The sequence below is a fragment of the Pempheris klunzingeri genome, chromosome 19, assembly GCF_042242105.1.
Source record: "Pempheris klunzingeri isolate RE-2024b chromosome 19, fPemKlu1.hap1, whole genome shotgun sequence".
Lineage (NCBI taxonomy): Eukaryota > Metazoa > Chordata > Actinopteri > Acropomatiformes > Pempheridae > Pempheris > Pempheris klunzingeri.
In genome coordinates this window covers 14,063,285-14,129,024 of record NC_092030.1, presented here as the reverse complement: position 1 = coordinate 14,129,024, position 65,740 = coordinate 14,063,285, and the positions used below count along the sequence as shown (strand labels likewise).

The 65,740-nt window shown below is 39.8% G+C and overlaps 1 protein-coding gene across 4 annotated transcripts; it reads left to right on the top strand.

Moving 5' to 3' along the window:
* The first annotated feature begins 5,507 nt into the window (after positions 1-5,507).
* eng (endoglin) lies at positions 5,508-44,037 on the top strand. Of its 4 annotated transcripts, none has more exons than XM_070850524.1 (14): positions 5,508-5,589; positions 6,708-6,912; positions 23,347-23,492; positions 30,173-30,286; positions 34,037-34,214; positions 37,272-37,452; positions 37,574-37,676; positions 37,944-38,139; positions 38,632-38,783; positions 38,875-39,105; positions 39,421-39,487; positions 42,731-42,841; positions 42,937-42,984; positions 43,073-44,037. In XM_070850524.1, the coding sequence occupies exons 2-14, from the start codon at positions 6,855-6,857 to the stop codon at positions 43,192-43,194; spliced, it is 1,707 nt and encodes a 568-aa protein (XP_070706625.1). In that variant the 5' UTR covers positions 5,508-5,589; positions 6,708-6,854; the 3' UTR covers positions 43,195-44,037. The 4 variants fall into 4 exon arrangements, with proteins under 4 accessions (XP_070706625.1, XP_070706623.1, XP_070706622.1 ...); XM_070850522.1 differs by having other exon boundaries at positions 37,944-38,154; XM_070850521.1 differs by having other exon boundaries at positions 37,556-37,676.
* The last annotated feature ends 21,703 nt before the right edge of the window (positions 44,038-65,740 follow it).

Here is a 65,740-nt window from a genome sequence, read left to right as displayed (position 1 = left end):
CGCTGCTTGAATGCGAGGAATGCTGCTCTCACCTCATAAAAGGTACCAAAAAAAAGGGAAGAAAGGAAGTGGCAGTGATATTTATCACGTACAGCAGAGAGGGAGAGAGGCACATGTGTCTGAATGTGGGGGAGAGAGGAACAGAACTATTAGCTGAGGTGTGTGTGTGTGTGTGTGTGTGTAGACCGACAGTCCGGCAGCTCAGGGACCACAAGTTACCTGACATACAACCCAACATGTTATGAATTAAGTTTGAAACTGATCCCTTGAACTGCCGAGTGCAGAACATTTGAGCATTCTAGATAAGTGACAATTTACTGAAAGCCCCTCTGTGTAGAAAGAGAAAATGTCTGACCTCCTGTGGTGGTAAGGCAGACAGCACTGGGCTATAGGTTTGGTGTAAGATTCTCAGTCATCCTCACCATATCTAGTCATCTTTGCCTGGATGATCAAAAAGAAAGAAAAGCAACAAAGACCCAACAATAAAGAAATGGTAAGATAGATATACATTTCTGGATCCTTTGGTAAATCACAAGGAAAATCGCGTGAGCATTTATTCATCATATGTACTTAGATAGGTGCCAACAAATAATTCATTCACTAATAAAGATGAACATAGAAATTGTGTGCATGCTGTATAATTGTGTGCGCTTACAGTAGCTACAGAGTCTGACATGACTACGAGGAGAGAGATGTGCTATCAGCGATGAATGTCACATACCAGGTTGGTATCGCCCACTTGGAAAAAAGGGTCATTTTTCAAGTTGGCTGGTAATAATACAGTGAATCAGTGATGGAAAACCTACTGCAGCAAGTGGGAAAAAGGGATACATGCATAATATATAGAAGCAAACGTGATACTTTGTTTCTGCTGTGAAAATAAAAAAGAGGCCAGAAATTAACTACATGAAAAACTCGTGAATTCTTAAGATAGGCTACATGTTACCACGTTATGGTAGTTATCTCATGGGAATCAAGCGGGCCTCCAGTCAGTTACCCATCCCAAGGTGATACAGGGACATTCACAGCTTTAAACAAGGCTTGCTTGCTGCCAAAATAACCTCCTTTTTAAGCTGTCACAGACAATTACTTGCGGCTTCGTGGCTCCAAAATTAACCAAGACCACTCACTTAACTGAATCCTAACTGCACTTCCAACAAAAAACCCTGAATTACTCTCTCAAGTGAGATATGATTTTCCAAATGGGATGTATCTATAATGAAGGGCCTGTCAATTAGCTGCCTTATGGCATTGTACATGTACATTTAATGACTTTGTAAGCCTGACAGGCCTCTGTTCATCCAGTATCAGTCGCGGATATTACGAGTGCAAGGCCATGCGTCAGATCCCCCCTCAGAGGACGATAAGGAAATGAGTGAGCTGGCACATACACTTTCTTCTCTCTCTCCTCTGCTATGCACCGAGGCTGGCTGGCACAGCAGAGACCCAGTGGCACCGTGCGGGAACCAACATCAACCTGTGATGAAAGACGATGGCCGATTGTTTCCTGTTATTGAAACACTACTCATGGGTGGGGATGGAGAGCTGGGGGTGGGCTCTAATAAAAGGGAAAGCCACTGAAGGAGAGTGCCTCTGTAAAGTGTCCTTTGGCCAGCCTCAGATGTGATGCAGTGCCTCAAATGAATGCCAACTGTGGCATATGTGAGTAAAATTATATGATGATACTATACTTAGTATGGTTTCTTTGTGATCCTGCCTTGACCTCATTCCTTTAGGCACCACGAACAGTCAGTGAGCTCAACTAGTCTAGGAAAACAAGTCTCTGTGTTCAACTGCTGTTAATGCACTGTAGGATTTTGGCAATCTAGTATGTCAATTAGTCCAATTAGTCATTAAGCGCTTGTGATCTGCAATCATGGATTAACCAGATTAGGCCTGTTGAGCATCTACAGATCAAGAGCACTTTAAGCTTAATTAAAAATGATTGAGGCAGATATAATTTTTTACACTATTTTATGCATGCTTCTTTAAATGCTGCCACTTTTTCTAGTGTGGGTGCCAATGATATTCAATTTACAATTTCACCTACAGGAGTTCGTTCACCAGATTTGCGACTGTCCTGCAACTGCACTCCGATCCCGCGATGCAGTCTATATGTCTGTTTGTTCTTTTCTATTGCTCCTCTGCTCTACCAATAGACTTTGTGCAGGGAGTTGATTTGACGGTGTGATGACTCCTCTGAGTCTGTTCACTGCAGAGAGGATGTTGTGTCTACTCTTTGCTCCAGTCTGCTTTTCCTCACAAAATCCTTGTTTGCGCAGTAGCCAAAGATAAATGCTGTTCTTTCGAAAGAATCTTTTGGTTTCTCTAATTCATCAACTAGAGGGGTACTTAGAAAGCACGGACCTCCATCAAGGTCAATAGTCCAATGACATGGAAATCTGTAAGTGCAACCACCTGTCGATACAGTATAATGTCTGGATAAATTCCCAGAACTATAATAATTGCACATTTAGTCGCACCACACTGTTCACTTTGCCAAAGACTTTGCTGTTACAATTTGGTCAATAATATTTCTTCATGACTCAGATCTGGTCCAAAATTTAATGGATTCTTCCTTGGCCCATGTTATATCCTTCCACTAAGTCTGAAGAAAATAGGGCCTGTAGTTTTTCTGTAATCTGACTGACAAACAATCTGCACCGAAAACGTAACATCTTGGTGGAGGTAATAATACAGACCAAAATACTTTTTTAGCATGGTACAAAACAGGATATGACAAATAGGATATGAAGTATTTCTAAAAAAAAAAAATCTGATTCTAATTGCTAAATCTCCCAGTGCTCCCAGTGAGGGGCTGTTAGGCAGATTATGGGGTTCACAACACACCATCCAGTGAGTTCAAAGTAAATACACAAATCTCTTTTGTAATTATGTGCAGCTCTGACTTTCAATGGCCGGCCCACATTATACCCACACAATTGTTTTCAATTATTTTGGTTGATTAGGGACTGTGTGGGCATGTGCAGACTGAATTTGACAGATATATTCAAAGAAAAAAACGTTTTGGCACATCATAGCAGGATACGTGCAGATGTGATCGTGGTTGGAGCTAGTTCCAGGGTTCTAGTATTGTGCGTGCTGGCTCACTGGAACACTTAAGTGTCACCTGTGCTTTTCAAAGTCAAAATATGTGCTGTGAACATGTCTATTGTACATGTGCTATTTCAATCTGCGTACAAAAAAAACCTGAATGGAAATTAGAAACATTCCTTTTCTTTTTTTTCCACCAATCTGGACATGAAAATATCTTCAAATTATGCATCTGTTTTCTAAGGCATAGACCATGAAATATAGCATTAGCCTTTAACTGATAATAGGTGGAAAGATTTCCATAATAATACTGTAATTACACTGAAATTGCCTCCCTGAGGCAAGCAAAAACTCGCATCTACATTACTGGATTATATCTGAATATGGTGACAATATTATGTGAGGTATATGTTAAAAAATGGAAAATTAAAGGAGCCAAAAAAAAAAAAAAAGCATATTTCCTTTATGGTAATGCATCACTAAACCATGGCATCACCTCAGGACAGCTTGGACTTATCATCAGCATCATCGTAAAATATAGAGACCGCAGCATAAGAGGCGACAGCATGGCACAATAAATATACATCATATGCACTGACCTCGCTGTTCTTATCCCTATCTGTGCTGCCGTCATTTCATGTGCAACGCGAGTCAAAGGCAGACATGTGTTACGCTGGGATGTGTAGCAGATTTGTCACATGTGCTGCGCAGGTGGAAGGCTGGTCAGGGTTCTGCAAACACATACATACAACTGTGGTCTCTGGAGGGGGTATATTTTGAAAAATGACAGCACCGATCACATTCTTATGAAAAAAAAACACCAACACTGAACCGCATTGAACAGGTAATAGTGATAAAGACATGGAACAGAAAGGAGCACAGCAAAATCACACGGGAGCGAAGGCAAACTGTGGCATTGTCTGTTCAAAGGGTTGCTTTGGCGGTTTTATGTATTTGAAGACTGACCAGACAGGTCTGTGAAATGCATTTATATCTGTTTTTATCTGCTTTGTGTTAACGGCGGCCTAACAACAACAGTACTGTACATGTACAATTCATTCTGGCTCTTCGTGACACTGAACCTATAATTAAATGGAGTGCAACGGAGGATTTGTCACAACAATGTTAGGATATTACTAATATAGGCGACTGGTGTTCTGCTGGAAACAGTTTGATGCCAAATTAAGCAGTTATGACTCATGAAGCGTTTCCACAAAATTCATGCCCTTGGTGGCGAAACCCTGGTCATTTTATCTATCCTTTGTCTAAAAATCCAAATGTTTTTGCGAAGTGGTTTGCTGCATGAGAAATTACTATTTTCATCTACTATCATTAAGTGGATCAGTTTTACCCATAATAAATATATGACATTTGCTCTCTCCTTTTAAATCTCACCACGTCCTACACCAGACAAAGTCTGAATACAGTACTACTATTTTTCATTGTCCGCTGTAGTACGACATCGGACTAGTTCAACATTTTAGGTAAATATGCTTATTTGCTCTCTTGCCAGGAAGAGGATGAGAATCCTAACTCACCAAGGTAAGTAAGTGCATTCCCCAAAATATCAGACTATCCCTTAGCCGAACATACAAAGGACACGTTTAGTTTAGCAAGTGTCATTCTAAGGGCACACACATAGAGTTAAATATTGAATATTCATATCACCATGAAACTGCTCTGGTTTATTACGTACATTATGAGTTATTCTTGCATTACAGGTTTTCTAAAAATGAATGTTAAAATATGCAACTGAGACATTATTTAATCAAAAATATGCTGATTTTCCCTTATTTTCCAGGACAAAAATTTGAACATTGGAGAAAGCCAGGTTCCAAATTCTTGTTTCATTTCATAGACATATTAAAGCCAAAGGTCTTTACAGAAGAAATGTTTTGTTTTGTCATGTTTTCAGGAATAAAATGTATAATGTTAAAGGCTGTTTCTCACAGGTAGCCTGGTATATATACAGCATATGAATGGTTTATGCACAAACTCCACCTTCAGAATACATAGGAATTAAACTGGAAAGTTAGGTGTAAGGAAATCTACAGCCATATTATGGAACACATGGAACGAGCAAAACAGCCCGGAATCTCAAAATTGACCAGTAAATGAAAAAAAATTGTGTTTTTCCTGTAATGTCTCTCCAAGGAGGAGATTGAAGACAGGGAGAGGTAATGTTGATGGCAGAGCATTTCTGTTCAAATAAGACACAAATCTCTCAGAAAAAAAAAGTAAAAACAACCATAAATACATAAGAGAAAATGGTCCCATTATCAAATATAAAGTAGAATACTAACTGTGTTGAGATTTCCACATGTGTAACAGACTCTGCTGACCAGATAAGAAAAAGCCATGGCAGGGTCAGCACTTCCTGGGGAAAAAAAGCCGGTGGGAGGGGTACAAAAGTGAATCCGCACCGCCCATGCTGCACAAAAAAGTTTGTAAAGTCCTGACAGCGTTACATTGCTGAGTGCAGCCACCGTTCATCCTGTGGATTATAAAGCCTACGGACCAACCCTGCCTAAAAAAGTAAGTTTTATCATCAACATCTCTTTTTAAATCTTTTGTATGGCCTCTGGGAAGTGTGCTACATGTTATTTCCCTGACTGCCTAGAGGGCAGTAACTCTAAGTAAGCCTTTCTCTCCTCTTAGTCCGTCTCACATCTGCATTGAATGACAGATGTTAAGGTTAAATAACGGCGGAAAGCTCTTAAAACAAGGAGTTCTGGCCAAAGAAAATGCGAGTGGTCGTTTGTAAGGAATCTTTTCTTTTCACATTACTATTTCCCCTCATTTAATCCATTATTATTAGTTTATTAACAGTGAACTCAACTGCTTGTTGGATCACTGAAGCCTGTTTTCACTTTTAGCGACCTTGCTAGTTAAAGACATGCTTCTCTTACAGTAAGAAGTCCAGGGAAATAACGCCGCTTTCTGTTTTCCTTTGGTGATACATAAACAGTTTACACAGGCTCTTCCTTTCCCTCCATATGAATCATATAACGAGAGCCGTCTCCTTCTTATCTCATCTGGGCATTGTGATATTATTTAAAGAAAGCGATGCCGTAGTGCTTCCTGAAACAGTCGGCCTGAGTTTAGTGACCACCAGATAACCCTTGAGCTTCAGACCCTCATTGTGCACCAGGAAGAGAGAGAAATATTGTGGGATTGTCTCAGGAGGAAAATCCTGCCATCCCGCTGTAGGAATTTAAGACATTTAAGCAACATTTCCCTCCCTGACAGTGTTGTTTTGGCTGTGACCAATGCCCCCTTATGTTCTCAGGTCCTCTGCTGCATGGAAGTGCATTTAATCAAGTAGCTTATGAGGAGCAAACTGTATTCGATATATTTTATGATGTATGTATGTTAATATACAACATGTTAATCATCAGTACATACAAACAGATGCATGGTTAATCAGTATCACATCATATATTTGTTATACGGCTTTTTCATGACACGGTCTTGGATAAAAAGGAGGTAGATTTGCATGCAGTGCTTGTTTTAACACTGCACACTGTACGAGCGTGACACGCATGGCATTTCTCATTTGGTCACATCCATATCAACCATCACATTTCCTCACTGATTCCCTGACCTTTTTTTTTTTTTTTTTTTTTCTCTCCCCGACCTTTCGCCCTTTAAAGACCGGAACTGTCTGCTCTTCGCTGCCACAGGCACTGCTACTCTGCCACGAGACCAGGACACTTCAACCACTGACCAAGCACCTTCACTCCCACCCCAGAGACCCCGAGTCAGCTTCAACCAACACCTCAAATTTAAACTTTACAGAGATGGAGGGTCGCGTGACGCGGTTTGCCCTGCTCCTGTGCATCACTGTCGCAGCCTCTGGTAAGTCTAGCGTTCAGTGTTTTCAACATTTTGATCATTTCTCACTCGATTTCACACTTGCGTTTATCGAAAAAGTGTGTAAACTTAGACAACAGGCCGCAGGTGACAGGATTTTGTGGATTTTGAGTCTCTAGGTGATATTTCTGTCAACCTAAAGTTCAAAGCCAGATATAAATCTTGTCCTGTCCTGTGGTCTGACATCATTTCACTCTCAAGACATAAAAGAAGATCATTCGCCCTGGTGATTCTTTCTTGTACTCTAAATCAGGATTTTACAACAGGTCTGTAGAGACAGGTTATGTGCTGAATGGTTGTCATGAAGTCTTTTGGTTTGAATGATGGTTTATCTTTATAATAACTCAAAGTTTGCAACAGTTAATTGCAGCAAGAGGAGATTCATATGATAACACAGGAGTTAAGTTATATGTGACATATGTACCTCCAAATGATGTTCAGACTATTATACTACTGAGTCATCATGGGAAGTGTGCGTTTGTGTTATTTTTCAGGTTTTAGTGATAAAGAATGCTATTTTTGAAGACAGTCCAGGCACAAGGAACAAGAAAACATGTGGGGCGCTTACAGATTTCATGTGATCTTCCTCTGTTGCCCCCCCCCTCCCCTTAACTGCCTCTCCACAGGCCGCCTTTGGCTGCCCATATCAAATTCAAACCTGTAATCCATACAAGGTGGCAAAGGGATCTGCAACCCTCCCTATGCCCTCAGGCCGTAATCCAGCCTCACACTCTGCTCTGCACTGCTGCTTCGGGGTGTTTGGTGCTCACTTCCCTGCAGCAGTCTCGCATTTAGAGTGGCCACAATGGCCACATGGTTTTCAATTAATAAGCTGGTGCTAAATGATTTATGATTTGATTATTATTCCTTTTTTGTGCAGTAGCTTCAGCACGATGTTCTAAATCTACTGATCTGATTTAATCTGAAAATATTAATATCACAAGTGACTATAATGTTGTTTTAGTTTAGTGGTTATAGTTTTAGATAAACTGCACCCACTATCTCAGAGTAGTCGATTGTAACATGTTCAAACTACCTCCTTTCATATATATGAATCGTTTAACTATTATTTAAAAACTACTATTAAAACTACTACTATAATAATAGTATAATGCAGTTCTAGCATGAAGTGTCTTGAAAATAAGGTTGTCTGTGTTAATTTGCCAAACGCTACACTTGAAGGTGAAACAACACTTCAGAAGAAATAACCCCTTTCTCTTTTGAAAACATGCATCAGGGAATAAAAACTGGCATTTTCAACTCGCTCTTAGAATAAGGCAAAATGGCCCTGGCAAGTATGTATCACTTTTAAGATTACGTGCCAGAAAAACAAGCCTGTTCACTGCATTTGGCGTCAGAGCTGACCTCCCGTATGACAAATCACAATATTGCCACAAGTGCTAAACCACCCTCTCAGCAGGGGTGCTGGTGGCAGGGATACATAGGTATTTTTTCGGCCAACTGGCAGACTTGTATAGAACTGACCTTATTTAGCTTCCACCGCAGGGGATCAGTCTCACTGTCTGCTGGTGGAGTTTGTAAGGAGCTGTTTAGCTCAGCTTTAATTGCCTGTGTGATACATAGTCCTGAATTTGCAGTAATTTTTTCTATCTTAAAAATGGTTCCAAGGCTTTTCTGTCTCTCCTCTTATTTTTGCATCTGCTGCAACAGCTTTGGGTACAGTCCCAGAGGGAGCTGTGACACTGCATCAGACAGGAGGGGCAGTCCGACCTCATGTACTGGATGTTGAAGCATTAATCAAAACATTGGTGTGACATGTATGAGTTCCACTATCTCAAGCGTTGTTTATTCGTCATTACGTAGTCCTGTATTGTCATATTAATTTGTCATTTTCTCTGACATTGTCTTGAGGGCTCGGTGCCGTGTTGTTGTCGAACGAATGAAACACAAACATCAGGTGTGACACACCAACAGTATGCTGTCTGCAAAATCAAATTTGCACATTTTCAGACCGAGCAAGGCGCAAGAAACAAAACAGCACCCATATTTCCGCTGTTGTTTTGAGGTCTGTTTGTTTAATAGTTCTCGCCAGCTGCAAGTCCCAGTGGAAGCAGACACGATGTGAAAGTTCCTCAAAAGAAGAAGTAAACACAGAAAAAAATAAAAGTAAATCAAAAAATAGCCCACAGCCAAATCCCAAATCCCACAGCACTCTTGGCCCGTTGCAGGTGATAGTATATTGTGCTTTACTTGAGCTCAGTTTTACTTTAGCTTCATCAAAACCTTTTACATGTTTGACCCTCTGTCATTCCCTTGATATCAGGTGTGTATATCATGAGTACACAGCAGGTGAAAGTCTCAACTACCTACTCATCCAATTTATTTCCTGAAATGTGAAACTTAGAGCACACCCACCCCCCCTCTCCTGGCCTGTGTTCTGTTGCATTTATTTATATTTGGACAGGTGCAGTGTGATGACTGGCCCATTAATGGAGGAATTGATGTCATGCATTTTCAAAGTTATCACATTACTTGGCAATAGTTTGTCAGTAATGTAATACTTCCTTAGCTATAGATGGCATTTAATGATGGATTCAGAGTCTTGCTCAAGCTCCCAAGATGGTGCAAGCCATATGTTTGTGACTAGTGTTCCCAGCTTTCATGCTTTATAGTGGAATTTTACGTGCACGTTTATATGTAGAGTAACTGATTCGAGAAATGTAATCATTATGTCCTTAACTGACACGAGGTGGTACTCTTGTTTTAGGAAGAAGTGCATTGGAAGAAATGGGCTGTTGTCCTTGTGTTTTATTTTTATTTTGTATACAGATATGGATTTATGTATCTGACAGTTGTGATGATGATGAATTATACTTCTTGCGAATATTAGATGTTCCCACTAGGGAAAATTGTTGAGCTTTTCTAAAATCAGTGGATGGAAATATCATCACTGTTGCAGCCCTCGATGAAGATCTTCCAAAACAATCTGAACAGTCCTGCAAAATGTATAAAGTCTCTATATTTGATGGAAAATGCCGGATAGTAGAGAGCCTTCTCCAGTGAAATCAGAGTAAAACTGTTGTTAGGTTGTGAAAACCACCTCATTCAAGGTCTCAAGGTCCAACACTCACTTTCTATCTAAAACCACAGGCAAAACCACCCAAGGTATTCAAGGGAATTTATTTGCCATTTTACAATACAGTTGCACAACGGAATGAAAATTAAACATGTATATGTACACATCCAAGATATGATTCTATAGTGCATTTTTAAAAATTTGCATCTGGGGAAAGACTTGCTGGAGTATTGCAGTCTGTCTATGAGGAACATGGTCGGACTGCCTGTTGAGTTCAATTGCTTTATATAGGATGAGCCTTCGGAGCTGGGAAAACCTGATCAAGCATGCAGATATATGTTTCATCTATAAAATGATTTGTGACACAGCTCTGCCACTTCTCATATTCTTTGTTACAGAGTAAATACAAATCAGATTACAAGAGAAGATGCACAAGTAAACTGCATTATCCCACTAAAAACAAATCAGCTTTCAGTCAGTCGTGCCTTTTCGATTAAAGCAGCACATGAATGGAACGGTGTCCCAGTCCAGCCCACCACTTACAGGTCCTGTTCCAAGGCAGTTAAAGCTGATGTAGGCAACTTTGGAAAATCAGTAATAGATTTTCAAAGTCTCCGACTGACCTTGAGACCATGGATGGAACATAGCATCTTCGCTGATTCTGGAATATTTACAGTAAATAAACTGAATAAATAAAACAAATAGATAAAAGGAGCCACGTCTCTGTAAAGGTGTGGACACAGCTCAGTGCAGATGATGCAGATGAATTCTGTTATGAGGTCCTGTTTTCATCTGCTCTGGATTCTATATAAAATCAATCCCTGCCCATCTCTTTCAGACGTAGAAGCTTGCTTTCACCTGACGCCTGGATTATAAAATTCCCTATATATTGGGATCAGCCAGGCCTCTCTCTCTTGTTTTCAGCTCATCCATGATCTCGGGACATTCTTCTGTCAGGCTCCAATAAAACAAACATCACACTGGTCTTAGTTTCACTACTCTGCCTCCCTGTGAGGTTAATTGTGTTTAAAATTTTGTTGTTTGTTTTGAAGGCCTTACATGGTCCAGCTTATGACTTTATCTCTGAGCGCCTGTGGTGGCACAATTTGTCTAAATCCCTTTAGTCATTTGACTGGGGGTGTTTGTTTGTTCCGAGATCACACAGGCGGTGATGCCTTAGTAATAGCGGAATTCATTCTCCCTCTGTGTTTGGTCAGCTGAATCCTTCCTTTTTAATAAAATATTCTAAAGGCTAACCTTTTCTAAATGGAGGCCTATTGTCTGCTTACATTTTATTCTGTTATTTGTTTGTTGTTAATCTTGGTTATTTCAGTTTAATTTCCCATATTGCAACTCCACAGTGTCTTTTATCTGACCTTCTCTACCTAGTGTTTTACAAACCTTGACGACATCATCAGGGTTATTTTCTCACATTTGACAACGCTCCTCCAGAGATACACACCTGATCTCACTGGATCAGTAATACTTCCCATAATGAGTAAACTGATCTTCATGTGTGAAGTCGGGGAAGTGTCCAGGACAGGCTTTCAATCCTACGTAGCATATGTATTTTTTGTAGTTAGAATTATGAGCTTTCAAAAGACTTCTGCCTAACTGCATGTTACATGGATGGTATATGTACAGTACTGTGCAAAAGCTTTAGGCAGATGTGAAGAAATGCTGTAAAGTGAGAATGATTTCAAAAATATAAAATGTCATTTTTATCAATTTACAAAATGCAAAATCCAAATATTTGGTGTGATGACCCTTTGCCTTCAATTTTGTAGGATCATAGTCATGAAACTGATGATCATTAGCACCTGTTTGGTGTAATTGGTTAATCATACACCTATGTAAGATGAAACACAGTCATTAACTGAAACAGAAACAGCTGTGTAGGAGGCTTTAAACTGGGCAACGAACAGCCAAACTCTGCTACCAAGGCGAGGTTGTGGAAGACAATTTCATGTCAAAGGTCATCATGGCAAGACTGAGCACAGCAGCAAGACACCAGGTAGTTATACTGCATCAGCAAGGTCTCTCTCAGGCAAAGATTTCAGAGCAGAGGGGGGTTTCAAGATGTGCTGCTCAAGCTCTTTTGAAGAAGCACAAAGAAACGGGCAACGATGAGGACCGTAGACACAGTGGTCGGCCAAGGAAACTCAGTGCAGCAGATGAAAGACGCATTCTGCTTACTTCCCTTCGAAATGGGAAGATGTCCAGCAGTGCCATCAGCTCAGAACCAGCAGAAACCAGTGGGACCCAGGTACACCATCTACTGTCCAGAGAAGTCTGGACAGAAGTGGTCTTCATAGGAGAATTGCGGCCAAAAAGCCAAACCTCCAACATGGAAATATGGCCAAGGGACACAACTATGGGGTGCAAAATGGCAGCAGGTGCTCTGGACTGATGAGTCAAAATTTGAAATAGTTGGCTGTAACAGAATGTAGTTTGTTAGCAGAGGGGCTGGAGAGCGGTACAATAATGAGTGTCTGCAGGCAGCAGTGAAGCATGGTGGAAATTCCTTGCAAGTTTGGGGCTGCATTTCTGCAAATGGAGTTGGGGATTTGGTCAGGATTAATGGTCTCCTTAATGCTGGGAAATACAGGCAGATTCTTACCCATCACGCAATGCTGTCAGGGAGGCATCTGATTGGCCCCAAATTTATTCTGCAGCTGGACAGCAACCCCCAAACACACAGCCAATGTCAATATGAACTATCTTCACTCCAAGATGTTTGGAACAACCTTCCTGCCAAGTTCCTTCAAAAACTCTGTGTAAGTGTACCTAGAAGAACTGATGCTGTTTTGAAGGCCAAGGGTGGTCACACCAAATATTGATTTAATTTAGATGTTTCTTCTTTTCGCTCAGTTTGCACTTTGTTAATCAATGAAAATAAACAACTGAATTATATATTTTTGAAAGCATTCTTACTTTACAACATTTCTTCACAACTGCCTAAAACTTTTGCACAGTACTATATATTATCTCCATAGGAGAAATTTTCAGATGTTCATTTCCAAACCACTTTATCATGGCAAGCACCAGAATCCCTACCACTTAAGCTGACTCAAGCAGTTAGACACATTAACAATTATCTATGTGTCTGACTGAAGTCTTTGTATTTAGTGATTTTATCCGCTGTGTGCCCGGCATTTCCTGCCAGGGAAGTAGTGTTGAATATGCCCCCTGCTGCAACCACTTTCCCAGTGGGAGCCAGCCATCATGATGTTAACTACCAGACCTCCTGCTGCATTTCTGCCTACCCCAGAGTCTCCCTCCACGGGCTGAAGGAAAAGTACAAAAGTGATTAGTGAACCGCTGGAGAGGGACGGAGGGCTGTCTCAACACGAATCTTGAAGAGGGAAAGAGATCCAGACAGACAGACAGACAAACAGAGATAACAGAATTCATAACGACTGATTCATGGAGACAGTAAGGGAGTGGGGGGTCAAATTTATGTGACTGTCAAAGAGCAGATAAGTGGTTCAGAGGGAAGATGTAGGGAAAGAGAAATAAATAGGGGATTAAAAAAACAGAGATATGAGGAAAAAAGACATGAGAGAGATAAAGGCAGGAAGATATGGAGGCCCAGTTAAATTTTAAGTTAGAAAAAGTGAAAAGAAAGGATTGAGTAATTAGTCAAAAGTGAAAGAAAAATAAACGGACAGATTTTTTTAGCTGACAGAAATGGGGTATCAGGGATTTAAGAAGAAAAAAAAATGGAAAGAGATGACAAAGGTTTCTCGGAAGGCATACTGTAGTAGAATAAGTCCCCCCCCCAAAAAAAGAAAGAAAAAAAATGTTAAAAATGGCGCTGAGAGTCAAAACAGCCCACTTCCCCTGTTTTACTGTAGTGAGCCAGCTCTGCCTGCAGTCAGACTGGGTGGCAGGGAGACGCGACCACTTGTCGCTGCCTCGGACCGATTTCAATCTCCTCCAATGTTATGCCCCTCCCAAATAACAATCCATTTCTGACTGCCTTGCTTTTCCTCTGTTTGAATACAGAATGCAGAGTGAGGGAGCCTCACTATGTTCCTCTTTTCTGTTTGTTCCCACATGATTTTCACAAGCTAACTCTTGAATGTTCGTCAGGATGAGTCTACCATGCAATGTGACATATAAATAATGATGTATATGGGACTTTAATAGAGAAACAAATCATTGAATGGAAGTTTTAATTGGTGATATGAATGGTACATGACACTAAAGGGGCTATATTCTGTTTTAAATTTGAAAATAAATCCAGGAATCTATCAATATATGATCTGAATTACAAAAAAGGTGAACATCATATGAGAATCTATAGTATCAGATTATTATTCTTTTTATTACTCAGAAGGACTGTGGTTAATCTGCAGCACACTCAACAGCTGTTTGTGTCATCCTCTCATTTGTCTTTTCTCTTTCTATTACCAGAAACATATCTTAGGCTGTAATTGCCATGAGAGGAACCTGTTTTTCTAGGTAATGTGAAAGAGTGTCCTCATGCAGAAAACATTTATTTTTGATTGAAAACCTGAAAATAAATTGCCGTCTGTACTGTGTACAGATTCTGGTTGCTACTTCTGTGTTACATAACCGGGTCCCTTCTTAGTCTACATGGCACGCCAGCATTGCTTTAACCTGATTCTAAGAAAAGATTCCAGAAAGAGAGTCCATAGTGACCGATCATTAGAAAGTCAGGATTATGTGACAACCAAGTCTTGTGCCCTCTGGCCCAATGCTTTTCATTATGCAGTTGCATGAGCGCTGTATGGCTCATTAGCAGTGGGCGAGATAAATGCCTCGTCAGCATGGCGACCACTTGTGCTCATGTCAACATGCCTGTTGTCTGTGCAGATAAGGCATGGCATTATGTACTCTTATCTCTAGGTCTGTATGACCGTGGTCAAACCTGGGGTCTGTACAAATGCAGGAAATATACCTGCATATTAGGTCAGGATTTGGAGGGAAAACTCTTGGTGGGTCAGCTGACTCACCTACGACACAGCTGGGTTGAAGAAACTTCTGGGAGGGTGTCCTGTTTTTGGCAAAACAAGAAACTATTTTACTATTTTTTTTTCACTAATTCACTAAAACTTAGTGAGTGTGCTCCTTTGCAGGGCAGAATTAGCCCCTTAATCTCTCCCCGGCAAAATAGCTCGTACCAATTTTTTCAGACGAACAGGAGCCTTTGCTTTGAACTTTTCTCTACGCCTACAGGAAATTCCAACAAACCTTAAAATAGCATTCTAAAGAATGTTGCAATTTTTCATATAAAGTACTTGGCATAAACATACTATTTTTCTAGACAGACATACCCTGATTTCTAAAGTGGTCAGTGTTGTACAATGGGCAGTGTGCAGTTGTAAGTGTTGTGAGATGGCAGAACCTCTTGATTTAAGCACTGGGCGGGTGGTTTTCCTGTTGATTCAGGTGCCACACGGGTCTCTCTGTATTTTGAAAGCTGAAATCTCTCTCTGATGTCTGACTGTTTGTGTGTGCGCACTGCAGTATGTGTGTATGTTTGATGTGAAGAGAGAATCCTCACTGGATTTGGACACTGGATTTTTCATTTGCTCGAATTTCTGTGATATGTCAGAAAGCAGAATATGTGACTCAAATAAAAAAATGCCTTGAGACATCTGACAGATTATTTTAATCTGATCATACACTGTAACTACAACAAATCCAAACATCAAACTTGGGGGGAATAAAGTTACACTCTCCCAACAACTCTCCCTAGTCCAGACATTTCCATTAGTTAAATGGTGAAAATGAAAACGTACATTTAGAAATTTTTTAAATTTAAGGCATCTTTATACATATAATTTTAGTATTTGACAAATTCATATTTTAATGTTTCTCAGCTGATTTTAATAGAATGTAGGCTTCTTTTACTGTTGTCAACAAACTTTTGGCTGTTTGGTGCGGAAGTTTTAAAAGAGCTGTCAATCGATTTGGGAGTGCTTTTCTAATCCTGTATGTTGCACTTAGGTGGTTTGTTGACTCTCATGTACAAATAACTCATGGATTGCACCTTTGACAACACTCACCTTAAATATGTTAAGAACATTACAGCCTTAATTAGTATGCCGCCCTCATATCGGAAAGCGTTTATATTTACTGGCAAAAATCAGTCAAGAAAAACGAGCTAATCTCTGTTGGTTCTCCATGAAGCATATGTTGTGCAAAGCTACATTAATCGTGAATGATTGGGAGCAACCACTGTGCAATGAATCTCTAACACTTCACTCTGCTTTGGTTGCTCGCACTTAGCATGAAACTTGCTAAATTAGTCTGTCTATCCACCAATTAACACTCAGATGATTAATTGTGTTTTGCTCTTTTGGTGCACTGGGGGGAAAAGTAACCACATATGTGAATGGAAAAGACACACTTTACCCAGTATTTGATGGTGCCTTGAATATAACAGGTTACCTGAGAGTATATATGAGCATCCAGATAAAAATGATGGTATATTTTTCATGCCTGCAGCTATTTCTTGCTCACAAAGAACCACAATGCATATTATCAAATTTATGCACATCGAGGAGTATGGGATGGCTAATTAGTAGCAGCAGACAGCCATAAAGTGAGTGACTGACCAGCAGAGGAAGTGAGCCATAGACCTTCCGTACGCCACAGTTGGACTTGTTGTTCCGCTGGCTTCCGACAACGATGAGACGACGGACGAATGGCTCCCAGAGGTGTAAACAGAGCTAGTGTGAAGACAGGCTGTCTCCAGACTTGCTATCACATCCTCAGTTCCTCTCCAGCAAACACTGGACACAGGACTTGGCACACAGGCATACACATAAAAAGTCCATAAACTGACAAGACTAATCAGCAAATTCTTTGGATAGAATTTCAGGACTTCAAGAGAGGGAGGTGAGATGGTCAGGAAGCTTGTGTGTTGTATGGAGTGTGTAATGTGTAGTATGCAGGGGTGAGAGGCCAGGGGACAGTGCAGGCCCCTGCAGAGCACTGATAAGAGCTTGTTTACCTTCCTGTGGATGGTCAGGCCTCAATCTGCAGTTGCGGAAACGCCGGGACAATAGGTGTGTGTATGTGTGTCTGTGTGTGTGTGTGTGTGTACGTGGAGTCAAGAGAGAGACTTGAGCCAGCCTTGAAGCTCCCCTTTCCCTCGCTGACTAACTCTGATAGGACTGCTGACCCCTCCCTCAACCCTCCCCATCATGACTCCGTCGTCCGACCCTGGACACAAACAGTTTACGCTACCCCGAGGGACAAAGGGAGACAGTTGGTCTTGACGCTGTCTGCTGTCAGGGTTTCCCCTCCTGCTTTTTTTTTTTTTTTTTACCCCTCTTTCTTTCGTTGAAATGCAGCAATGCACTGTAGCTGCAAGTCTTCCTTTTGCATCCAAACTCTAAGCAAGTAGCTGATGCTCTTTTCCAATAGTGACTCACAATGAGGGAAGGCATGAAAGACAGGGTGTGAAATCAAGCCTGCCTGCTCGCTCACTCAAGGTGAGTGAAAAGACAGCTAGATATTGGGCTACAGGTACTCAATATTGTGAATTTAAATCAACATTTAGTTAAGATGTGATAGGAATTTAAAATCGCCACCGCCTGTCAGTACTCTGCAATGTCGGCACAGCGCTTTGAGGCAACACTGAGGCCAGGTTGAGGCAACAGTGTTACAGACATGCAGGCAGCACTTAAATTTACTGGCAGGTGTAGCTGTTTAACAGAAACAACACTGGCAGCAGCACTAACAACAAACCTCATCCACCAAATCCACCATTTTGCACATTTGCCCTATAAAACCGTAAATATGGAAAACATAATCTCAGCAAATCACAGTAAACAATCTCAGCAAAAATGTTAGTTCAAGGAAACATTTATCTGAATCCATTAAGTTGAAGCTTATTGGAAAATGCCCTTTTTCTGTGAAGAGACTCCTAGTTGGCAGTTTTCCTGTCATCTGTCTGATTATTACCCCCGTTAGCAGGGTTCTGTCATTTTTCAATTTAGCTGGGGTCAGTCTTATTTCTGCTGACCAATAGGATGCTGACACTCCAACACATGTTCAAAACAAGAAGTGATATTTCTTTGTCAGTAACTAAGAAACTGTGCTTCTACATTAAGGCACTTCTGCTTTTTGTGCAGTTACAGACAGTCAGGAGCCACATTGTGCTGTTTAAAGGACGCATGATATGGCTTTTCACTTATTTTTGCATCATTTTGTTATATATAAATGACTTGTATTGTGGATCATCGCTCATGTATATGAGTGGAGAGCAACAATCCTCGCTGAAGGCATTCTGTCATCACTCCACTCCAGGTTTTCTAGCTGCAGTTCTCCACTTCCTATACTTTCTCTCTACTCACACTAAGATAAAACTCATTCCAGTTTGCTTCAAATTCATTTTTTTTCTCATCACTTTAACATAGTGTGTATCAGTGTAGTGAATGCTACCCCTAAATTGGATTATTATTGCTTTTAGCATAATGTAATGCTTTGTGGAGTGGAGCTGTAAGTGCAGTACTCAACTATCTTACAATGTCTTTTTGGCCTTGCTAGTGCCTCATTGGGCTCCCACAATATGGAAGCTTATATCCTTGAGCATAACCAAATAACCATATATATAACCATATGTGATTTGGTCCATCCAACTTAGAAAAATACGTATCCTGTTTTCGATTTAAGAATGCCACCTAACATTTGTTGCAAAGTCAGTCAGTGAGCAGTTGTTTCATTATTCTTAAAATCTTTTAGAGAAGTTTTGTGCACAGGCAGGGTGCTCCCATTAGCATGTCCTAAAGTTGCTGTCAGGGACTTAATGCTTTTGTGTTCAAATACTCCTGAGAAAAAGCAGCAGAAGAAGGGGGAGAAATACAGGATGTCAGCACTGTGTAGGAGTACTTTGATCCCTAATAATGATAAATCACCGGGGGTGTTAACAGTCCAGTAACACCCGAGCACAGCTACTGGCCTCAGTGCAGCTATGGTGCACTCTGCATAATTATGGACAGTAAAACTGAATGTAGATGTTCAGGTTGCCATTCTGAATTAATTACATTTTTACAGTTTTATTCTAAAAGTGGACTCCACCCATGTTCCTTTCTGGGCTTTTCAAATGAAAACTCACTTAACTGTTAGCAAAAAGCAGTGACCTAGGTTACAGCACTGATGCCCTCTGCTCTCTTAACCCCTAACACACGGTGTCACACACACACACACACACACACAGTTCGCTGACAGCCGGGACACCACGAAGCGCTGTGGTATGTCAATTCTCGGATGAGCAGAAGCCTGGCTGTTCACAGGAGAAGCGCATTCCTCTGTTCTCTGTCTGTCTGTCTGCTTGTGTGCACATGTCTCTCTCGCTCTCTGTCACACATAGAGGGAGATGTACAGACAGACAGAAAGACAGAGAGGCATGGAGAAATGTGCTTCTCTTGTGCACAGCCAGCTACTGCTTGCCACAATTTCCATGATAGCGATAGAGTTAAACAACAAAAGACAAGTTATAGGAGAGGTAAGAGTAACTGGAATATAGAAGCAATGGCACAATGTCTAATGGCTAAATAGCTAATTTGGAATCCATAACACGCCAGGGGGTTTATATGTAGCAACCTCATCGTGCAGAAACTTACATCATGTCATGTAAGAAACAGTTTTTAGAAGGGTTTAGGCAAATAGCATTTTTTTTTAAAACATACATACTTAGACCAAAAATTGAATTCTATTATTTAGTGGAACACTAATGTTAACCTTTAAATGACTGAGATAACATTTTGCGCACATTGACAATACTTAACTGGGATGTTGGTGGTCAGGCTCACTGTAGTCTTAACAGTAAATCTTTAAGTTGACTCTGTCCAGCTAACTACGGCTTTAAGACTGTAATTTGCAATATTAAAATGTTTAACGCACATTCATCTCAAGCTCAACTTGTCAGGCTCAGCCCTAGACTAGGCTCATTGTCAGTGTAAGCTCTACTTTGTGAGGCTTTGCTCCCCATGAAGACTCAGCTGCACTGCAGATTCTACTGTGCATAGTTCAAGATGTGCAAGATGCTAATGTTTGCATGATAACATATTTGCATTAAGAGCAAAGTTAACCTGAACTGGCCTACCGACAGCTAAAGCTCATAGATTACAGGTAAAGCTGATAATGTACAACAGACGTTGTCAATGTACAGCAACCGGATGAAATGTAGCATATTGAGCTAAACCTGACAAACTAGGCCTTCAGACTGATTGAGACAGAGCATAGTTCATGTCCAGCTGATCCTGACATGACCCAAAATGGCCACAGTGGTGGTGCTGTCTTAATGGCACCACGCACAATCGAACACATGCGGAAAACGGATGTCTGTGATTTGGTGTGCTTGTCTCCTATCGTTTTCTGGAGTGCTCTGGAGGTTAGGAAATAAAAAGTAGATAGACCACAGACATGTGAAGTCAGTAGCTTTTGTTAGTTGTGGCTGCAGACAACCAGGAGAACTGCTGGGGGCATCGTATAGTAAATAGTTCATCAGTCTTTATTTATATAGCGCCAGTTCATAGCAAACCAATAGGAATATGTCTAATAATGAGCAACAGTGAAAAACATGACAATAGTTAATATATGAATAATAATAATAACACGACTAATACTAGTCAAAAGGGGCGGCGGCTGTCCATTCGCAGCAGTGATTCATGGAAGCCAGGAGAATCGCGACCACGATCCACAGGAATGACTTCATCGTTCCCAGATATTGGCCCAGTCCACAAAAATGGGCTTTCTCCAAAGACTGCTCCACTAATATCAAATTATTGATTTTGGCTACACACTTGTCGGTCTTAATTTTAGAAGGTTTCGATCATTTTGCTATAATATGTTTAATATGTTTCCAGTTAATAAAAGTGCCTATTAAGGCCATATTGTGTTGTTATTAAGGTAATTAGCATATAAATTCAGTGATACCCATTTAATATGGCATCTGTAACTACTGAAATGGAATTTGCCATTTAAGAATTAAAGCAAACTTTAAGAACAAATCAGATTATATGCACTTTTCATGGATTTAGCCAATTTTCCGTCCCCCCTAATGTTCTCTAATGCTTTCCATTCACATCTATCCCTCATACCAAACATCTAAATGGAAATCACCAACATCCATAAACATGTCTTCTCATGGAATGGGAAATGGAGGGGACTGATATAAGTAGATAAAGAGGACAGGGAATGGAATGGTTCTTCTATACCTCATTTACCAGCAAACCGCTTAGCGAGGCCATTGGCATTTCCGGGGTCAAGAGGGCAAAATGAATGTTCTTCATACCCTATGGTGACTCGTAAAAAGGAGACCAGTGACACATGCATGTACGCACACACACACATACGCGCACAGTCTTGCGCAGTCAGTGTGATTTATACCAAGACCTCCCGGGCGACAGTCACGGGCCGTTGACTCTGTCACAGCAGAACAAGAGAGAAATAACTTTATGGATGTGGATATTGAGCAACAGACATTAACGCGGAGAGCCAGAATAACAGGAAACCAGCCTTGACCTCTGGGGTGAGGGGGGGAAAAAGAGATGGCAAAGGAGCGTGGATGGCTCTCCATCTTGATTTCCAAGGAAAGCTGTAGTAAAGCAGAGTAAGAAACAGTGAATATGCTGCTCCATGAGTGATACAACCCCCCTAAATCCCCCGATTAGAGCCAAATACGTCCTTGTTTTGACCATAAAAGGGCAGTGGTATGATGTACAACTCCACCAGAAAAGGGGAAAAACAAGATTTTCATGGGGCACAAATAAAAGATGCATCTTTTCCAACTTTGTTTTTTCCATCAATAAGCAGCATCTGAGATATTATGTGTGACAAGCTAATTCTAAAAATGGTGATCAAATTAAAATAATATCTCATCAGCAGCTCTTTTTCCATCAGCGATATTGTGGGTCAGAGATGTTATGAACAAATAAATGAATTGAACAAATGAATAAGAGTCCATAATACCAACCCGATTTCATTATGGGGACAACAAAAACAGGAGAAAGGGCAATATGTAACATGTTCTAACTCCCTCTTCTTCTGCTTTCCCCCCCCCTTTTTGCATTCATCATTTTGTATCCCATTTTATCTCCATCTCTGTCCATTCTCCTCTGCAGCTAGTGATGACATTGCCTCAACCAAGGTCTTTGATTAGTGCCGCTTCTAAATAAGGCACATCCTGTTGACCTTCCAAACATTGTAATTTCCTTTTAACCCTTCCCTCTCTATTTCCCTGTCTTTCTCATCTCACTTTTTTTTTTTTTACATCACATCTCCTCTCAGAGGGATTGCTGCCTTCTGGGTAAATAGACCAAATACATCATAAAAGTCAGTGGAGCAGTATGTAATGCAGCATTTGCTTCCTAAATTAGTTGCTTCTGTTATGATATCATACCTGCTTGCTTATGCTTCGGCACCATCTGTTTTGGAGGTGATCGAGGCATGAATAGTAGGTGTTTAGGCATATATTGCTCCTATTCATCTTACTTTAGATATGCTTATTTAATGTTTAGACACAGGACAAAGTAGTTCTGATTGATCCCATGAAAGCCCGGCCTCCACTGAAGGTGGGCGGCTGCAAGGCTTTGTCTTGATGAGTAAACTTGGATTGGTGGTTTTCAGCTATGGCGGTTTTCAGTCTGATCCTTGCATCTCTAATCTGGAAAATATGGGGCATGGGCCAGGAATGGGAACCGTGACAGAGTTTAAAAAGACACTGTATGTTCTACTGTTCTTTGTGAGAGAAGTTTGCCAGAGAATATTTTGTCCCTGCCAACTTCAGACAGGTTAGAGTGAGCATGTGCACACATGCATACTCTAATCTAAAACAATAGAACACACCCACACATAGCCCAGGTCAAACACCAGGCATTTATACCCAACCTCATCCATGACCGCACAGCCTCGGCTCGATTAATTCAGCCTCCAGAGACACGGATCCCCAGGTTAAACAGCGGGCTCATAGCAGAGAGCAGAGTGAGCAGGCTTGATGGATGACTGCAGCCCGGTATCCTGACATGTCTGATAAACGTGAACCGGCAGATTCGTTTTTAAACAATGTAGTCCTACCCACACATTTAACATCCATACTCTGAGACCAGGGAGAAGCTTTCAGAATGACTAATAACAAATTTAGCCCCTTTCAGACAAGGAATCTGTAACATTGCTAGGTCCATCTATCTCCGAAATAATGGCTCTCTTGCTTCCACCCATATAGATCTTCATTCATCTGCTGTTCATGTCCAAATATGACAGGATTGTTGTGAATAGAGTAGTAATCACGCACTACTTGGCATCTGACACACAAGAACTAGATAATGCAGGATTTTGCGTATAAATATTGAAGGCAACCATAACTTGCTGCTTAACCGTTTGTACTTGGTTTCTTTCAGCCTCAAGCCAGACATGTGATCCAAAGGAGGGTAATGAGAACCCATGGGTCTACCTGAGTGAGCGTGAACTAATTGGCTGTTGGACCAGCTTCATCACAGAGGACAAGGCAGAGGTCCACATCCTTAACCTGAACTTTGGTGCCACGGTAAGCACGTCAAGGTTATATAAATGAGATGTCGGGCAACTGGTGCTAATTATGTAAATGTGGACAAGTGGAAAATCTGCTTGACAGGTAGTAAAATGTTAGGCGTCAAGCTAGTAAAAACACAATATTACAATGGGAAAAAAATACTCACTACTTATCTAACATGTAGTCTATAGTAGCAGTAAAACTCCAGGCAAGTAAAACTGTCTGAGTACAGCTGCAAAGCTGAACTTCAACAGAACATAGAAAATCAAAATGCTGCACTGTGCCGCACTCATGGGTATGTTATCATATGCTGTGCTTTTTTAGTGGACAGTACAATATGTCAAATTCAGTCTCAGTGTGTCAGCCCTTGAATTGCACACCTTGAATGTATTTTATACCTTTTATATGATAAAATATGTCTGTTATTGTTACAATTACAGGGAGTCAGTTTGAATTCAATCATACTTTTATTTGCGCAGTCAGAGGCTTTGTCAGGCTAGCTGTTCCCTCCTGCCCCAGTCATTATTCTGCTGTAAAGCAAATAATCACAATAGCACAAAACATTATTATTCCTTTGAGACAGATTTAAAGGAATTATCAGCTGGACAGGGACAGGAAGAACAGAAAATACCTTTTTTACAAGATACATTTTGACATAGACACAGAAAATTATTTAAAAATAAAATAACTGATGGCTAAATTCCATTTAGCTAGTTTCCCGTATCCAGTATCCTGGCTGGCTCAGCGTCACGTTGTCATGGCTTGCTGGGACACTTGAATAGAACAGTTAATATCATCGGTTAAAACCCACTGTGACAAGTTAAACAAGTTAAAGGCATAAAGACTGGAATGCTGAGACAACATAGATGATGCCTCCCCTCTGTATAAGTGCAAACAAGGAACAGCTGGGTAGGAAGGTGAATGGGTCATGTGACGAGCTGAGGCAGCAAACTCGACACTGCTGTTTGGCAGGCAGGAGAGAAATGTCAGATTCAGAATGACCTAATGAGAGGGTAGCGTGCACAACGCAGAGAATAATCAGATAAATTAGGTAGAGGAGGCAAGGAAGAAGGATGGAGCAACTGATAAATATGTAATGTGATGTTGTTGGTGTGCATTTAAAGGGAAACCCCACACATAAGACACATCTAAGGGTGTATTACTGCATATGTTTAAAAAAGCTGTACAAAGCCTTTTGAGACTATGTGAAAAAAATCTAATTAATTGCCTCAAGTGATGTCACTTGAGCCAACGTTGGTTGGGACTGAAGACCACAGGATTGAAAATCTCTGTTTGAGGTTAGAAGCTTAAGGCTATATTAGCCTCCAAAAGCATAACACACCTGGATCGCTGCCTGAGCTGTCGGCTGTCGAGATGCATTGTGGGTAATGTTGCCGCCAGGTTTTTACAAGGAAGACGAGGGTGTGGAATAGAAAAGGCTACATCTGTGGTTCTGCTGCATTGATTTGAACCTTTTTGGCCTGTCCATCGTGAGTCTGACAATGTTATCGACGTGCAATGCTAAATTTTTTTAGTAGGATTTTTTTGTTGTTGTTGTTTTGCTTTTAATATTGTTGTACAAACTCTAACCCTAAACTTTAAGCCTTCAGAATCTTTTTTCCCCACATTCTACAGTGTAGACACGCACACTCCGTGTCCAGCCTTCATCAGCCAGCTAACTAGCTAACCCTTAACAGATGGCAGACATAAAGAAAGATAGGGTTCTCAGCATGCCACAGTTTTTTGGTTTTTCTCTTGCATCTAACAAGCTTCCATGACAAGCAAGCTCTGCAAGTTTGGCTGCAAACAAGCACACACCATAATTGCGGATATTCTACTAAGCCATTTTCATTGGACAACTTTAGGAAATGACAACACAAAGTAACTCCACAAAACTTTTAATCTATATGTTGTTATTGCTGTGCCAGACTCCATTTTTCACTGTCCAAAATTGTCGGTCAGCTCACATTAGTCATTTCTTTATCAGTGTGCTATGTTTGTTTTCCTCTTCTGTTTGTTCTCACTTGAACTTCTTTGTGTAGTACTTCCACTTCCAACTTGTATTGAGCAACTTCTGTTTATTTATCAGTCTCTTTTTCTTTTTCACTCTGTTGGTCATTCTTTCTCATTTGGTGGTGATTATGAGGAGGAAAGCTGATGTACTATGTGCGCTCCAGCAAAGGCTCCATCACAGGATGGTGCAAATACACTGCAGGCCTGAATCCTTTCGCCTCCAGAAATCCCTCAGTCGCTTCTAGGAAAGCAATGGAGAATCCTATCATAGTTTTCTCTTAAGCGAACCCTTCACCAGCAAGCTGAGGTGACTTTTACACTGTTGTACACTTCCTTTAAATTTGACATTTTAGGATACTGAAATGTAGTTTTGATGTTATAAAAAAGACACATTACACATTCACATTGGTGAAGCTGGTTGGCTTCACAAACACCCAGGTCTCTTTGCCAAGTCTTTAGTCTCATTTAATGGACTGCAGTGTTACAGCATATTTAATGGACTAGAAATCAGAAGAAAAAGCCGTTTGATGACAAAACAGATTTGAAGTCTTATTAGGCCTGAAGAGTAAAACCAGACACATTATCTTGTGTGGGAGACTTAAAAAAGGACACAATTTTTAATTGCAAAAAGTTAACATTTGTACAAAGAATGGTACAAGTTATCTTATGAAATAGTATAAATTGGTGGTGGGAGTTTTTAGGAGTTCACTAAAGGAATTTGGCATGGGATCTGCGTGATGCAATGGATGTTGTACAGAGTTGGCATTTTCTGTTCTCTTGTGGGACTACCAGTGGATGTTTTATCAAATGAAAGAAGAAAGTGGACATAAGATCTTCTAACACAGACTCCTTATCTGGTCTTGACTGTCTGTTTAGAACAGATTTTTCTTGTAAACACTGAGGAGGGGGAGCGTCTTCATCTCTTGCCAAACTGTCCAGTGAGATGGGAGGTTTGCACTTGCCTCCCCTTTTCTTGTCCTTTAAATTTTCTTATCACCTTCCTCCCCATCCCTTTTGTTTTTCATACTGATTTACAACCTGCCAGAGACAGTTGACTCTCACAGTTTGACTGCACAGAGAATTATAAAGGGCGCATCAAGGGGCTGCACAGGCCAGGAGAATTCACAGGGAGGAGCTGCTTGTACAGGGCCCATTGATGTCACACACTGGCTTGGCCAGTCAGGCTCTTGGCACAAGGCCGAGACTAGACCAACGGAGCCAATTCAAGTTAAGGGAGAAGCCAAAAGAATAACTGGAAACTGCATCAGCAAAGGCCCTTCAAAAAATGCTCTCGAGAAAAAAAAAAAAAAGTCTGAAAAGGAAAACAATTGTATCTTGAAAGCACAGGAACAAAAGTAGCAAAGGTGAGTGATCGGGGTCAGCAACAGTCGTGATTCGGAGTTCAAAATGAAATAATGAAAGTCATAAAAGGATGAAGGGAGGGAAACTAGACAAAGAGACAATGAAGCTCATTAAAAGGGGTATTTAAGGAAAACACCATCGAGTTATCTCTGTATGAAGCACAATGGACTCTGTAGGAAATGCCATTCATTCATTTACTGTATGTGTGTGCAACATGAGGTAAAAACAAAGTGGTATTTCTGGGAAGACACTGTGTCACTACAACTCAGTCCTTGTTATATTCATTCTGTCTTCAGGCTAATCAAGCTATATTCTTCTTATTGTCTCCACGAGGTGTAAGCCTGGAGGGGATCAAGCGTTTGTGGGTGTGTGTTTTCTGTCTGCCTGTTCGCTGTTAATCGACCTCTTACATTTGCAGTGATTCACAGTTTTTGACAACCCTAATGTATTGATTGTTTCATCGACTGTCATTGACTGCTGGCTCCTTAACAGGCTAGTAGAGGCCACAAGTAATCAACGACTGCTTCAGTTTGACATCACAGAGCAAAAAACCTTCGGCAAGCCTAAAAACAAGCCTTCGTCTGTTGCAGGCTTCATTTTAGCCTTCGATTTGGCTCCACATAAGACGAATGTGAGGTTTTGTGTCGGCTGACGATACACACAACAACCTTATTTAAAATAGTCAGTCCTCACAAAGGGAGCGCAGGTTATAATGAAAATGATTAAAACAAAATAAAGTGAAATACATATCTTGTAAAGCTTACGGTGGTTATAGGTTTAGGTTGGGCTAAAGTGATGTGGAGGAGAGATCGCCTGGTGGAGATCTGCAAATCTACTGAGTGCAATTTTCTTGTTATTACTAAATTCTGCGCTGAAGATGGAAAGCGAACAACACAAAGCAAGGCAACAATGAACAGGTGTGTTTCACAGATGATTTTGATTCCTAATCCATTCAGTAATAAATATAACCATGTTTTCATCTCGAATCTCAGTGCCCCCTTTGGCCAATTTTTAAAAAGAAGGGACTCAACACTTTAATGAGGCGCAGCAGCCATTATGCAAACTGCACTCTGTACAACACACTGTGGTGTTTGTCTGTGTGCGTGTTTGTGTGATGACAGATCCCTCTGTCCATTGCACTCAGCATGAGAGCCTCCCTTTCCAATGCATCTGTGTTTGGCTCAGAGGCAATTTGTTGATGGTCTCCTTAGACCTAATTTGTTCTGTATGGGTCTGAAAATTTTCATAGCTCAGGCCTGAGCTCATCACAATTCTCTTGGATCAAGCTCTGGCAGCATCAGGTAGAGAGTAAATGAATTTAATATTAGGGATTCACACTCTTTTCCCAGCATGCTCATTGGCTTCCCAGCAGGCCCAGCTCTGAAGACAATCTACCTTCAAATAAACAGAATAAAGTACTTGGTGTCAAAAGGCATCATAGATGGATGAAAGTAGAAATTTGTATATATGAATGTTAAATTCAAGCTTCACACTGGAGAGGTATTTCCAAGCTGTTTTTAAAGCTGCTCATTTCTAATGCATTGAGTCATAAAATTTAACTGATTTTAAATCCATGACTCTTTCACTTCTCCAAACCCAATTATTGCGGGGCTATTACAGATGTAAAAGTAATTAGAAGTAGGATTTATTCGAATTAAGTCAGCCTTGGAAAAAAAATGTCTCTAAACTCAGACTTATTATTTCACAGTGAAAAGGTTTTCTCACCACCACTTATACCCGTAACATTCAGTGGTGCCAGCTTTACCCCATGCACATGTGGAGCGTGGTAATTAAGGCTGATTCTTAGAGTGACTGTGGTGGTGATTAGCGAATCACATCACCATTGTGTTACCCCCAGCTGAAAATATGGATAATTAGGTATTGCATTATGTGTTCAATTATGTTAATGAGGTTTTATATACAGTATAAAAGTACCATCAGGATCAGCCATGTGTGGGAGGACACCGGGTTGCACTAGTTATATGAAATAATTAAGAATAAATACCTAAAATATTTCTAAATGTTATAGTAGGTTTCTCCAAATTCCTATTATCCGTTTTCTTTGCTGTAACTTATATTACAGCATGGTTGTGCAGTTTTTACATTCATTTTTGTCATTGCTCCGGAGTACTATAACATTGTTTCTCACAGGTTTAATGCTGCGAAGACATACAGCGTAAATAAAGAAAATGCAGCTAATTGCAAGTCAGGTTAATACATCATTTCATAGCTTTTGATGTGCTCTTCACTTTCTTTTCCCCTTGTTTGCATGCACTGCATAGATATGCAAGAATAGAACCAAGCTGCATTTCCTCATTAATGTATGTTTCAATATGAAGGCAGACAGCAAAAACAGCTTCCTGCCTATCCACAAGCCCTGCTCAAATGACTGGCACTGCTTTCTCTGGAGAGATGCATGTGTTGACATTTCATAGTTGCAAAAACAAGGATAATTGTCATATCCCCCTGCTGATTTTTGCAATAGGGCAGAAATGGAATCAAACTTGTGTAGAATTAAACTGCAGTTGAAACTATTTTTAAACTTGGTGCTGCAAGCAAAATATCTCTCTTCTCCATCAACTGGAGGTGTGTTCATTTAATGACACTCTGTGCTAGATTTGGAGGCTTGCAAATTGGAGAATATCTATATCCCCTTTTACATGGAAAACAAATGAGCAAAAAGTCAGAGCTTAGTCATAGTCATTTAGTCGAAAGTCGTAATTCTAATGTTTTTAATGTTTAATCTCTGCAGTAAAGTACATTTAAATGGAGCCTGTCGTGTGCTTCCAGTTGACAAGACTGCACAGATGAATTTATCTCCAAAATGTGCTGTATGAGACTTAACAATTATGTAACAGGAGCAAGAGGCATTGTTTGAAGCATTGGAAACATTCCATGAAGTTGTTGGTTTTTGGATTTTACCGCACACACTTAGCACGGTGCACCTACCTAAAAACTGATTAGGCAGCACAGTAGTTCACGGTGTGAGCGAATGTTTATGCCACTTGATTTCTTTGTCTTCCTAATCAGACCCACCAGTGTTCCACCTGGATGTTTACACCTCTGCCAAACTTTCCTCTTCTTGCAACACAATCATTAACTCAAAACTTGTTGGCTTTCACACAGAATTTGAAGTTTTTAACTCACAATGAACATGTGTAAGCCTTTGCAGCTAAAGAAGCGACACTGTAACTAATTAAATGCACAGTTTGACGTTGAAGTAGATGCAGCACGCTGGGATTGGTTTAAAAGTAAATGACTTGGAATACGTCATTTACCATTTTTGTGGTAACATCTTTTTTTCGTTTGTTTCGCCTCAGGATGGCAAGATGTTCTCTCTCGAGATGACCAATGCCAAGCCAATGCACCTCATCCTTACGTCGAAAGACACGACCTATGGCCTATACAACCTCAACACCGATGTGAACGTTCATGTGAGTAATTTCTCTTTGTTTTTCTATCTCACCGTTCAAGGCTGTCACCTAGCACTTGTGAAATGCAAATCATATGCTGATCATGTGCCACAAAATCTCTTTCATGTGTTGCTCTTGGGAGATTAGATGAGATTATCTAACAAGAACTAAATAATCCTAAAAAAATTAACAAGTTGCTATTTTTTTTTTTTTTGTATTGTATAATTTTCACATTTTTCCAGATGTACTCAGCTTCTGTCTAGTGCCAGCTGTTTAACACACAGTCAAAGTGCCACAGCTGTGCAGCTCTCTGGGCCACTTAAGAGACAGTGAACCATGTTGGTTTTAGATAGCTGTTCCCTAGTGACTACTGTGTTCGAAGCAGTTTGCATTTTAGTGTTTTTAATATCCACACTATGAAATCGTTCAAATAAGTTTCAGGGTTTCCAGCAATGAGAGGGGCTGATGGCATCAGCTGTAGAATTAATGTTCCAGTGAGGATGGAGGTTCTGACTTTTACACAATGTCCTCAGATTATATTTGTGAATTAAATCTAAAGGAAGCCATGAAACAACTTTTATTTGGTTGCCTGAGTGTCTACTTAAATAGATGAATAATACTGGTATATGGGCAAAGTGTTGCTGCAGCAGTTGTCTCAGTTTGGCTACTGTTGAGTGTCATATTGTTCGTGAAAAAAAAAAAAAACTGAGTCCTTAAATTTGAGAACAGTCTTCTTGAATATGTCAGTTTTTTTTTTAATCACCAATCTAAGTGGCCTTCCTTAAATAAGAGACTGTACGAAGAGGACTGTATGAGACAGCCTCATTCAGAAATGTCAAACTTGATGGACTGATGAAACATCTCATTTCTTTATGAAACACTCATTAATTTCAACCCAACTGCGGTTCTATAGGTTACATTTGTTACATGATCATTACATGAAGTAAGCAGTTTCAGCCTCCTGTGCCGTTTTGCTGCACCATTGTGCGAACTTCTTTATACACATTTTGGTTTTCAGCCATTTTCCTTTGTCAGAGTTGTACTTTTGTACACTGATTAATGTGTTTTTCTTACCGTAGAGGCAATCACCAGTACTCATATCAGCACAGCATGACAGTTGACTTGAGGTCTGAAACTTCCTTGAGAGGGAGTATCACACTGAACAGTTTATCAGCGTTATTTCTTTCCACTTACCACCGTGTGATCTTGGATTGCCATCTTGGGAACACTTGACGTTTGACAGTCGGCTGCCAAGTGGTAACCTAAAACATAAGAAGCTCTTAAAACTCATATTGTCTCTATCATAACACTATAGCTAATTGCTTGTCTTGCATGTTTGAGCTTGTTGTTTGAGCTCATGACTAAATAGCCCATAAGCGCAAAGCTGTTTGGCAGCCGACTCTCTGCAGCTGACTTTCTTTTTGCACATGAATGCATCACATGAAAGGCTTTACAGAGCCTTCTCTTTTTAACCACAGAAATAATTTCACATTAACAACAACAACAAAAAAAAAAGACCATGTGTTCATGGCCTTAATGTCAATGCAAATTCTTACATTAAATGAAACTACTGGAAGGCAGGCAAAATGATTAAAAAAGCCAAGGTACAGCATGCTTGATAAATGTTCAGCAGTACTGGAAATTCTTAGGCTAACATGCACATAAGTGAATTAATATAATATAAATCACTGTGATGAAATGTTTACAGGAATTTCGTCATTTAGTAATATGCTGACAGCAGTGTGATACCGCATCCTGTATCATGTCCTGTCAAGATCCTGGACAACATTGCCTGTGACTACAGGATGTTTTCGTGGGATGAGCAGTATCACCGGGGGATAATAGTGTTTTGCGGCAGATTGCAGTGTAAGAGAAACAGCATCTGTTCTGTGTCAGAGAAAGTACGTCACCAGCTTGACAGCTTGGCTCAGTGTCGCAATCACAGCTCATGTTGGCCTCTCAGAGTACACAGGGTTGTTAAAAACAACAACAAAAAAGAAAAGTTCGAAAGTCCTGTAAGTCTTGCTACTTTTTTCAGTATAGTAACAGTTTGATGATCACAAAGGCAGGTTTTTCACACGTTATGCAGTATAACTCACTTATTTATAATATACTCATACCTTTCATGGAGGAATCTAAGGTTACTGATCAGGTGAAAAGACTGAGCTTAGCATCTAAAACTCATACATCTGTTCCAAGAATCATCAGGACTTTCTGTGATATCCTGCAGACAGAGATGCGCTTTTCTCTCAAAACATCTTAGAGTTCCTTGAACTGTACTGTGAGCCTGCAGAATATCAAACTGATTTCACAGAGTTAAATCCCACCGAATCATTAAAATGATAAAAAAAAATACAAAACAAACAAAAACATTATCTCCCTTATTCTTTTCACACGTCTTTTCAGTCCTTCCCCCATCTGCCTGGTTCCGTCGTGACTGGTTTTCCCTCTTTTATTTTTGGAGTTTCCCTTCACGCTATTTTTGATCTTGCATCAATCAAATATTCATGTAGAAAGACCAATGACTCCCTCAGGCTTACTTGGCTTTCACCATTTTTTTTTTCTGCTTTGCTTTGTGACGCAAGGACTCACTCACATATGGTCATACATGCTAGACAGGTCAAGAGAGGATTTTTATTATTTAAACAAGCATGAAGCATAAAGCAAGCATAAACATTCAAAGGATGATTTTCAGAAAATGCAATTCTTTATAAAACAATACTCTGCCACTTGAAATGCTATGAGCTGCAACATATGCGTTACCTAGTCCAAATATCCACCTTTATAGTTGCTGCAATAATGTGGTGAAGAATAATGAAACAACTTGTGCGTCAGAATCCAGTAAGCATGCATCATGCTCTCCATGTGTTGTGCATTTTAAAGCTCAAAAATTAGCATTTCAAAAAACTACAACATAGATCAAAAAGCACATTCAAAGTTGCATTTGAAATGAAAGAAATTCAAAAAATATTTCTGGTTGATTACCTACGTGGTACTGCCATATAAAAGCAGAGTTTCCCTCAGCAAAATGAGCTGTTATTGGGTGTCAGTGGGAATAAGTGTTTACAAGAAGAGCAGTCAAGGTACATATACTGCACTTTATTCTCCACTTTAGCCTTTTGGCTGCTGAAGAAGAGAGGAGAGAATTGTGTGGATTAAAATCCATTAGAGGTAAAATAAATAAATTACATATGTCTAACTGTAGACAATCTCCACTCCTCTATCCTCAACGCCTCCCCCTGCCTTCTTATTCATGCAAAGCTTAATGTAAACTCCATTATTTCCCTTTGGCCCAGACGAGGAAACTGCAGTGTCTAGTCGATGGGATGATGTATATATTTATACCTTGTATGGAGCCAGATTCCAGGCGACTGTGGTGACGCACAAAGCTAAAAAAGGTCCCATTTCCTGGCCCCACTCAGGAAGCAAAGGAAAGACCATGGCTCCAACAGGGTTGTGCAACTGGGCTCGTGGACACTTAACCATAATAAACATTTCTTTTTAACAGGCCCCTGCTTAGAGAATAGAGGGAGAGTTGGGTGGAGGGTAAGAAAAAGTAGGAGGAGAGAATGAGAGGGATGGGCAAACATGTTTGATATGACAAAATGTGAGTAAATATAAATAAATATAAAGCTGACTCACTCAATTCTGTGTTATTGTAACAGACACATTTTGAGGATGTGGGTGATTTTGACTGATAGTAAACATAAAGAATAATAAGAAATAGTATGTAATGAAAGTAATTGGAATGATTTGGGCTCTTCTTTCCAGATACACAATGACTCCACAATTGCCCTAATTGGTAATCAACATAAAAGCAACATCCACAAGGAAGACTTCCCCACTCAGGATGAAGAGCTGGTGAAGTGGACAAAGCAGAAGTTTGGTGGCGTGACTTCATTCACCACAATCCAAAATCTGAAAAACATCTCATCGACAGGAACAAAAGGTGAGAATTAATCGATTAACCTGGCTGGTATTCTATTAACATACCTTTTTAGAGGGTTTCTCCTACTAAATAATTTGTGGGCTGTATTTTGCATGCGTGTGAGACAGCTTATAGGATTCCATTAGATCTCCACAGCACTGTAAAGGACTTCCTCCCTGTGTAAGATTTATCAACCTTGACAAAGTGATTTTTACCTGGAATATGCTATCTGCATTTTTGTTTGGTCTTAAACAATATTTTTTGGTGCTGAAGAGAGCAAAGTAATTACAGTCAGCACAAAATGCAGCTCCAGCTTACATAACTCAGCAGCAAGTCTACAGTACAGCAATCAAGGATGGATGAAGTGTTGTTTCCAGGGCTAACTTCCCTTATCTTAAGTGTGTAGAAAAACCCTGTGATTAAAATCATTGAGAAAAAACAATGCCTGCATAGTATGCCTCACTTTTGGATTTTTACTTTCTAAATCTCCAATGTCATCAATACAGCATTTGAAGGAAAATGAGCCGGAGGACCTCAAAGCTCTTGTAATGCATTGATTCTTGATAATATAAGAGTGCAACATGGACAGATTTTGTTGACAACAGACGCACTTACGCGAATAAATAAATGAAATAACACTAAATATGTAGCTTTTAGCATTTTTCTATTCAAATAAGAAAGTGTATAACAGGATCAGATGATGATTGTGTACAGAGCTGACAAGACGAAGACAACAAAACCTGCCAAAGCTGCAAAACATACAGAAACAGATCTCATGCTGTTTGATATTTGGAATCCTCTATGGATGGTCCAAGCACCAGCTGCCATATGGCCATTCTCCTGCAAAAGGCACCTAAAGCCAATGAGTAATCATACAGTCCGCTGGAATATATCGCCGTGTCACAATGCTTTATACTTACTGATACTGAGTGCAATTCTCATAATCCTATCGATCTTTTCCAAGCGGAGGCAACCTCTGATGATATCAGAAGAGAAACTTTGTCACTCTTCAGTGAAGCTCTTCTGCTTAGAGCCAGCTCTAATTTAATACATTTTGAAACTGTATCACTGTAACTCTCATTTGGGAATACCATTCCTGCCTTGTTGTATTCTTTACAAAATGCCTCCAAAACACATTACCTTTCAGTAAATACCTTCCCAAAAAATGCTGTCTACTGCATGTTCCAAAATAAGCAGCCCTACTACTGATTTTAAAGTAAACCTCTCATCATGCCGCATGCTTGAAACACCTGCACATTGACAAGCTTGTCATATGGTAAAATCTCAAGTAGTCGGTGCAAATCCTCCTACCATGGGGAAAGTAAAGTTTTGGGAACTGAGCTCAGCGTTCTCCGTGCTGACAGGACGTCAGTGGATATGAAAAAAAAAAAAAACACTTGGAAAGGGAAACTGTGGACAAATGCTGAAGATGGAGGCACAAAAACACTATGATTTAAAGTGAGCTTACGTGGCCGAGCAAAGGCTGGACATTGAGAATATTACTTGCTGCTATTGCCAGCAGCAGGAGCAGCAGGAGCAGCAGGATGCTCGATACAAGCACAATTATTTCTTAACAAAGCCTCCTTAAGGCAGTCTGAGCTAAAGCACAGCTCTGACATGGGTTTAGATAGAAGTGAACTGTGGTGTTGCTGGAATAATGGTAGCCGCTTTTGTGCACAGTGTCTTTTACAGTATTTTGGATGAATTTTTTTTTTTGGAAGTTTCAGTCTCTCTCTATATGATCGTATGTCCTTCCCCAGGTCCATTGATTATAACGTCCCTGTCTGGCAATGGCATACTGCTCTTTTCCTATATCAAGTGTGCTGATTAGATTGTAATGAAATGCTGTGTTTCAGGCACTATTAGATTTAGATACTGATTTTACTGACTCACAGTCCACAAGGGCATTGAAATTGCTCAAACAGTGGAACAGCTTACATCGCTATTTTGTTGTATCCCTTGGCCCATAATGGGGTGTTAGGTGAACTTGCGTAGGCCTCGTCGTAGGCGTTTGAAAAGTCTGTGCAGCGACTACACAACAGTGTGTTGCCAAGTTGAAGGCTCACGGAGGAGCTAATATGCACACGTCCTTCAGGTTTCTTGAATGTCTCAAAGTGATTTGAAATTCAGGTCATGCTACTGCCAGTGCAACAGAGGCTTGTTTAGCAGCGTTAGAGAAGCTACTTTTGAATTCTAGTTGCCTATAGCTGGGCAGCTGGCCAGCCAGGACAAAGTAACTAAAAGTATCTTGAATTAATACTGCTCTCAAAATCATTCTAGTTGCAAATACTTATCCTATAGGCTTGAAAGGGTGTTGTTCAAAGCTGGTGGTTTCTTCAAGGCAAATGTGACAGTAGTGGTCAATTTAACTCTCTTTCTACTTTAATGGTAACAAATGTCTACAGTGGAAAACACTTCTCACACAACGCCTGTAGCATAAGCCACTTCCTCTCCAAGCTGTATGTTCCAAACACTCATATACTCTTCAAAATTTTGCACAAATATGCTGTTGTGTTTTTCACACTTCTCCACACACATGGCTATTGGTGTTATGAGGCTGTATGAGGCGCTGTGGGAAACTCATATACCTCCACATTTTCAGCATAGTGTTTTGAAACAAAATGTACGTAGCAATTTGATCACTGCACCAGGGTGCAGCTGTAAACCATTCATCACTGTTATTTGGTCAAAGGCTGAGAATGGTGTACTGCCAGGAGAACATCGAGGCAAGGTGCTAATGCACCTGCCCAAGCTGTTAGGTCTCCTGTTGCAGACTGGGCTATGGCTCCCCAGTGCTCACCACTGAGTTAAACACTCTAAACTGCCAGCCAGAACAGAAACAGACTCTCAGGGCATCATTCTCAATGAAACTACCCTGTTGAATAAATATGAAAAATAGACTTTAATTGTAATTGCTTAATGCAGCCACTACCGCACTGCCACATTTAGTATGTTAACAAATATGGGATTATGCATGCAGAAATAATTTTATTACTTATAATTTCCCCTGGAATGTCATTTTTATTAAGCAAACAATGAATGTACAATGATCGAAAATGAATGCTTGTGGTTTTACAGGAACCAAACCTGGCACTCAGTACTGCATCCTTAAAAATGAAAATGCATCAGAGAAGCACTTCATGAAGATTGAAACAGCACCCCTGGCTTCTTCGTTCAAGTCTTGCTCCCCACAGCAGCAGAGCCGCGGTGATGAAGCTGAGCTACACATCATAAACATCCCAGAGAACACCAGCGTTCGGTAAACTTTAAAATTCACAGTGTATTCTGTAGCGTCCCACGTATTGTTTTGCTATCCTTGTCGGCGAAATGTCTCTTGTAATTTTTGATTCCTCACATTGCAGCAATATATCACTTCGCAGCAATGTATCACTCAGTGGGGCCACCAAGATGACCAGCGTGTTCCTGAGAGGCCCTCAGGGCACCACATGGATCTTCCACAACCCACTACACACTAAGTTTGGCGTAAGCTTACACTTACACACACACACACTCCTGTAGTTATAGCACAGAGAGTTAGCACATTTATAATTGCATGCGAGATAGGATTTATTAAGAAGCAAAAGACTCCACTCTCTAGGATTACATTGTCGTTAGTAGTATGATATAGCTCACCTAATTACACGGTTAAATGATTTCATACGCACGATAAGCTTTCCCATGTAAAAATGTGCTTATGTACAGGACAGTATCCAAGTCATTACTGATTTATTTGAACTTCTGTGTCTACAGTCCAACAATGACATCCTGCTGCCCACCATCACACACAGAATCCCACCTTCAGTTACACTGAACAGTGACAATGCTCAGGATGTGCAAAGCAAGGCTTTGGATCATTTTAAAGCAACTACTTTCACCAGCTATACTGAACTCAGATCAGAGGACCCCTTGGTTTTACTGGTTCTTGGAAGAAAAGGGAACCCCGCAGGTAAAACTTTAAAAGGTAAAAAATTGTTTTCAACTTTGTCTGCTGTCTTTGTAGAAAAAGTGCCTCAAAAAGCCACAGCCCACACATAATACACGTTACACAATGCCAGCAGTGAAATAAGAAATGAGGTGGATAATGACTGCTTTAATAAAAGTAAAGTGATGTCCCCCATGATCTTTTTCCAATTATCACATTCAATATATCATTTTACACACACAATGAGCTATGCTGCAATTTCAATGATCCTTTGGAGTTTCTTTTAAGTTATAAATCATAGTATAAGCCTTTGCCTTTTTTTCAAAAAAAAAGATTTTGTCTTGAGGAGGGTTTAGACCTTAGAAGTAGTTGTCCTTTCATGTTCAGTACGCTATTCCATTACTCTTTTTTTTTTTTATCAAGTTCAACTGAGATTCAAGAAAGTGCATCACCAGTGGTAAAATGGATGTATACGGTTCATCTTTTGATGATTTAAATTTTTACCATCATTTCCAGCTCCAGAGCCGAAATCAGCAACAGTCATTCCCAACGCAGCGAATGAGGGGCAACAGATGCCTCTGTTAATGCAGCTGTACACCTCCCCAGACTACCATTCTCCCCTGGACCCTAACACCAAGGTGCAGAGTGACAAGAGAATTTATGCAGAGGTGAGTTATCAGGAAGAATGCTCACTTGAAAGAGTCTTGTGTCTTTTCCACTCTGTTGCAGTTTATTTCATCTTTGCTCCGTTTCCTGTAGATTTCAGGGCACACTTACGGGGATTTTGTCTTGACCATCAAGGTGATCAACTGCTTCGTGCACTCCAAGGGCTCATGCCCCTTAGTGAAAGAGCTGCCCTTCATACCCGAGGCCTGCTCCTTAAATTCTTGTCGCAACAGCACCCGACTCAGCTTCTCATTAGATCAGCTCCAAGAGCTGACGTCCACCACATGGGACCTGGAATGCTCCGTCAAACTGTGCTACAGTGAGGTACGAGTTCATCAGCTATTCTTTTATGTGGCTTTTGGAGTAAACCAGGTCAAATGAAAGTACTTTTATTCATGAATAAGTCTTAACATTAACATTAGAACATCACTTTGAATGTGTTCAGTCACCCTGCATTCAGAGAATATAACCTGTGTTGCAACTTTCCTTCGGTCGTGTGTGTTACTGTGGGTCTCTTTTGGTGGGAGTGTTTCAACAGGACTTGATACTGACGCTTAAATGCAGTTTGTGGCAAATTTACAACACGGTGACATTTTGGGTTTCTTGCTACTTTTTCTTTTTCCATCACCACCTCACTAGCAATGTGGAGATGGGGGAAGAGTGAAGAGGAACCTGGAGGTTACCCAGCCGTGTCTGCAACCACCACGTGAGTTCAGTTTAAACTCCAAAATATGGAAAAGTTCACTATTTGAGTCAAATTCAGATGCTACTCAAGCCCTCACACTAAGTTTGCATTCATTTTTCCTACATAGAGCCTTCACCAGTGTCTGATATTTTCTCTCCAGTAGTAATTTAGTTATTAGTTAGTATAAAATGCTTAATTGTAACAATAAATAGGCACTTCAGTCGAACCAAACATTTAGACAAGTTAGACAGAACCCTTGTGTGTGATCCTTTTCTCTTCGGGATGTTTCGTGATCCTGATTTTGCGATGAATTACTGTCTTCAAAAATAAATAAATCAATAAATCAAACAAAAAAAATGTTCTCACATTAACGAAAATGAATCAAAAACAATGCATGCAGAAAGGTCCAGCATACAAAATGATCCCTAGAAAATTGTAAGAAAAGTTGTCCTGATGGTGTCGTTACTTGACAAACCCTTACCATGAAGAAGAATGTTTCATATTTAATTTAATAACTAATAACTAACTCTGACCTCTCAGAAGCTTTTAAAATGTAAAACTTTTAAATTTCCCTTTATGCCCTCAGGACGTAATTACTAGTCTGGTACTCGGCCAGTGAATTATGAATTTTCATTCCTATTGTTGCTTTCAGTGCACAACAAGTGCTGCGCGGGCGGTTGTCATAGCAGTCAACTCAGGATATGCAGTGAAGCCAGTAAGGGGTTTCGGGGCAGGGCCTCGTCCTTTAGGAAGGTCTGCAGGCTGACCTTGTGACCACAATCAGAAGTAATGGCCCTCTGGGGAGGGGGGTGAAGTCCTTTGTGTTTCCAAGGGGGTCTGACTGTATTGCTGTCCAAACACAGCCACTGGGCCTGGTGCTATTGTCGGACCATCCAACACAGTTGACTCCAACGAGGGAAGATGTCTTTCTTCAAAGAAAGAAAAGGCAGATGATAAATTTCTAGGAAAATCCAAATGATTCTACTTCTGAGGGGAAGGAAGCAGAGGTTGATTAAATGGGGGACCACCTGGACTTTGTCTGACATCTTTGGTGAAACTGATAACGGATTTGTTTATTCCTTAAGCTTCCTCTATCCTCCATTTCTTCCTACAGAAGAAAGATGAACATTTTTACATCAGTGTTGCAGCATACTGTACGCGCAGGGGAAGCTACTCATCCATGCTTTCCTGCGTCCTGTTTGTCCTCCTCTTTGTTGTTTTTCTTTAACCAAGTGGAACTAGATGTAAAGGAACGTGCCAGTTTGGTGGGTCTGTTTATGTGGTTCCATTCAGTAGGCCAGTGTCAGAGATACAAGGGTCATATCAACAGGAGCAGCAGGCTGCATTCTGTTGCGAGCTTGGATTGGGCAGGGCTGAGTGCTCCATTCAGCAACTATTCCTGTTTGGTAGTTTTTACACAGAGGGCTCCAGGGAGTCACAGCACAGGCCTGTTGTCTGTCTCCTCCTCTCCACCTGCACTGGAGCTTCTGCTTCCTGCTCCTGTTTATTCAGCTTTGCTGTCAAAGCCTCACTTATACAAACTAACACAGCAATTGATTACAGAAAAAAAAAGTCTCAAGAGAAAGCCTGCTCGGGCTGCTGTGATGTTTCTGGCCCGTTCGGAGACTAAGAATGTTTCTCGCCGACAGGTCAACTAACTGGGTTGGCTGTCTGGGATGCAGTTGGCCCAAATGCCCACAAGATGTCACTGTTTTAATGCTCTGGGTCATGTTTAATTCAGCTAAATTATGGTATTGTTTGGTCAGATATCAGCAGGATAGTATTTCATGCAATCTAAAGAATAAGATGACTTCTTATAGAGTCAGTATCAGGCTTTGTATTTTCCCTATTTGTCCCTGCAGTTCAGATGAAACGCTATATGTTCTGATATTAGCACCAGCATTCATGTAGATTCACTGCAGAGGCAGTTGCACTACACACAATGATTCAGATACACATGATGCAAAGAAGTGACATGTTTTCTAGAATGTCCCCTCTTTAATGTACTTTCGGAAGGGAGCGCATGCAGACCACTAGTTTTTAGCCTACCACAGCCAACTAGGATTCAGCAGGCTGAACAACTTCCCAGTGAGTGGTTAGTTCAATCAGATGCAGGAAGAGTTAAAGATGTTGCCTGCGTGAAGGGGAAAATTATCAATGATTTATTGTACAGCCTTCTTGAAAAGACTCAAAGTAATCCATTTATGGCCTTGCCGGACCAAACAAGTGAAGCAAAACTATGAGATGGCCTTACCAGAGTACTTCAATATGTCTGTGCCACAGTCGTGTATGTCAGAGGGTTGAGCGAGTTTCATTGTTTGCCTGTTTTCTTACTCTTTCAGAGCTGAACAGAGGGAAAATGATTTTTTTTTTGTTGCTGCTGGCTCAGGGTTTTATGGTTTCTATTAAGTTTGTTAGCAGTGGAGCACATTGAGCCAACACACATTTTGCCCAAAGAACATCACCAATGCCAAACCTGATTGTAAATTGAAATTTGTATCATCAAATTAGAACAGAGAAAATGATTGAGCATAAATGTACTTTTTTATTTCAGTTAGACTGAGGTTTAACCCTATAAAAGTAATTACTGTTGTATTCACTGCATGGGCTTTGCTGGTACTGTCACGATAACTAGCAGGGGGAAACGAGTGTTATTAACTGTAGATTGTACAAAAAGCATATTTTTCATTGCTGTTAGACATTTTTAGAATCAATACTGTCAGACTTTAAATTGACCCTTGAGAGAGCTGCTGGCTTTGGCTCGTGCCAGCATGAAAACTTGTAAAGTTGGTAACCTTCCATCAAAATGTAGTTGTCTCTTTTTTGACAAAACATTACTTTATTTTCTTTGCATGATTTTGTAGCAGAAAGGATAAAGAAAAACACACTATTGTTGATGCATGCCAGAAAACTGAAGATCGCCTTTGCCTGCTTGGGTGTTCTGTTAACCTGCAAGAAAATGTACGCTATTACCCAAGTGAAACATTTTATAGTATGCTCCTCTCTTTTCTCTCTTTGCCTTTTTGAAATACACCATGATATCTCACATCCGTTGCATCGACAACTTGCTACTGCGTCATCACTTGAAAATAATGCCACTGTGACAAAAATACAAAATGACATCAGGATATTCCCTGTGCCTGATTTCAAGTCTTTGCAACTTTACTTTCATACCGTGTTGGCATGAGCGGTAGCCCTCACCTCTGACGTGTGGTTGCTTAACTGAAGCTTGCATACATTGTTTTTTTCATGTTTATGTTTCAGCCCCACCATGCTTTGATTTTGGCCTACCCGGAGTTCTGGGCATTGCATTTGGAGGCTTCCTGATTGGAGTATTACTCATTGGAGCACTGTGGTTTATCAAAATTAAAACAGGTAATATATGACTGCCGATGTGGAGTTTCTGGTGGAATATAGATCTGAACTGGTATCTGTCTGGATTTGAAATGATCACATTCTGCTTAATTCAGGGTACCCTACCGGACTGGACATTAGCTCGACTGCAGCTAATCTTCCTGGTAAGGAGTTTGCCTTTTCTTTTTATTGTCTCTTCTCTCTTTTTCTTCTTTTCAGGTTCTCATTGGCTTCTCTCTCACCTTTCTCCAGGATGTCCCTGCTCAGGAGCAAAACGACAACCTGTTTCTACCAACCTTTCCCCCTCTGAGAACAGCAGCGCCAACGCTAGCATTGGAAGCACCCAGAGCACACCGACCAGCAGCATGGCATGAGATTATGGTAATCTCCACCTCCAGCAGGGCCGCCATCTCCCTTCAAAGTCACCTATACGGGTTTTGTGCTTTTGTTTTCTTTTATAATGCTTAGAAAGCATTTCTCCCATCCCCGCCCCCTTTAAATTCTCATTAAAAAGCACAACCCATGTCTTTGACACACCAAGCCTGAAATGGATGTGATCTGGGAGTTTGTAATGGTGGCTGGGGGGGCACTGGGTGACGGATAACAGAAGTTTAATCAATGGCTTCTGACGCTCACCTCTGCAGCCTCTCTGTAAAGTCAAGCTCCTAGACAGGAAGTTAAAGAGGGCAAAAGAAAAAAAAATAAATTGGCTCCCAGCAACAGGAAAAACAAACCATATCCCCCAAGAGCTAACAGGAAATTCACTGCATTCCTTTCAATGAATTGTGCTTGTGTGATGGCAGCACAATAATAGTTAGACAGGAGGCAGACCAGTCAAAAGACTGACTTTGAAAAACAGATGAAAAGCCGTTTTGCATTCACATCTAAGCCACAAAAATACGAAGGGCTTTTGGCTAGGTCAGTCCAAAAAGTTATCAACAGTGTCTCGGGGACTGCAACGCCCACCATGTTTGGATCTCAAACCAGTCAATGAAATGTCCACTTCAAGGGGCATTTGTCTTAATTGGAGTTCGAGGTCAATGGTTAACAGCTACCTCCTATTATTTAGAAGTCTGGAGTTAAGTTTAAACTTAACACTGGATTTCTCTGGTGAATTGATCTTATTTTCTGCCTTTTTTGTGTCACTTTACGTCAGTCCTATGGTCTTATAGTTGTAGCCCACGAAACAAAGTTACGGTGCCATTTTCATGCTATCAAATAGCCTTCGTATCAAAGTTTGTTTTCAATGTTTATTGGAAATTACAGTTAATATACTTGATTTCCTCTTATCTCAACAAAACCTATGTTAGATCATACTTATAGCCCAAAGGCAGCAATACATTATCACCCATTAAAAAAAATTAATCTATGTGAGCTTAATCACCTATGTAATGTGCAGTGCTGCATGCAGAGATACACGTCTGTATTCAGAGCTGAGTAGTCTGCTTGGAATGAGAAGTTACGGTTTCAGACCTCAGACTTGTATTATGGACTGAAGCGCCACTCATGCAGCTACGCCCACAGGGTGGGGTTTCCCCAAAATAGTCTGTCTGGAGGTGGAATTCCAGTACTTTTCCTTTGAACAATGTCCATTTTCCCCAGAATCTGTATTACTTTCATCACCACTGCCTGACAACTTGTTGTAGCCACAGTTTTCCACCATTAATTCCATGGATCTTGCTTCCTTGCACATACATACATAGAAAAGTACAGGTATAAACCTTCCAACCTGCTCCTATTCAGTGTCTTTTCATTTAAAATGTAGCCAGTCACTAATGTGCTGCTCTGTCTTGTGATTAGAGCTGAGTGCATGGAAGGGAAATCATTTTTAGAACTCTAATGGATCACCAACGCTGTCAGAGATTTTGCTTTGAAAAGGCAGAGAGGTGCCACCTCAACGTGACCAAACTCCTAGAGACTTTTCTTCTTTTTGGGGGGAACTTATGGTCCAAACAACAGGCTAAAACAGTCTCTAATTAAGCTCAGATCCAATTAGTATTTCTTACACAGAGGGATAATAAATCTGTGAGATTTAAGGCAAATGGGCTAGAAAACCTCACTTCCAACTGAAACTATACATAAGTATTTTTTTCATATCTAAATATCAAAACCGCCTCCCCCCCCCATATCAGTCACCAGCTCTGAATACAGACTATTTAGACTCCATAGTATGATCAATAGTAGCAATAGTATGAGACCTCATTTTGTATGCACTGTTTGCAGCAACACATTAGTGAGTCAGTTGTGCTTTAACCCCGCGACGACTGCTTCAAAAATTCAACTGCAGCTTTATTTCCAGTTGTCACCTGACACGCCTAATGATATGGAAACTGTCATTTGAGAGAGATGAGTGTCTTGTTAAAATGTTTAACTTCTGCTCTCTACATTTGATAGGCTGCATCAGCCACTGCAGTGCTAATGCTAGACAGATACTGCTTACATGCACAATGGGGACTTCATGGGGGCTGCAACTGTAGAGTGACGGTTGATCCGTGAATCCACTGTTCAATGTACAAATGTAAATGTGTTTTATATTTTTATTGCCACTCTTTTACCTCTTGAAAATATTCCCATCACACGTCAAGTCTCGTGGTATAAGTATCACTACATAGCTTTGATACACCAAAATTGTGATGTTACAACCTTCTTTATATACGTTTGACACACTGATTTACTTTAACTGATGCATATATATATTCACACTCCCAATAGTTACTCGCCTTCTGATTTGGATCGTTAAAATAATTTATTCACCTCCAAGCCTAATCTCAAAAATATTCAGTGTTTTCCAAACCAGCTACATTTGTAAAATGTCACCCCCCTGTATGTATGTGAGTGCGTGCATACACACTTTCCTGTGCATGCTTGGTTTTCTTTGTGTATTTCTGTAGAGACCAAAAACAAAAAAAAAAACAACAAAAAAAAAAGAGGGCCAGTACAAATTGCCACTTGAGTATTTGTGCAATATGATGAGGTAAACTTGTATTTAATGTCTATATGTACTTTTTTTTTACCATTTTTTTTGTAAGTGTTGTATGATATTCTTACTTTGAATCATTTTCTTAACCTACTTTGTACTTTTACATATTTGGAGAACTGGGACAATTCCTAACCAAGGCACTTATCAAATGTATAAGATTTGTTTTGTATAGTAATCATTCCTTTTTTTATTCTCATATAGGTCTAAGTTTTGATTACATTGTAGCCACAGACAATGCGTGTCACATCACATGTCAAAGACAATGCATTTGTTTTCGTTTTTGATTTTACCCGTTTGACATTTGCCCTAACCCGAAGATTCCCCTGCTGTCCAAAAACACGGCATATCTCTGCTGATACTGACATCCTGACATTGTATTGTGCTCATTGTACTATCTTCATCGGGTGTGATGGGGGAAGTACATTCTGACAACAGAGAAGCATCCCAGTTAGATATTCAACGCTCACTTGTCACGTCCGTGTCGTTTGCAGGAAAAATTCTAACTTTAAACAGCGAAAATGCAGCGGTTTGTGAGAATTGTTTCATTTGATTTTAGGAAATGGCAACACTATTCTCTTTTTTTCTGTTTTAATTGTGTTCTGTACCTGTGTTAAACCAGTCCCAGTGAGTGTCAGGTTCTGCCTTAGCTCTGATGGTATAATCAGACAAGCTGTCAGTTAATTCACCTGTTAACCCTGCAAATCCCTCAGAAACACTACACAGTTCACAAAATATGTGTGTGTCTTTGTGTACATATACATGGTATATGTGCTGTGTGTTTGTGTGTGTGTGTGTATAAATGCCTACATTTATGTGAGCGAATGCTTCCTGCAGCCTCTCAACAATATCCAAATTCTGAATTTTTACCGAAAGACCTGAAGCTTTAACAACATGTCAGAATGTCTGCTTTGATTTTATAGAGTATAAAATGCAGTGTTATCTTCATGCCAGAGTGGGCACCCCTTTACTATTTCAAATGGTTGCATTGGTTGAGACAGTACTCAACTGATGTCATGTAATTCTATGTTGTCTCTGAAGATATATATGTATTGTCGGAAATTATCTTAATAAAGTAACTATGACAAACAATCTTTTTGTTGAGCATTATGGAGTGTTTGAAAGAAAGAGTTATAATACAATACAATACAATGTAATATATAAAACACAGAATCCACAGCCAGAAATACTACATTGGGTGAATAAGAACTTAGTCAACAATATTTCTATTAAGGAAAATATAGTTTAAACACACTGTGTTTTAGGTAGTGAAAATGCTCAGCTTATTTCACTGGTCTTGTCAGCTGCACTTGCTGTGACATTTTCACTTGGTGAATTGCCATAGCTACAGAAGGTGAGAGTTTCCTGCGTTGACGTCTCTGTGCCTGATTTGATGACACGTCTACAATAATAAAAAAGGGGGATTTTTTTGACCACGGTTTGAACACAGTCTGTTGGTGTGTCATGAGCCACACTAGAGGAAACAAGACTAAAACCTGGATCACAGGTTCCTGACTAAAAAGATGAAATTTTAAAATCTTGAAAACAAGAACTCCACAATTATGGTTTTTTATGGACTTCCAATCAGTGTTGTTGTATACTGACTGAGACAGTGGAGTACTCCTGCCTTACTTAACATTACCTAAAATTAGCTAACATCACCTAGGATTAGGCTGATGTCACATGAGCATTTCTTTTAGCATGTGTGTCCATAAAAATGTGAGTCAAATATTGTCATATTTATGTTACACACTGTTAATGTTTGCATTTAGCTGTTAGTGTATTTTTTAGAGTTAGCTGTTGTTTTCAGTCTGTGTACATGACGTGATCAGGAGCTAATGTTAGCTACCAGACTGTTTTATTTGACTATTTTTTGATTTTTATATCTTTGTACATCCAATGCTAATTGAAAAATGACTGTATACATATGTTAGGTAATGTGAATGTTTATTTAGAGCTTGCTTATCACACTGTTACTTGCCTTTAGCTCTGTGTGCTTGCTATGGTTTCTGTGTAGATGCCTATATGTGGTGTGGGTTTGCCTTTGCTGTTTATGCAAGATTCTCCATTACTAATGGGCCAGCTCTTCTGCAATTAATTTTAGCGCAGGCAGTTTTTGTTGGATGCTGTTGCCAACACCAACTCCAAGAGAGCGGAGCGGAGAGGAATTGGGGGTTGGGCATCAGAAATTCATGTTCAAGGCTCCACGAGGAGGAGAACCCAACTAGCACGCATTAAGGTGTTTATTGCCTCAATTGATTACATTTACCACCAACACTGATTGGACTTGCAAATGAAATGAAAAAAAAATGTTTTAAGTACATGCATTAGTTTAGAAGTAAAAAGGCTCTATTAACATAAAATTACTCGTTATACAATTTACGTTGGCTTAATGTTTTATTTTTGAGATGGTTGGTGGAGCTAATTTCATATTACACCATCATCTGCAAAGCAACAAACTGCATCTGTTAAATTCATGTAAAAAGTAAAAAAATTCACTCTGTGCTTATACTTGAGTTTATGCTGCTTTCTGTGCTATTACACTTCAAAGACATTTATTTTCATTTATCTATTTTTTACTATCATCATTTTCTGAGGTTTTTTCACAGGTCGAATTGTATGTCACCTGTAAATTATACTTTGTAAATTATCACATAATCCATCCAACCATTGTCTATACCGCTTATCCTTCAGGGTTGCAGGGGGCCTGGAGCCGATCCCAGCTGACCTTGGGTGAAAGGCGGGGTACACTCTGGACTGATCACCAGTCAATCACAGGGGCTGACACATAGAGACAGACAACCACTCACGCTCTCACACATCTACGGGCACCTGTTCAAACCCGGATTAGCACCACCGTGCTTGCCCAAATAAAGTAATAATAATAATAACTTCCATCAGGCCTGTGTGAACAGAGCTTGACTTCCTTGACTCTCTTCCTGTGGATATAAGATCTCTGGACAGACAAGATCTCAGATAAAGACCCATTTGTTTAGACTGTATAATTTTCTGCTTTCGTAATTATCTTGTTTTATCTTTTATTATCTCATCTGTATGTGTATTTACCTTCCAAAGCACTTTGTGACATCTCTGCCCTTGCAAGGTGCCGCATGAATAAAGTAACTTTCTTATTTGTGACCTCAAACACAATGAGCTTTAAGAATCTAAAACATCATACTACAATGGTGTTTTGAGTCATATATTATGTTTGTTTTGTGGAATGATGAAAACAATGGCCTTTTCTGAGGTTTAAAGTGTTCCTTTATACATACAAATCCAATTGTGTTTTCAAGAGTGGAGCCAAGGCGCATGATACATGTTTATGGACTGCCTTCATCTCCATATATGACCATGGAAGCATTTGGCCTTACACACACACACAAACACATGCATCGCATAGTGAATCCTGTGCGTGTGTGTTCCTCTATGTGTGTGTATGTTTTCTTGCTCATCTTTTCAGGTTGTTTACGTCTCAGGACAAATCTGTTCTTCTCTGCAAAATTGTGGCTTCTGAAATGTGTTTGTTATCTGTGCATAAAGCATGCAAAAACAACCTCAGGGAAAGAAGCATTCACAGCTCTGTTCTATAAAAATTAAGGTGTGAGTCAGTAAGAGAGACAGATATCCCTATTCTCAACAGTGTCATGTGCATGTTTTCTATGTATATGTGAGCTCTACTGATATTCCAACTAAAAACCATTTACCTTTGCAAATTTAATGTAAATGTAAATGTTCTAGGAGAAAACAGCACTTTACAGTAAAATCTTTTTTTCAAGTTAAAAATAGGAGTGCTCATTTGAATAAAATTCATTAACTCATTGGATTTATTTCAGCTGGTTTTTGAACTTAAACATCCACTTCAACATAATTACTGTGTCCTGTTGTGTTCTATTTGCCGTAGTCCATTTGATTTAACACTGGAAGTGTCAGAATCCGATAACTACTGTACTAGAACTGCCATTAGCAACCATTTCAATTGTTTGATATCCAAACTCTCATCATCTCTCATGATCAATGTATTCATAGAATATTAAAAACATGGCAACAAAAAAATCAGCAACATTTTCTAAAGTTTAATTAAGCTATGTATTTATCAAGATGCATACCATCACATATAGCAAACCGTAATTACACATATATTCATTGCAGTATTTTTCTACAGGTTACCTTAATGGGCATCAGAGATCCTATTCACATTGTAGATTTATTAAGCAAAATAACTGCTTTTCTCATATAGTTTAAACACACACAGGTTTGTGGCATTTGCAACATCTGCAGGAGGTGTGTTCATGTGTTCTGTTTTGTGTCCATCTTCTTCAAACCTGGCAATGCTTCAGAACAGTGGAGCATAGCGCAGCACAGCGCGGAGCAGAGCTCGCCTGCATCAGCCGAGAACGAAATTTCTGGATGACATGATATCTTTTCAAAGTAGCATATGCAAATTCAACTGGTGACTGCTTGCGAAATTTCTCTGACAGACAATGTTAGTTCCTAAGTGACCAAGATAATATGATAATAGAGCCATTGGAAATTTTCTGTGGCCAAAGAATTGTCTTCTAGTGAGCTAACAGCACAAAGCATAGCCTCTGAGTCCGGTGAGCAAACATTCTCAGCCAAAGGCAATGCTACATTCATGACAGCTATTTTGCTTGAATATATATGATATAGCATTTAAAGGAGTTTTCGTTTTTCTTTTTCAGACTGAAACACTGAGAGAAGCTGTCAATCAGCGGTTGTGGTAAGAACGAACAAGACACCCAGCTGCTGAGCCGTGGTGGTGGCCAGTCTGGCTAGTCTTCTTATCACTGGAGGACTCATCCTCCAGCAGTAGTCAGGCATTCTGCATTCATGTGTGGGGAGTTTGGGGCTTTCATTTCTGACTTAATAATCCAATTCTGCTTCTTCTTCTTCTTGTTATTATTATTGAAAAGCAATTCCACTATCAATTGGTTAATTATATAACAAGTTGACTGCAACATATTCTCTCAACCACCTGTGCAATAACATTCTATATTTATAGAGCATTAATCAAAAACAAGGTTACAAAATGCTTTACATGCATAAAAACAGAAAATAAAAAGCAGGGATATGCAAATGGTGGAAAATGCTGTGCAGCTCTTAACATTTTCAACAATGACCCTAATATGGTTATATACAGTAAAGGTCATTTGTTTAATTGTATGTCCCTAGGCACTGCATAAGTACTCAACAAACTGTCAATTGTGGGGAGCTGACCGGCGACTATGATAAAATTAAAAAGATAAACTATCTCAGTATAGCTTTAATTATAGTGTTAGATTTGGTGGTAACACTGCATAATGAGTGGCTGCAGGGAAATGTCCCATTACGTTTAATTACTCTGATAAATGGATTACCACTAACCACCACCAGATGGTGCTACATTTTTTTCTCTGAATACCAAGATTGTATTGCCCATGAACAGAAGAAGACAATGAGCCTCATTGTACAGCAAATGTGCTGAGAAATGAGTGAATGAAATCAGCAATGAAGCAAAGCAGCAGTGTTGAGGCAATGGAAACTTACATTGTAACATCATGCTACAGTCTTTATGTAATACATTTTGTCCACCCAGTACACTCAATGTTGCCGAAATATTGTCATTTGAACCATGCATTAATATTTTTACAGACTGTTTGCAGTTTTCATCATCATGTATCTATATTTAAATACCTTTCTTAGAATCAGATTCACAAATCTGTGACTGATCCTGACACGAAGCCCCTAAAGCCTTGAGGGCATGTTGAATTCAGGAAGCTACATGTGAGCATAACTGAAGCTACGCGGAGTAAGCCGGCTCTCCTTCAGACTTTCACACCCTGAGGCGCTGTGCTGCACACAAGGTTGTTTACACACTCCGAGACTGTGTACAGGCTCAGCCTCTCTTCCCATCTCTCACCCACGCTCAGACGTCCACTCTCTCACAAGCACCCATATACTTGCCCACACCTCGTTGAGTATCCACAGCCTGGACCTGGGTAATCCTCAAACTTATAGGCAGTGCTGTGTGCTCAAAGCAAATCCCAATCCTTTAAAATGCAGACACCCCTGCAGCTGATTTGTGGCCCAAACACCTCTGAGGTGATATAACACAGCTTTGCCTTATTTTATGTTTGCTCCTTTTGCTCCACTCCTTGCTCTCCTAATTCCAATACCTAGTGATCATCATCTAATATAATTTTCATCATCATTTCATTAAAACATCCAGTCTACAGTGGTTTTTATAATCACCTAATTGGTTGTTATCATAAAACACAGGGTGGATATGTGACCGTTCACTGCAGGACCTAAAGGACCTACTATATAATTACATTAACATATGCAGATTTGTCTTGACAAGAACAATTTAGTGTGTTGCATTTCTCACAAAGAAAACCTTGACCATAATTAGAGATATCATAGATCAAGGAATCTGAATTTCATGAGGAACCAGTAGATGGTTTCTTGCCTATTTCCCTTTTAGTGATATGGGGTGAACATCACTGCATCAACATGAACAGGTTGCAAAATAGAGGGGAATATAGGTGTAATCAGGCAGGCCCGTATATTTTTATTTTTAGGAAAATAAACTTACCTCTCCTAGCTCATGCCTCAGCTGCAGTTTTTGTTTAAACATGTTCGGGGTTGAAATTGTTGACAGGACAATTACCCTTTATTTTATGCATGGTTTTATCACATGACGTATAACTTCTTACCTGAAGGTCCAGTACACATGTCAATCTATCCATTAAATTTAACTGGGAGTCCACAATTGTCACCACACCAGTTTAGAGAAGTAAATTCTCCAGCATGTGTCCAGAGTTCCCTTCGGTCCCCCCCAATTGTGCGAAGAACACCTCCCAAAGGGTGCCGCCCGGGGAGATCCACACCAGACGTTTTAACAGCCTCAACTAGATGGGAGTGGAGAATTAATCCCAGTTTTACCTGCACTATGCCTACTCGTGTCCTCATCTAAAAATGCCAAGTTGTCAGGGATGCTCAAACTGTATATTTCAAGTTGTTCTTTCAAATGAGATACCCAAAGGTGGTGACTGAAGCGATGCTTTTTTAAGTGCCATGAAGGTAGGTCTATGGCTCTGACAGACATCCTCATGTGACAGTGCAAAGGCATGACATGTCACATACTGATTGAGTCAATATAGTAGCAGGAAAGGAAAAGGTTCTCTCTTTTATACAAGGAGCAACTTGCAGATATTTCTTTCCAAAGGAGAAAAATAGGATATCATTGTATACCAGCCTGTTTGCTAGGTTTTATGCAGGACATGCTACCATGTTGCATTGCCATTGTTCCACAACCCCACCCTGCCCCACCTTTGTTTTAAACATATTACAAGACTAATGTTTTTCCTTTGGAGTAAGACGGGGTACTTAACATTTTCTCCTCATGCATCTTGCCTGGTGATCCAGCTGATGTGTAATTGTCCACAACTTAATCCTTTACAGGTACTGGGTTTGTTTAATTTTTGGGTTGGCTCTCTGCTTACTGCCACAACAGATTAACATTTTCTCATCCTGTTGCTTTCTCTTTTAACTGCTAATGCTGAATCTCTCAGGGAGCACTTTTCCTGTTTACCTCTTTTACTGAAAATAGGCTTAGCATGGTGCCAGACTTACAAAGTGCTCAGCGGAAGTGGGTTTCTGCATGTCATGTGTAACTTGATGTAACTAAACTCGGCAAGACTCCACTGAAACTTGCTAGTTAAGCAACCACTTTACAGGATGTTGGGTTTTGTTGGCAGGGAGGAATGATGGGTCAGATTCAGCACATTCAGGCATATCGCTTGGGAGCTGGTGAAGCTATTCCAGTTTAAAACAGATATGTGAAGGGCAAATGTTCATTGGTAAATGGGATTCCTTTAGGTAAAAAAAAGAAATAAAATGAATAAAATTATAAATAATAAATAATGGCTTACAGTGCTTTACTGCAATTAGTTGTTTTTTAGGGGAACACATTGCTAACAAATTATCAGTAAAATAAAGTTTCAACAAGTAAATGAAACTTTGAATTGAAAACCTAATACAGTAAATAAAAATGTAATGATGATAATTCTGTAAATTAAATTACATTAATGATGATAATACTGTAAATGAAGTTACAGTAGTGATGCTGTAAATAAAATTACAGTTGCTGGCGTCCAGCTACCAGTAAATCACTTTAAAATTTACAGCAACCTTTTTACAGTCTGTGCAACCAATATGATAAAAAATACAGCAACATTAAACTACACACCTTGATAGGAACAGAATATAGGCCTACTGGCCAGTCATACAGCTGACTTGTTACATTCAGCTCAGATCAAGTTATTCAAGCACAAATGATAGCAATCTTCTTTCCAAGTGCACTATTTTACATTATATGACCAATTTAGCACAGTAAAATGTGTTATATCCATTTGTTATCCTTAATAGCATTTCAGTAAGTCAACAACAACGACAATCCCTGTTCATGTTCACGCAAAGGAACAAATGAACTGTAAGCAGTGGGACATAATTGTAGTAGTAAAATGCAGATTTCTTTTTTCACTCTACCAATCTTAACTAACCTCTGCCAAAATGGAAACAATCACATTTCTCACATCATCAGCCTATTCCTTTACAGCTGTAGTAGAAGTTTCTGACCAGCTGATGAATCTAAATCCTATATTCACTCTTTTAGCTCTGTTTTAGTCTCTACCAACTCCTGAAGGAAAACTGGCTCATTAGCTGCCAAATGTTCCACTATATTCACGGTGCTGAGCAGGTAGTCCACAATGAATCTGGTGATTATTCTATGAAGGGTCATGTCTATGAGAAACCTATTTTACATTGTTATCATGAAAATATTGATTATAGCTGCTTTAATGTCTTAATCCCAGCCACATAGTCAGTCGGTATATTGATTTGTGAGCAAGTAAAACAAGAGATGATGACATCACTTTCTTACTCATCTCAGTTCTCTATGTTTGCAAAGTCCTCTCTTGATCGGCGTATGGTGGCACAGAATGCATTGTGCCATGCTGTTTGGTGTTTGATCTCTTATCAACTGTGTGAAGTCGTCAGGGATATTTTCAGGATTTGATGTTTTCTTGGAACTTGCCTGGCAGTCTTTTAATTTTTTTTTTTTTCTTCAAAGCCATGTTATTTTGCTTATATTTGTTAAGACCAAAAATCATTATTGACTTCATCTGGCATTTTCCTTTCTGGTGGTGATGTTATTGCATCACCATTCAGCCTCTCAAAACTGAGCGGGGGCCCAAAATTCTGTGGTTCTGTGTGTGCTGAAACCAGCCTGTGTTACTTCTAGTTTAAATGTGATTGATTAATTTTCTCTGTGAAGGCAACCTCGCGCCACAGTGGCAGATATGGAAATAAGTGGAAAGGAAAACACAAATGTAAATTAGTGTAAGCAGTAAGTGTAGCTCTAGATAAATCCGACTGGCTGTAAAGACAAGTGCCTTCGTGCACAGAATGCTGAGCACAGCTAGCCCCTTGTAAACAAAGCTTCTGCTATTTAGTTTCAGTTGGCTTAATTAAAATGAATGAGGGGGCCTTGTGCAAAGAGGACAGTTTTTTGTGGGTGGAGAGGGAGAGGAATTGGCCATGGTGGATGGAAAGCTGGACTGAGAGATAAAGTTACTAGCGGGTGGCACGGACCAATTGGACAATGACAAACAAAGCCTCCAGCCAAAAGCGCAGTCGTAATGAATTTAGGGGAACAACATACATGTTAATGTGCGTTCAAATCAAATTATTATGATTATATTCTATGTTTTATCTGCACTCCAACAAGAGAGGCAGTTTGTGTGTGTGTGAGACGTAGATATGATCATTTTATGTGCCTATGTGGGTGTGCATTTGCAGTTGGGATTTGTTTTAGCAGTACAATATTTAGCATTCAAACCCTATGAAGGCACTTCATATGTGTGAAACATAACAGGAAGGAGAACAGATTGTTGAGAATAATAATTTTTAACACCAGCGTGATGCAGGTTACATCATAAAATGAAAATGACTTAGTGCAATGAAATTTCCAGGCAGTGAAATCTTTATACAGTATATTCCTACTAAAAGCAACATTTTCAAACAATCTTGTGTTATTGCTGACAAGGATGTTTTTTTTCTCCAATCCTGGGCATTGGAAAATAAAACTGTGGGAGTGATAATGGAGGTGACCACAAATATACCAATACCTCCTGTAGGGTCTGTAACATTGGAGGAAGTGTAGCAAAATTTTGAAGGCATCCAACTGAAAATATCCCACCCCCTTACTTTCCTCCAAAGCCACTCCCCCATGGCTTATGAACATGTACTGCTTACCTAATGTTACTATTGGAGGACAGGTCCACGATAAGTATAACAGAAACAACTCTGTTAAATGCCTCAAACATATAAAAATAGGCTAAACGGCGGTTAAGATCTTAGATTTAGATTGTTTGAGCATAGTTACTGCTCATTTGGCTCAGAGGCCGTGTTTTGTGCTAGTGGATTAGATCACTAAACGATAGTTGGTCATGGTACACACATTTGAGAACCATGGCTCTCGTGTTCTTCGGCTCAGTGGGTATGGGTTTTGTTCTGGATAACTCATGACCGTCTGTCGCCGAGCTAATTGATTTCTGTTAGGCTGTTATGACAATTTCAACAAATATAACAAAAAATGCCTCCAAAGTGAGTTGCATACCCTGTCTTTAATTTTAGCTGTGCTATTTCACTCCTCTCAATTCATAATACGTGCATGAATGCGCCATGATTAATGTGTTCTGGGTAAACTGAGTGTAAGATGTCATCAGCACAGTTCCAAGTCTGTGACGTGCTAAAGTGCAAGTCAACTTAATGAGATTTATTCATAAGCAATGCTGGTAAAAACAGAGCACATGATACATTGCACCATGTTTTTTGTGTACAGTAATGATTCTTCATCTAATACCTTAAGTATGTTTGACTAAAGTAACTTTTATAAACAAAACATTGCCATTGGCTGGTCTCTAGTTTTCTCTCAAAGGAGTTCACAGGACAAGCGATTTACAAAGCAGATATGTATGCTGTCGCAGATAATTTAATTTCATTTTAACTTAAAGTTTAGGCTCTAATTGTGACTAAACACCACTACATATAGTGCCACATTTTAAACTATGTCCTTGTTAACTTCTGCTATGGAGAATTTTTGTTCCAATTAATCATTCTAAAAAGCTGAGGCATGATATTCTGTTGTAATTTTTCTTATATTTGTTAGCCCAGCAGTCAACAACCACACCTCTCACAAACCTTTGACACAAGTGGGCTGTCAAAACCTCATGGGAGCTGTAGTAGCACCATTAAGCATCAAAAATAAAAGATTAACGAAAGCATCAGGTCCTTGTCCACCCACAGACGTGATATATGGGGGTGAGAGGTCACGTCCACATAGAGGAGGTGATAATGACCAATGTTTGAGACAAAGATGGACACTGGAACTCAATCAGGTATGTGTCACATCGAGTCTTGTCATCCTTAGAACACTGGATGATAGAGAATCTATCGTTAAATGCAAATGCTTGAAACAAGACCAAGAAAAAACACTGAAAATGTTGATTTAAAGCTTTAAAGAGGTAGATGAAAAATCTGATAAGCACAAAATATACTGCTTCCACAATTGACATTAATGAATACAGTTAATCTACATTTTGCTTTTCAGGCAGTGAACAATGGTGATTAATCAACATGTCCCACCACATGTCGCACTCTCTCCCCTATAAGTTTGGTATATAAACAACAATAACACAGAGGTTACGATGCAATGTGTTCAAACGCGAACAAGTTGCCCATATTGACTTTGTGTCACCCTACCACTTGGCCTTTTGTTTTGGTGGGGATAGCCTGTCACTGAGATGGCAGTAGGAGGAGGGAAGATTTCTCTAAGGGAAGACGGCAAAGGAAAGGTCATGGTGAATAAAAGGCTTTTAATCTGAGTACCTTGTGTCGTATGCCCAGGGAATATCAAAGTCATCCCAATTCTAGTGAGGTCAGACCAGGGCATCTTCCCTGTTTGCCCATTGCTCTCTTCTATGCTTGTGATCCCTAAATATCCAGGGTTGGAGCACTTTAAGAAAAGGTTAGAAACAGGATGGTGTTTTGTAGTACTGTCTTTCTGCCTATGTCTGTTTCTCTCTCTGCGCCCATGTGTTCATGTGTGCTTGTGTAAAGCTTGCTGCATAGAGATAAGATATGAAATGTGGTTCTGTTTGAAGCTTACAGCTGTGTGATGATGCCATTCTCAAACAGGAGCAAGACTAGATACTGTATTTGCTGTCATTTTGTTTGCAACCGTTGAATAATTGGAGATAGATTCTGTTGCTTTACCTGGTTCAGACTTAAAGGTTTTCTACGCAAGATTCAAAGGCACAAGATGTTTTACCAGAGTAAAGTAGCAAGTAGTTGTTTGCTGCTATATAAATGTTCCATATCTCATATATACAGTGCTGTGAAAAAGTATTTGCCCCCTGACAGATTTCTTCTGTTTTTGCTATATTGTCACACTTACATGTTTCATCATCAAACAAATTTTAATATCACTCAAAGATAACCTGAGTAAATACAAAAAGCAGTTTTTAAATGATGATTTTATTTATTAAGGGAAAAAAGCTATCCAAACCAACCTGGCCCTGTGTGAAAAAGTAATTGCCCCCCCTTAAATCATGAATTAACTGTGATTAACTACGTTTGAAAGCTGAGTTCAATTTCATTAGCCACACCCAGGCCTGATTACTGCCAGAGCTGTAGAATCAAGAAATAACTTAAATAGACAATATGAAGTAGGCTAAAAGATCTCAAAATGCAACACATCATGCCCCCATCTAAAGCAATTCAAGAACAGACAAGAAACATAGCCATTGACATCTATCAGTCTGGGAAGGGTTACAAAGCCATTTCTAAGGCTTTGGGACTCCAGCGAACAACAGTGAGAGCCATAATCCACAAATGGAGATAACATGGAACAGTGATGAACCTTCCCAGGGGTGGCTGGCCTACCAAAATGACTCCAAGAGCGCATCGACGACTCATCCAGGAGGTCACAAAAGAACCCCGAACAACATCCATCTAAAGCACTGCAGGCCTCACTTGCCTCAGTTAAGGTCAGTGTTCATGATTCAACAATAAGAAACTGGGCAAAAATGGCCTCCATGGGAGAGTTCCAAGGCGAAAACCACTGCTGACCAAAAAGAACACAAGGGCACATCTTACATTTGCCAAAAAACATCTTGATGATCCCCCACACTTTTGGGAAAATATTCTGTGGACTGACGGGACAAAAGTGGAACTTTTTGGAAGGTGTGCGTCCCGTTACATCTGGCGTAAAACTAACACAGCATTTCGGAACCGACAGTCAAACATGGTGGTGGTAGTGTGATGGTCTGGGGCTGCTTTGCTGCTTCAGGACCTGGACAACTTGCCGTAATTGATGGAACCATGAATTCTGCTCTCTACCAGAAAATCCTGAAGGAGAATGTCCACTTGTGTTTCAGATCATTGTCCTGTTGCATAACCCACCAGCAAGTCCACCTCCGAATAGCTCAAAAAAAACAAAATGAAGGTTTTGGAGTGACGTAGTCCAAGTCCGGACTTAAATCTGATTGAGATGCTGTAGCATGACTTTAAACAGGCCGTTCATGCTCGAAAACCCTCCAATGTGGCTGAATTAAGACAATTCTGCAAAGAAGAGTGGGCCAAAATTCCACCACAGCGATGTGAAAGACTCATTGCCAGTTACTGCAAACGCTTGATTGCAGCTGTTGCCGCCAAGGGTGGCACAACCAGTTATTAGGTTTAGGGGGCAATTACTTTTTCACATAGGGCCAGGTTGGTTTGGATAGCTTTTTTCCCTTAATAAATAAAATCATCATTTAAAAACTGCTTTTTGTATTTACTCAGGTTATCTTTGAGTGATATTAAAATTTGTTTGATGATCTGAAACATGTAAGTGTGACAAAAAAGCAAAAACAGAAGAAGTCTGTCAGGGGGCAAATACTTTTTCACAGCACTGTGGAACCATTCAATGCGCACAAAAGCTGTTATTTTAGATTTTAATTCTTGCAACCAATTTCAGCATTTGGCTTTACTTTTGTTATACAACACGTTGGGAGTGTTTGTCTGACCATGTCAGTGGAGATAGTAACGCTTTAATTTGATGTCAGCAGTGTTGTCAGTTTGGCAAAATGTCTGGGTCTTTATTTAGGAACTCTAGCAGTCTAGGGGATGGCTTGCCAGTCCATTAGGTGTGAAGTGGAATCACGTTTTCCACAACACTAGCCCCGAGCATCCATCATGTCACACATCCACAACTATTCCACTCCACCACAGTGCTCCCTGACTGCTTTTAAAGTCGCACTCTGTGATCTAAGCATAAACAAAGGTTTAGTCTGACTGAGAATCAAAACACAACAACAGGAAAAGCAGTCACTTTAGAACTGACTGACAGCGATAGAGGCACAAATACATTAGATCAGGACTCAAGTCATAACAGTAGAAAACACATAGTTCTGAAGGCAAAGACTGTGTGTGTATATGAAACCTGAGGAACCCAGATAAGGGGACAGCAGCAATATCTCCCAGCTGCATCCAGTGCTGTTATAACATCCACGTATCTGCATTTCTGCCGGGACATCAGACATAGAAACAAAACAGCGATATGCATTAACGTAATCAGAGTGCATTAACATGTTCTGTGTGCATGCTGTGGTTTTATATTTAGACACACAAATATATTGGGTTATAGGGTCACTTTATTTGGACACCATAAACCAAACCACACATATCAACAGGTGTACTGCTGCTTCTTTCAGCAGTTCATACGAGAAATATTTGATGACTTAGAATAAAGTGGTCACAATGAAAAATGCAGATTGATTTTGCTGCCATATTTTTGCAGCTGGTGGCTCAGGACTTGCATATTCAATTAGGACACTGTGGATATTTGAACAAAGTTTTAATGGATAATGGATGCTTAAATGCTTAGTATTTCTTTTTTTTTTTCTTCTTACTTTTTGACATGTCTATAGTCTTGGGATGTTACCAGCTCTGAGCTAAAAAATTCACAACAAAGACATTTCAATACACTCACCACTGCTTCTTTATAAATAAAAGAGTGGGGATCTTTAATGAAATGGGGATGAGATGCCACCATATGGAGGTCAGCAAGGTGTATTGACAAAAAGTGAAGCATCAGAGCCTTGTACCTGATATGAATAAGATATGATAAAAATACTAGCTTTTGGACATGAATACCAATCTTAAGATCAATGAAGGCAGATTATTATATAAAAAGGGTATTGAATGGAATGCAAGGTGGCCATGCTTCACCAGAGGAATGTGCATTGGACAGGTTGACCTTTCTTTTGGGGTTCAGGTAAGGTAAAGACAGCACATTTGCAGAAATTCCATTTTTGTCTTCTGTTACTCTACAGTCACACAGGAGCATTCTGTGTAGAAGTCTGTTTTCTGAATAGTTAATTCCGTTATACTTAATAGAATTCTGTGACTTTAAATTCTGCCTTTGAGTAGCTTTCAACAGTAGCAAGGCAGGCAGCAAGAAATATTGCTTGTTGATGTGCCAAAGCATTGATTACCATGCTTGGCCTTGGTAGCCCGCCATATTAATGGACTAACTTGTGAAGTAATTTAATGCAGAAATTACTTTGCATTTCTGCAGAGTAAATTCAAAGGTAAAATGTAGAGTGGAGGTTGGTGCCTCTGAGGGTTAGAAGATGTAGCTGAGCCTGGACCAGACGTAAGAGGATATGTCTACCATGTCTCGTTTGATTAATGGCACCACAGGCCTACTCATCAAGAGGTAATAAAATATGAGGGCATAAGTCAGGCCTCATCCTAGGGTTCTGGCAGGTGTTCAGGTCTTTAAGCACAAGCTTCTCCAAGGTACCCCAAACCAAAAGATCCATCTTCATCGTCTTTTTCTCCTGCTTTCAACTGCTGACCATGCCATATCGTAAGGTAAAATTGCACAGTTGTACATAACTTCTGCTAAAATTTCAGCTGCTATATGGCAGGGTTTTGGCCTGTTTTCATAGAAAATTGAGGCTCCAAACTCAATGCTTTGTCTAGAATTCCCATGTATTAGAATGTGTCTCTTGATGTTTTCTAAGAAATATGTTGTCACACAACGTCACTTTTAAAGATGGCAAATCCTTAAAGACAGTCTTAAAAAAATCCAGCCAGAGGAAATCTCTCTGTGGATCCAAAAACCAGCTGCCTCCAAGATCTTGATAGAAGAGTATATGTGACTGAAAAATAGAATTAAGAATGCCAACCACCAGAGCTGTTATTCAGCCTAGAGCTTTGGAATTCAACAATCTACTGCCACTATGTCTATTTACCAGTGAACAACTCACTTGAAACATTGCCTTATATTTGCCAGCTACTCATTTTTGGTGTTTTAACTTTTTTTTTTTAAAAATGTGACAATACATGTAAGATATTGTGTGTTCTGTACCTATTTTTGTTTTGCATCTATTGTATCTTTCTAGTTATAATGAATCTTAATGATGACTGGTGTATGCTCAGGCTGAAGCCATATTTGCATTCTTTAAGTGCTTCCTGTACTGTATATGGTGGTCATCTTGGGTGCTAATGGGTCCCAGCAAATGTAAATTGAAACACAGAAGACAGGCATTAGTGGAGACTATGCTAATCGCTAATGAGACAGTAGATTAATATTAAAAGAAAGAGGACGAAATACCTTCTAAATAAAACTAAGCACTTTCCCAGTTTAACCATGATGGTTTGTTGGGGGTGTTTTCTGTACAAATGTATTCGTCTTCTGCTTCTAATGAATATCTAGACAGGGAGCAGCAGTGTGCCTTGCAGCTCCTGCTTCTGTCAATACTATATTTTGTTCCAGATGAAAGTGTGAAATATTGATGACAATCAGACACTACAGGTGTTACCAAAACCATAGCCCCGTGAAACAATCTATGAGATAGATACTTGGATAGCAAATGGACAGTTTGTACACTTCATTCTGACCTAATTTGTCGAAGCGTATTTTTTCTTCTCAGAGTGCAAAAACAGCCAACATAGCAGCAATTAGTTCCACTGCTTTTCAAGTTTGTGATTTCTATTAAAGGCTGTGGTTGTAGTTTCTCAACATATTGCAATTATCATTATCTTTGCATAGATATCTCAGGTTTCCTCCTGAGATATTAAAGTGCAACTTTTGTCTCACACCTATTTTAAGCATGTATAAATAATGACCAGGGTTTTTGTATTTGTTCTTCAAGTCATGCAATATTACTGGATCTACCTCAATAAATCATGTTTTAAATTTCCTGTTCATAGAGGATTTGCGATAGTAATAGTTGATACGGTGCTGCTGAGAGATCAACCTATAAGATATTGGTGAAATTGACTCCTTTGCCACTTTTCTTCTTTATACACGAGCTCCCAGGCCCAAGGGTATCTTTTTGTTTTCTCACCATTAAGAAAATTTCATTGATTTCCCATGGTGACCCTCAAAATATTTGTATAGATTCACCATCTCACTATGGTTGATGCATATTGACATTTTTGGCCTTTTTACAAATCCTAGTCAATTTGGATAATTGTTTGTAGCATATAAAAATGTCAGTCTTCCTGAAGGTCAAAGCAAGTCAGTTCACCAGATTGTAGTGATCTAGCAGCATCACTCTCAAACCCTAATATGTCAAAATCAGGTGGAGGAAAATATAATTAAACGTGTCTATGTTTTGGTATGTTTTAGTACATAACAGATAACTGTGCTCCTCTTTACATTGACTTCTATGTAATAAAAGTTGAGGCTGTATAGAAGTTATTTGTTCCATCTTTTTTCAAGTGCATAGTAGATGAAGACAGCACTGCTACAATATAAAATCACGTTAGAGTGGGAGATTGATATGCTCTCTTTCATCCAATAGACTGTAATGGGGTGTTGTCAGAATGACTTCATGTCAAACTGTCACTCCAGGCTCCGCTCAGTCAGACTGACAATCAGCATTTGTGCTGAAACAGGGCATTGTGTTAACAAGTAGAGGCCATTATAGTTACCTACTACAAATAATAAAAGATGGAGATGTTATATAGCTTAATAGTTGATGAGTTACAAGCACTACTACACCCCCAGCCTGAAACATTTGGTGGGTTGTTTACCACTGGAAGGGGACTGGAAATAGTAAATGTGCCACTTCAAAGAACCTTCATGTTCTCAGATTTATGTTTTGGTTCTTTGAACATCATTTTTGCACCTAACTAATCCCCCATACTTTCACCTGCAAACTTTTAAATAAACGTTGAAATGCTCAACTTCTGGGGGACAATTTGCGTGCATCTATGCATAAGTTTTAGTTGACTGATTGTTTTGGTTGATGAGATATTTAACTTCTTCCAGTTTTTGCTCACTACTTTTGCTCAAATTAAAGTCAATAAAAGGCTAGAGTGTCAGATCCTAATACGAGAAGCTACGGTATCATTATGGCATAAGACCTCTGACTTGAAAATGTTTCACACACAAATTATGTATCCAAATTCCCACAAGCCTCCTCTCTCTCTCAAAAGATAAACCTCCAACCCACAGGAGTTACAGTTTTGGACCTTTAATGCTTAATTCATCGATAGAGGTCTCATTTCATTTAAACTGCTACACATAATTATTCAGTTACTGCTGTTATAATCCACAGTATAAAAAATCTGCAAGTTAGAAGTTAGAGGTCGGTCCTATAGTCTGAATTCCATGTCCTTCTCATGGCTTTCTGCCTTTAAAAGAATATCCATCCCACACAGGGGTATGGCATTTGTCTCATTAGCCCTTCTCCTAAGGAAAGAGTACGCTTTTACAGGTTGGTTTGCCTGGCAGGCATGTCAGGTCAGTGGTTAGTGCTGTTGCCTGACTATAATAAAGGTCCCTGGTTGGTCCTTAGTGTGGCCAACTTTTCTGTTAGCTAATAAATATGCTGCTGAAATCATACCTTGAACTGTGCTGGTAATTCCAGTTGGCTGATTTTACTCAACTTTTTGTTTTCAGTAAACTATTGAGGTCACACAGGTATTTGGCTAATTAGACCTATTCTCAGAGATGTCTAAACTTATGAAAAGCAATTTCCCCGAAAGATGCGATGGTTCTTAATTCTAAATTACTGCCTAAACAACTGCCATCCCACCCAAACCTCTTAAGTTCAAATCCATTCCTGCTGATTGCTAAAGATACTCCTATATCCTTTACACCGACACTTGCTTTACCATTGGAAGTGGTTGAATAAGCTCTTTTACACTTTGTAATGGGCTTATAAAGCATAGCCTTTCCTCAAAACTTTACCTTCTCTACTTTTCAATTAATTCATAATGAGTTGTTTTCATTTTTCAAAGGTTTAGGTCATTTGTTTTTGAAAAGGTTACATTTTAAAGAAAGATTAGCAGAGCTATTGAATATTTAGAATATTTTCTGAGACAGCTGAAATACATTTGACCTCACTGTTGTCAAAACCTGCTTCTTATCTGTCTGACACCACACCTGCAGCATTGATAATGGAAAGACACACAGCTTTAAGAGCGGGTTAAACCTGCAATAATTGATATTTTTGATCACTTGGGACCAGTGATGAAACAAGTTGTGAACACAACATTGACAGACTGCATCATCACCTTTTTAAGGTGGAAAGTGTTAGCAAATTGCTTATTTACACATCAGACATTACAGAGCAACATTATCATTGTAAGTCACCAGCTAGTTGCTACCTGTGTCTGCTGTTTTGTGCTCCACAGGTAGTGTACAGTGGGTTTCACACTGTCACATTGTTCTCATACTGTTAACTGATACATTCTAATTATAAAACTATTCATTGTGGGCACTTTTAACACACAAATGTTCTGACTATAGACCTGTCTGCCAGCTGCCCCTTCAAACATGAGGCAGTAAGATATTTGCCTAAGAGCTGAAGCAGAAT

Coding starts and splice junctions, on each gene's coding strand:
- eng (XM_070850520.1), top strand. CDS start 6,855: ATGGAGGGTCGCGTGACGCGGTTTGCCCTGCTCCTGTGCATCACTGTC. Junction 39,106..39,420: donor TCAAACTGTGCTACAGTGAG/GTACGAGTTCAT, acceptor CCACCTCACTAG/CAATGTGGAGATGGGGGAAG. Junction 42,985..43,072: donor GACTGCAGCTAATCTTCCTG/GTAAGGAGTTTG, acceptor ACCTTTCTCCAG/GATGTCCCTGCTCAGGAGCA.